Source organism: Xenopus laevis, chromosome 7L (genome assembly GCF_017654675.1).
Source record: "Xenopus laevis strain J_2021 chromosome 7L, Xenopus_laevis_v10.1, whole genome shotgun sequence".
NCBI classification, from domain to species: domain Eukaryota; kingdom Metazoa; phylum Chordata; class Amphibia; order Anura; family Pipidae; genus Xenopus; species Xenopus laevis.
In genome coordinates this window covers 61,877,512-61,949,600 of record NC_054383.1, presented here as the reverse complement: position 1 = coordinate 61,949,600, position 72,089 = coordinate 61,877,512, and the positions used below count along the sequence as shown (strand labels likewise).

The following is a 72,089-nucleotide window of genomic DNA, read 5'->3' as shown; positions in this document are numbered from 1 at the left end:
ATCTAAACCCCATGAACCAAAAATTGTGTTCCCTGAGAGATTCAGTGGGGATCGCACTAAATTTTTTGTCTTTAAAGAGGCATGCAAGTTATACCTTAGTTTCTTTCCTCACTCCTTCCAAACTGGTGAGGAGAAAGTAAGGTTCGTCATGACCCTGCTTTTGGGTGACCCCCAAATTTGGGCCCTCAGGCTGCCTTCCTCTGACCCTGCTCGTTATTCCCTAGACACTTTCTTTAACAGCATGGCAATTCTTTACGATGACCCTGATCGTGCATCTTCTGCCGATACCGCGATTCGTAAGTTGCGCCAAGGGAAAAGGGATGCGGAGGTGTATTGCACCGAATTCCGCCGGTGGGCAGTAGAAACTGAGTGGAACGATTTGGCTCTCAATTTCGTCTGGGGTTATCTGATTCAGTAAAAGATAGTCTGGTTAATTACCCCTTGCCTTCTACCCTGGATGATCTCATGTCCCTCGCCATCCAGGTAGATAGAAGGCAAAGGGAGAGAAGGGGTGAGAGGAGTACAAACTTCTCTGGGGTTACTAATATAAGGTCTAATGTGGTAACCAATGTAAAATCTTCTAACCCCTCTGTGCCTCTACCTCAGGAGGAGCCTATGCAATTAGGCATATCCCACCTGACTCCTGAGGAAAAGGCACACAGGCGTTCTCTGGGTCTTTGCATATACTGTGGTGAAAAGGGACATTTTCTGAACCAATGTTCTAAGATGCCGGGAAACTCCGAAGCCTAAATGGAGAAGGGGAGCTCCATTTGGGTGCAGGAGTTTCTTCTCCCCAATCTGCCTCCAAGGTTTTGATTCCAGTTAAATTAACCTGGCCTACGGCTCTGTCAAGGTGTCCGCATTTGTGGATTCTGGGGCGGAGGGAAACTTTCTGGATGCTGGTTTTGCAACCAAATACAAAATTCCCTTGGTTTCTCTAACTACCCCCATGAGGATATGGGCAGTGGATAAAAGACCTTTAGGGTCAGGTGTGGTTTCAAAACAAACTGTTGTTCTTTCTATGTGTACTGACAATCTGCACTGTGAGGAGATAGCTTTTTACCTCATTGAGGGTGCTTCCTCTCCCCTAATTTTAGGATTACCATGGCTCCAGAGGCATAACCCTCTGATTGACTGGGTCTCATAGGGGGTTGTTCAATGGGGTCCCAAGTGTGGTGGGGTTTGCTTTCCTTCAGTGGTGGCAACTACTTCTCTTGAAGCTGCTGAAACTCTACCTCCACACCGGCAGTATGACTGCCCAATTGACCTTATTCCTGGCTCCTCCTCGTGGTAGAACCTACCCTCTTTCTTTGCCCGAAGCCCAGGCAATGAAGGAGTATATAAGGGAAAACCTAGAAAGGGGTTTCATCAGACCTTCTAGTTCCCCTGCGGGGGCGGGCTTCTTTTTTGTTGGGAAAAAAGATGGTGGTCTTCGCCCCTGTATTGATTATAGGGGGCTCAATAAGATTACCATAAAAAATCGCTATCCTCTCCCTCTAATTTCTGAACTTTTCAATCAAGTTAAAAATGCAAAAGTCTTTTCCAAGCTTGATTTTAGGGGGGCTTATAACTTGATTCGAATCAGGGAGGGTGATGAGTGGAAGACTGCATTTAACACCAGGGATGGCCACTACGAGTATCTTGTTATGCCTTTTGGTCTCTGTAACGCCCCCGCAGTGTTCCAGGAGTTTGTCAATGACATCTTCCGGGACCTGCTGGGGATCTTCGTAGTGGTCTACCTAGACGATATTCTTATTTTTTCCTCCAACATGAAGGAACATCAAAATCATGTTTGTGAAGTCTTACAAAGGCTAAGGGGGAATAATCTTTATGCGAAACAAGAGAAATGTACTTTTGAGGTTTCTTCTGTTCAGTTTTTGGGGTTTAACATTTCCAGCAAGGGTCTAGAAATGGATCCAGGCAAGGTGAGAGCAGTCCTGGATTGGACCCAACCCCTTTCGTTACGTGCAACCCAAAGATTTCTTGGTTTTGCTAATTATTATCGGCAGTTTATCAAAAAATTTTCCCTCATTGTGGCCCCCATCACTAATCTAGTGACTAAAAAGGGTGCTGACCCCAGCATGTGGCCCCCCGGGGCCATTCAAGCATTTGAATTCCTCAAAAAGGAATTCAGTTCAGCCCCCATTCTCAGACACCCCGATACTGCACTACCTTTTGTTGTTGAGGTTGATGCCTCTAAGGTAGGAGCTGGGGCAGTCCTTTCTCAAAGGCACCCGACTACCAACAAATTACATCCCTGTGCCTTTTTCTCCAGGAAATTCTCACCTGCTGAGGTGAATTACGATATAGGTAACAGGGAGTTGTTGGCAGTTAAGTGGGCCTTTGAGGAATGGCGGCACCTCCTTGAGGGCGCTAAACATCCAGTGACGGTCTATACTGACCACAAAAATCTTCTATATATAGAGTCTGCTAAACGTCTTAATCCGAGGCAGGCTAGGTGGACTCTATTTTTCACAAGGTTTAATTTTTCTTTGACTTTCAGGCCTGGGACTAAAAACGCCAAGGCGGATGCACTCTCTAGGAGTTTTGAATCCATTTCTTCTGACTCTAGTGAGTGTACTCCCATCATTCCCAGAGAAATGATCATAACAACCCTTGAATCTGACTTTTCTTCTTTGTTGCTCCCTCTTCAAACATCTGCTCCTACAGATACCCCTTCGGGGAGATGGTTTGTACCACAGGAGTTAAGGGAGCAAGTATTAAGGGAAGTTCATGATTCTAAAATGGCAGGACATCCAGGTATTGCTAAAACGGTATCCCTGTTATCCCGTCATGTTTGGTGGCCATCATTCAAACAGGATGCTAAGGCCTTTGTTAATTCCTGTCCAGTTTGCCAGAGATCCAAGACTTCTCGAAATTCTTCCCAGGGTCTGTTAATTTCTTTACCTATTCCAGAAAAGCCATGAACCCATCTTTCGATGGATTTTATTGTTGATTTACCTCCTTCACAGGGGAAAACTGTGATTTGGGTGGTGGTGGATAGGTTTAGCAAGATGAGCCATTGTGTACCTTATCCACACCTCCCTTCTGCTAAAACCTTGGCTGATCTGTTTGTCACTCACATTTTTAAGTTACATGGTTTTCCTGAAAATATTGTTTCTGACAGGGGGTTCAGTTTGTATCAAAGTTTTGGCGTGCTTTCTGTTCTTTGGTTGGGGTTGAATTATCCTTTTCTTCCGCTTATCACCCCCAAACCAACGGTCAAACCGAAAGGGTAAACCAGTCCCTTGAGCAATACCTCAGGTGTTATGTTTCAGATAACCAGTACACATGGGCAGAACTTTTACCCTGGGCAGAATTCGCATACAATAATGCTACCCATTCCTCCTCAGGGGATTCCCCTTTTTTTGTGGTTAATGGGTTGCACCCCAGGGCATTTTCATTTTCTGGGTCTGGTTCCCCTGTTCCCTCTGCTAATTCTTGTATTGACCGTTTTTCTAGGGTTTGGTCGCAGGTTCACGACTCTCTGTCAGCAGCTTCCTCAGCTCAGAAAAAAGCTGCTGACAGAACCCGTAGAGAAGCACCCCAATATAAATTAGGAGACTCAGTATGGCTCTCTACTAGGAATATTAAACTGAAGGTTCCCTCTCTCAAATTGGGGCCTAGATTCATTGGTCCATACCCCATTTCTGAAATTATCAACCCTTCTTGTGTTCGTCTTAAGTTACCTGCTAATTTTAAGATTTCAGACTCTTTTCATGTTTCCTTGTTAAAACCTGCTAACCATGTTCGTTTTGTTCCTGTTCCTCTCCCTGTGCTGGTTGAAGGTCAGCCTGAATTTGAGATCCAGGAGTTCCTTGATTCCCGCCTTGTGCGTGGTAAGGTACAATATCTTACCAGATAGAAGGGCTTTGGCCCTGAAGAGAACTCCTGGGTCTCAGTTGATGACATCAGAGCTGACCGTCTAAGGAAGCAATTTCACCAAAAGTTTCCTTGCAAGCCTGGGGGTCCAGTGGCCCCCCCTGGAGAGGGGGATAATGTAAGAAACTTACCTATGTGGCGGGGACGCCCCCGCCGCATGGTCCTCGAGCCGGCGCAGGCACGTTTTAAAGGCGCAGGCACGTTTTTGACTCCCCTTTGGCGCGAAATTTGAACCTATTTTAGGCCCATTCTGTTTCCCAGCCGGTGCCCGTGATAGGACTTGTTTCCTGGTGCTTCTGAGCCTTAGTGCATCTGTTCCTGTTATTCTGTACCTTGATTATCCGTGTTTGACCCTGCCTGTATCCTGACTACTCTGAACTCTGTATCCTGACCCTCGCCTGCACACGACAACTCTTCCTGTTTAACCCCTTGATTGACAACCCGGTTTGACCCTTGCCTGCCTGACGATTCTGATATCCGCCTGCCTCGACCCAGCCTGTCTGACCATCCTTCTGCCTAATCCTTTTGTACCGTGACCTTCGGCCCAAAAAGACTTTGCTAACAGCCGTGCCCCTTCGCCAGCCAGAACATCTCGCCTTGCTCCCCTCGTTAAGTCCAGGTGGCACCCAAGTAAGCTGAGGGCTCCTCCCGAAGCCCAACGGTGGTCACACTACTGGTGAAGCCGAGCCGAGACCAGGGTGCTTGGCATTTGTTCTGGTATCGGGTGCCGGTCGTGACAGCTGCAGGGAGAATTTATCAAATGAAAAATTGGCTTTCATTTTGAAATGGAATTATTTTAGTTTTGACCCCCACAGTCCACAAGGGGACTTCCAAAAAGCCAGTTTATCAGGGGTAGAAGAATTACATCATCAGATGAACTTTAATTGTTGAACAAATTTTGTGAAAGGGGGTACGATAGGGGTGAGTTGCAGGCCTAGGGTTGCCACCTGGCCAGTATTTTACCGGCCTGGCCGGTAAAAATGATGGTTTATCCCAATGTTATTAGTTGGGAAAAAAAAGATAAATATATAGGAAGGCTGGTATTTTTTTCCAGAAAAAACTAATAGGGAGGTTCTTGATATTGATAGGAAAGACCTCCTAAAAGAAAAGGGTAAGATTGTAAAAAAAACAGAATACAGTTTGAGTAGCTACATATGGTCCCCATTCTGCCTTTATTAGAAGAGTTACATTGCATCATTGACCAATTTTACAAAATGATAAAACATTTGTAAAACTGTTTAATGAAAACCCCCTTTTCAGTTACAAAAATGGCAAAAGTATAGCGGATGGAATTATCAGAACAGACTATTAGAAAAAAACAACCCAACAAGTAAGGTATAGTAAAACTGGCACCTTTCCGTGTTTTAATTGTGGGCATTGTAATGGTGTTATCAGAGGTGAAGTATGTAAAAATAGAAGCTAAGGGTATGATATTATATAAAAAAAAATTGCCACATGCGAAACAGCGGGTGTGACCTATTTATTAAGTGTCCATGTGGGCTCTGTTATGTGGGTCAGACGTCCAGGGCATTTAAGATAAGGATGAACGAACATAAGAGTGTTATAAGGAATTTTAAAGCAGAGGTTAAAGGGGAAGGCACTGATGAAAAAAAGAGAAAGAAAAAGAGAAGTTTAAAAAAAGACTTTATTGGCAAAGTACTTTTTTGAAGTAAAACATAACATTTCCCAACTGAGATGGCAGGTCCTTGAGGTTGCACACAGAGATTCAGGTAATGATAACAAAAGGTCTTTATTAAGACGTGAGGCTTATTGGATCTAGAAACTAAGAACACTTTGGGGCAAATTCACTATGCGCCGAAGCGCCTAACGCTAGCGTTAACTTCCCTGGCGTAACTTCGCACCCTTACGCCTGGCGACTTTGCGCAACGGAGGTAACTATGCAAATTCACTAACGCGCGCATTGTTCTGAACGCTACCTTTTATGCTAGACTTCCTTCGCCACCTCAGACCAGGCGAATCGCAATAGAGTAGATAGGGATTTCTTCAAAGAAAGTTAACATTTTTTCTAAGTCCCAAAAAACGCTGGCGTTTTTTCTATATTATGGGTGATATGCTGAAAAAGATCGAAAAAAATTTTGGGGCTCCCCTCCTTCCCCCCTACATTTCCTAACTCATGGCAACTTAACTATACAGTGGGCACATCTGTAGGACAAAATTACAAATTTTATTTGATGTTTTGAAGGTTTCCCTGGCATTTGTAGTGCTGCTACATATTCCTCCATTGAAATTTGAATTTGGCGCCGTATGCAAATTAACCATTGCTAGCATAACTTCGCTTCGCTTAGCGAATCAACGCTAGCGCAACTTCGCAACCTTACGCTACCCCTGAGCGCAACTTCGGATTTTAGTGAATTTGCGGAGCGCTAGCGAAACTACGCCTGGCGAAGTGTGGCGAAGTTACGCCTGGCACAACTACGAATCTTAGTGAATTTGCCCCTTTGGGCCAAAGGTCTCAATGAAAATGTAACCCCCTCCCGAAACATTGATTCTGTTGGTGGCATATAAAAAGGGGAATTTCCCCAACTGCAGAAAATAATATGTGTGCAAATCCGTTTATTCTTCTTCAAATTTCCAAAAGTCCATCATCAAGTTGCAGACTTGCAATTGATTGAGAGGGATCTTAAAAACCCCACCTGAAGCTGACCCTTTGCCTCAGAAAAGGAAAAAAATCTTTCATAACTGCAAAGGGCATTTAGACTTGTCCCTGGATTATCTTTGTGAGTAATATCAAAAGCCTTCTATATTTTAACTAAAAGGTATCCAGCCCTATTTAGTGGCCACATGTCTGCACTGCAACTGCTCCAGTAAAGCTATTACTAATTTTATATCAGTAATGTCATGATACGGGCATGTGAGAGTTAATATGTGAACTGAACTGTTAATTAGCACATTAATTAATGGAACTATTTTTATGAACTACTTATCATACAGTAACATCAGCTGTTTATATTGGGATATATTTACTGAATTACATGAGTGCCTCTCACAAGAACTTCTTAGCTGTGGAATTACTAGTTTCTGGACCACAGCAAGATCATTTGGCCCGTAAACTTTGCCAACAAGAAATTTTCTATTAACATATAGCTGCTTATCATTCCCACGGGGCATCCTATAGTTCCTGGGTCCCAGCAGATGCATTGACTGTTCCCCCTCTAGTTACACCCCTGTTTCAGTACAACTGGTAAGTTTGTATCAGAGTAACCGTGGTAGTAAAAAAATACTTCCAACAAGTTAAAACCTTTTATTCTAGAAAATCCCACATACCTGCTAGTTGATCATTTGTGTAGCACAAGCAATAGGCGCGGCCAAACATTTTTGTACTTATGTTCATGGGGGCCCTATAAGTAACTTGTACTAGGCAAAAAAATTCTGACGGCAGCCCTGTATACATCATATGTATCTATATCTATAATACACCTACAGTTACAACTTGCATATCAAGTTCACTACATCACCCTCATGGGTGGAATGCTATGTATTCATGCAGCTGTGAATAGTGGCACATGTGAATAGCAAACTGGCAAGATTTCCACCTATAATATACAAGTACAGTCATATGAAAAGGTTTGGGAACCCCTCTTAACTGTTTGGAGTTTTGTTTATCATTCGCTGAGCTTTCAAAGTAGCAACTTCCTTTTAATATACTGTATAAAATGCCTTATGGAAATAGTAATATTTCAGCAGTGACCTAAAGATTATTGGATTAACAGAACATATGCAATATGCATCCTAACAAAATTAGATAGGTGCATAAATTTGGGCACCCCATCAGAGATTTTACATCAATACTATGGGGCAGATTTATGAAAGGTCGAGGTGAATTTTTTTTTTTTCGAATGAAAAAAGTTTGAATTTCAAGTTATTTTTGTGTACCTCGACTAGGGAATAGTATAAATTCGATTTGAATTTGCAAAAAATGTGAATTTCGAAATGTATCATGTACTGCCTCTTTAAAAATTCGAATTCAACCATTTGCCACCTAAAACCTGCCGAATTGCTGTTTTAGCCTATGGGGGACCTCCTAGAACCCATATGGAGTTAATTGGTGGACTTTGAAAAATCTAAGTTTTTTTGGGGGAAACTTCGAATCGAATTCGATCAAATATGCTATTAATTTGATTTGTACGATTCTAATTTGGCCGAATACAGACCTATTCGATCAAAAACTGACCTATTCGACCAAAAAAAAGTTCGACTTAATTTCGGTTGGTCTTTTTGAATTCGAATTTTGACGTTTTTTCAATTCGAAATTCTACCCTTGATAAATATGCCCCTTAGTTGAGCCTCCTTTTGCAAATGTAACAGTCTCTAGACGCCTCCTATAGCCTTTGATGAGTGTCTGGATTCTGGATGGTGGTATTTTTGACCATTCATCCATACAAAATCTCTCCAGTCCAGTTAAATTTGATGGCTGTCGAGCATGGACAGCCTGTTTCAAATCATCCCATAGATTTTCCATGATATTCAAATCGGGGGACTGTGATGGCCATTGCAGAATATTGTACTTCTCCCTCTGCCTAAATGCCTTTGTAGATTTCCAAGTGTGTTTAGGGTCATTGTCTTGTTGGAATAACCTGCGTAACTTCAACATTGTGACTGATGCTTGAAATGAGCTTTTGCATACAAGTGACTCTGTTTGTGGCGTGAGTGCAGAAAGGGCTTCTTTCTCATCACCCTGCCATCCAGATGTTCTTTATGCAAATTGCACTGAATTGTAGAATGATGTACAGCTACACCATCTGCAGCAAGATGCTCTTGCAGGTCTTTGGAGGTGATCTTTGGGTTGTCTGTAACCATTCTCACAATCCTCCACATTTGCCGCTCTTGTATTTTTCTTAGCCTGCCAGACCCGGGTTTTACAGCAACTGTGCCTGTGGCCTTCCATTTCCTCACTACATTCCTTACAGTTGAAACCTCTGAGATAGCTTTTTGTAGCCTTCCCCTAATTGATGATACTGAACAAGCTTTGTTTTCAGATCTTTTGAGAGTTGCTTTGAGGATCCCATGCTGTCACTCTAGAGGAGAGTCAAAACAAAAGGACAACTTGCAATTGGCCACCTTAAATGATTGGACACACCTGCCTATGAAGTTGAAGGCTTAACGAGCTAATCCAACCAATTTGGTGTTGCCAGTATTGAGCAGTTACATGCATTCAAATTAGCAAATTTACAAGGGTACCCACATTTTTGCACAGCAAGTTTTTCACATTTGATTTAATTTCATACAACTGAATACTGCTTCACTAAAGATCTTTGTTCAGAAAACACCCCAGTACTCAAATGTTCCAGGGAAATGAAAGACATACCACTGTTATCTTTTTGTTGAAAGTGGAGTAAATTATTATGCAGGCTGAGAGGGGTTCCCAAACTTTTTCATATGACTGTATCACTTTAGATGCATTGTGGTGTGGTAAAGCTGGCCATAGAGGTGCAGATACAGTATGTCGGACAAATGATCATCCATGCAAATCTTCTGACCTGCAAGTTTCCCAAATGTAGCAGACAGCACCCTCAAAGAATATATTTAAAAAGCCTTTATTTGCTTCTCACAGCTTTATGATCTGCATAATTGCAACGTTTTAGGCCAATATTTGGCCCATTATCAAGGTTCTAACATGCAACTAACCATTCAGATTAATATAAAGTAGTAAAGTGAACCACACAATGCTCATCCATTAATTGACAGACAGCATTCATACGTCAAACAAATAGTAGTGACAATCTCCCACTGATATTGTCAGATAGGCAACAGATGCAGAGATCTTATAGTTATAGTGATATACAGTTAGGTTCATAAATATTTGGACAGACACCTTTTTTCTAATTTTGGTTCTGTACATTACCACAATTAGTTTTAAATGAAACAACTTAGATGCACTTGAACGGCAGACTTTCAGTTTTAATTCAGTGAGTTGAACAAAAAGATTGCATAAAAATATGTGGAACCAAAGCATTCATCATATGAAAAATGTTGGGACACTCCACAGACAGTCCGAAAATTGTAAACCTTTGTTTCGTACAATGGTATCTGTGTCTATGGCCAAGTTTAGACTGAATTACACACGCAGTCAGGACAAGATCAAGAGACAAGACGAACACAGTATTGCACAACATCCTTGCACAGCTCTCACACCAACCTCCTCACCTTTTCAACAAACTCGTCAGCCTTAAAGGGGTTGTTCATCTTTAAATTAACTTTAAGTATGATGTAGAGAGTCATACAATTTGCAATTGGTTTTAGTGTTTTATTATTTGTGGTTTTTGAGTTATTTAGCTTTTTATTCAGCAGCTGTTCAGTTTGTAATTTCAGCAGCTTGGTTGCTAAGGTCCAAATAACCCTAGCAACATGCATTGATTTAAATGAGAGACTTAGGGTTGCCACCTTTTCTGAGAGAGGCCTGAATAGAAAGATAAGCAATAAAAAGTAGCAGTAACAATATATTTGTTAACTTTTAGAGCATTTGGGTTTAAATAGGGTCAGTGACCCCCAATTGAAAGCTGGAGAGTCAGAGGAAGGCAATTAATTAAAAAACTATAAAATATAAACAAACAACGAAGGCCACTTGAAAAGTTTAGAACTAGACAATTTATAACATACTAAAAATTAACTTGAAGGTGATTAAGTGTTGGTAATATACTATTTGACAGCAATATTAAGAGAGAGCACAATTGATGTAGTTACTAGCTTTCCCCCTTACAACCCTGACCTGCAATAGATAGGGTTGCCACCTGGCCAGTTAGGGTTGCCACCTGTCCGGTTTTGAACCGGACAGCCCGGTATTTTGAAGGGCTGCCCGGTTCAATGCTTCCTGCCCGGTTTTCCAAATAAGGAAAACCGGGCGGGATTAGCTTGATTGACGCTGCAATCGGCCAATCGGCGATCGCGACGTCATAGCTCCGCCCCGTGACCGCCCACTGACGTCACGGACCGCCCACTGACGTCACGGGACCGCCCCCTGTCCGGCTGGAGCCACAGGGAAAGGTGGCAACCCTATGGCCAGTAGAAATAATGGTTGATCCCAATGTTATTAATAAAGAAAAAAGATAAATATATAGGAAGGCTGGTATTTTTTTCCAGAAAATGTGGCAATCCTGGCAATAGATGATAATAATAATAGATTACATGGTAGATTATTTTTGCAACTTTTGTTGTGCAGTCTCATGGACGTTAGAGAGCTTGGTGCTGGGGGCCCTGATGCAGGACGTGAATGAGAAGCCAGGACGGACATCAACAGCAAATTTACAGGCACGTTTATAAGTGGATGGCGCGTTACTGATACCTTTTAACTTTATCAGAATCTGTAACGTCCTTTCCCACGACACCGGTGCACCCCCCTTTTACCGACCAGGTAGCAACCCAACCCACCCACTAGTTATGTCATTGTTCGAGATGCTGCTATAGGTCCAGCAAAGATGAAATCTGTTATTACTAAATTTTCTCTTACAATGCTGCAATTAGTGCTCATCCATATTAAACAGCAAAACCCAAGTCTATCATTTACTGTACATGCACCACCATAACAATACATAAAGTAACGTAACTAAAAACACAATTTAATATGTTAGATTGTCGCGCCAACTTGTTTTAGTCCACGCCTGCCCCACCCCGTCCGTACGGAGCGTGTGCGTAATAGTCTATTTCAGTCAGGTACTGCCAGCTACTACCCTAAAACCCCGCCTCCCTCCGTCAGACGCACGCACGCACGCACGCACGCACGCACGCTTATGGTCTTGAAGACAGGATGTAATTAGTACCCCCACAGGATGCTGAGGCAAAGCTAATAAATGGTAGGTTGCTCAGGCAGCGGAATTTCTGTGCTTGACTCCGAGCGGCGAGGACTGCCATTATCTTAAAGAAACGGATAGAGCATATCCTGGATCCATTCATTTATTTGACTCATTTTGACAGGTTCTTGCCAGGTCCCCTAGAGGGTAATCCGGTTTTGCTGAAGAGGCTCATTTCAGTTATCGTTTACGTGTTAAAGTGTCAAAAGTCCAAGGGCGAGCGTAGCAAGTTAGAAGATGTCGTATAAACCCATCGCCCCGGCGCCATCTGGGAGCAATAGTGCCCCTGGCACACCAGGTAACTAAGTATATAATTTGGAACAGAAGGTTTTAAATATAAAAAAAGTTTTCGTTAAGGACAGTGGCACAAGTAAGAATTCTGGGTATTTCACTGCTCATTGGTGGGAATTGTCAGAACCTGTGAAGTACAGCGATACGTCACTGCTTGATATAGCTGCTCATCCTATTTTTCTTATGCTGCAAGAGATACTCCTTTGGTTTATTTTAATTTTATAGTATCAACCGAATCACTACAATATCAAACATACTTTTAGGCCTTACTACCTTTAACTTAATGTGGCATGGTTGGATTTGTGAACATTTTACTTTAGCTTGAAAAATTAATGTTTGTACGTCTACAAAGCATTTGATGCCAGTAATGTGTTAGGAAAGTAGTAGATATTTTGGGGGATTTTATTTGCCTGTTGGAGAGGACTACAAAGCTCAGAATACATAGGTTGTGCCCTCAAACTAATCAGAATGTATCGCTTTTCAGAAGATCTTCATTGTCCTATTTCTACTTTGAGCATGATCATTTCCTTTTAGGTCAGTGTCACTTGGGACACATCTGTTAGATAAGAATCTGCAAATACCGCTTATAAAAATTAATTGCTTAAGGTGGACCTGTCACCCAGACATAAAAATCCGTATAATAAAAGTCCTTTTCATATTAAATGTGAAATCTAAATTATTTTTTTTATTTAGGAATCCATAGCTGTTGTAAACTCATTTACATATCTCAGCTGTCAATCAAATATTGCTTGTCCCTTCTCTTTTGGGCATAGAAGAGGGTCAGGCAATTACTTTCCATTCAGCACTTCCTAGATGTGCCTGCTATCCCCACATTCCCCCCGTTCTCTTAACCATTTAATTTTGTAATCCGTGCATTGGGATGGACCTCAGGTCCCCCATTCTGGTGCACAAACAAGGCTTTCCATAATAAGTGTCCACAAAATGGCTTCTGCCTGCTTGCTATAATTATGAATTCCCAGATGAAAGGAAACAAGATTCAAATAATGTTTACAGTGTAATTAAAGTTAATTTTGCTTTACTAAACTGATAGGATTTGGAATAATTTTTTTGAGTAACTGGTCCCCCTCCATGGTTGCTTAGCACAAAAGTTTGGCACATTACACCCTAAAGAAGGGCTCAAAAATGCTTACAGTATTTGTAATTTGAGCTCCATCGAGTTATTTTTGTGGTCTGCGACAATTATGTCATTTTCATAATTGTCACAAATTTTTTTTATGAGCACATGTGCTTATCCCCACCCACTGCCCATTCTATCTTATACTAGTAATGGACTTGGTGCATGTGCTAAATTCAGAGCATTGCTTCTGCGCCTTCATGTAGGTCTGTCTGAGTCTCTGCAGCTTGGACTTGGCAAAAATGACATACAATTTTTTTTTTTTTAATTCTGTCTTTAGTGAGCTACTGGCAATTTTGTGGTTACTGGACCCCATTGCTGAGACCATAAAGTTTATATCAATGTGCCTTTGAAGGTAAACTCGAGCATTCCTTTTCCTTTAATATGCCTTTTGAGGGAGAGAAGCTATTTCGTTCTGAGCATGATTCTTTGGTAGAGGAAAAAAAAATCTGAAGATAAATTACATTCCTACCACAGGACAGACTGGGAAGCATGGCATTTTTCCTTCCTACAGATCATTCTCAAGATTGGAGACCTACTAAAAATTCAAACATCGTCCTACAATATCAAACATTCTTCTCTTGACACCAGGCCAGTCAGCATCCAACTGATTTACTTCCTGCATGCAGAAAATGACTATGGTCACTGGGTACTCCAGACTGTAGAATCTGAGTATACAGGTATGGGATCTATTATCCACAATGCGTGGGAACTGGGGTTTTCAGGATAACGGATCTTTCTGTTATTAGGATCTCCATCTCTTAAGTGTACTAGAAAATCACGTAAACATTAAATAAACCAAATAGGCTGGTTTTGCTTCCAAAAATGATTCATTATATCTTATTTGGGAACAAGTACATAACTGTCTTATTATTACAAATAAAAAGGAAATCATTTTTAAAAATGTGGATTATTTAATTATAATGGCGTTTATGGGAGATTACCTTTCTGTAATTCTGAGCTTTTTGGATAACGGATTTCAGGATAACCGATCCCATTCCTGTATAATCAAATTTTCCTAAAAATAGTAAGACCAGGAAAGCATTAAAATAAGGTTAGGAACAGGGAGATGAATAGACTGAAGAGACTGGTAAGTTGAGTGGCATCGATAACTGACCACATACAAGGTCTGCTTGGTCGAGTTGCGGTACACAAAGAAGGCTCACAATGAGCAATATGAATAAATTCGACCCCAAAAAAGCTCTGTAGATCGCCAACCTCTTCACCCACAGAGCTCCCCTCCCGGTTCAGCTGTGAGGTGATGGCCTATAAGTTTAGTTCAATCTCCCTGCCTAACCAATCTAAAATGCGCCTGACGCACGGTTCACCTGCAACATGCAGGCTTTGTCAATTTTGACAAAGCCTGCATATTGCAGGTGAAACGCGCATCAGGCGTAGCCGCAGAGAGCCGAGTCTGGCGCAGAACAGCTTCCTGGAACCTACTCACATGGGCACATTTAAACTGAACCCCGGCGGTGGCAGTGGTGGAGGAGGAGTCGGTCCACACGTGGGAGCTGGGGCCAGTGGACCCCACGATTTGTCCCCCCAAGGGCAGACCTCAGCTTTCACCTCACAAGCCGGGTACCCCACCTCTGCCCTGGCACCACATGCAGCCTACACCGGAGCTGCCTTCAACAGCCCAAGGGACTCTTTGTTCCGCGGACGCGGTTTCGCAGAGGGAGCAGCAGCTGTAGGCGGGGGGCATCATGGCTCACCAAGAGAAGCCTGTCCTCCTGTGGTCGCCGGCTCAGGGTTGGACGCAAGTTAGTGCAGACTTGAGACTGGAAAGCGTCGGTTAATGGGGTAGAAGCGGCCGGTGAATGGGATGAGAGAGACAGAATGAGGAAAGAGAAGGCTGGGTTGGGTCACACACTGTGTCTGGTCTCCCCAGCTCCGTATAATCCGGTTCAGTCCCAATCGCCCAGCTGGTTCACTTCAATGTAGAGCCCACTGACATCGCCTTCCTACTGCTGCTCCTGGGAGGAGGAGCGAGAAGAGCTTGAGAAGGAGATCGGGGCAGAGGACATGCTGTCAGTGAATAGCTAGGGAGGAGAAATTGAGGGCTGCAGGATGGATGGTCGCCATGTCGCCTTTTTTTGAAGAGTATCGGAAGTGGAGTTTCTGTAAGTTATTTTATAATAAAGGCTTTGCTATTTTAATTTGTCTTGGTTTTTTTTTCCCATTCTATTCTAACAAATTTTTTTGTAAAAATTTTTGATGGTACTGGTCATTTAAGTTTGTTCCTTGAATGATCGGATTTTATGCTGGGGAGGTGCAATTTTTAGGGGCACATTTACTAAGTTCGAGTGAAGGAATCAAAGTAAAAAAAACTTCGAATTTCAAAGTTTTTTTGGGTACTTCGACCATCGAATAGGCTACTTCGACCTTCGACTTCTATTCGAACTAAAAATCGTTCGACTATTCGATCATTCTATAGTCGAAGTACTGTCTCTTTTTAAAAAAAAACAAAAAACTTCCAACTACATACTTCGCCACTTTAAACCTACCGAGCTACAATGTTAGCCTATCGGGACACTCCACATAAGTTTTCTAAGCTATTTCCAATTGAAGGAAAATCCTTCGATCGATGGATTAAAATCCTTCGAATCATTCGATTCGAAGGATTTAATCGTTTGATCGACCGATTTTTCTTTCGATCGTAGTTTTTGCGGTAAATCCTTTGACTTAGATATTCGATTTTACTTCGAGGGTCGCATTCGAGGGTTAGTTAACCCTTGATATTCGACCCTTAGTAAATGTGCCCCCAGGGTTACTTTTTTTTCCATTTATTAAGTACAAAATGTGTTTTCACACACATTTGTGTGCACAATGCACCACCATAGACTTGAAATATGTAAATCATTTAATTCCCACAATGGTCCAAATCTGTCCATTTAACCAGCTAAACTTTAGTAAGGCTATAAACGAAATCACTTTCATAGAACACTGGGGATTAACGGGTCTACCTTTGGGATAACCAGCGCTCACTATCTATGCTGGATATTAAGCTTGAAAAAAATAATTATTAATAATTTCCCAAAGTAAAAGTTTCTAGGTTTAATTTTTGATACCACAATATAATCTCTTAGACAGAAAACACAAGATTTAAGATGTTTCTTAATTTTAGTAAGACCCTTTGTTTCATCGTGTACCTCGCTGGTGACCAAGAGGCTACCTTACGCAGAGGTGCTTCTGGATTCCCCAACAACCAATTGTCATCACCGATGATGCAAGCCATCAAGGTTGTATCTGGAATGAGGGGGTTGGTTCAACTAAGCTCTGTATCTAAACAAGGCATAAGGAATTCTAAAATGTACTTGAAATAGAAGCAGGCTAAAAAAAAACAACAAATGCAATATGCAGATAAAAATCAACAATGTCTGCACAGCTCTCTGGATCTAAACACATAAGAAACTAAATACCTGGACAGGCATTCTCCATCTCAATGTTTCAGCAAATTAACAGGCTTCCTTATTCAAGAACAGGCTTCCTTATTCAAGGACAAGCACATCATCTGGACCCATTCTCTCCAGTTACACTCTTGGAAACTGAAATGAATATAATTTTCTATTTAGGCATGTCTGCAGCAGTATAACCTACCTTTACAAAAAAAATGTGCGCAATACAAAATGCATCCCAAAGTACTTCTGTACTACTGTTCCTCAAATAGAGAATGAGGAGAGCACTCAGAAGAGCAGGTACTGCTGTGATCAAGTTTTAATGCCAGACTACATGATTTAGACACGTTTCGGGCCTTACGTGCCCTTTCTGTTCCTAACCTTTTGGACTTTCTACAGGATGGCTTCTCCAGAAGCCAGAAGGTTCTAAACCCACAAAATGACTTAATGCAACTTAGTCAGGATGCTTCTTTGAACACTTTTGCAATGTGCATTTATTTTCATATTAAGTTTCTTGCCTATCTGCATTTTTATATAACACTTGGCTCATCGGAGAATCAGCAACCCTAGAGATAACCGAAAATAATAAGCGCATAGATGGCTGCAAGCACAAGGAGCGTTGGCTTAGCTACTCTCAGCCTTTGGTGTTTTTGCAGGCTGAGAGAAGTACAAACCTACACTTGAGGAAGGGAGTGGATCTGCTTCTCTCAGCCTGCAAAAAAGGAGCCAACCCTTGTGCCCTGTCCCCTTGTGGTCAGAAAAATCACTCCAAGTTTACATGAATTTATGGGGGCTTAGATCCAATAGGTTGCTGCATTGCAAACCAGTAGATTACAATTTTTAGAGCGCCTGAAATGTGAATCGCCGGGATGGCATACGAACCGCTTTGGTTTTCCTAAGTTTCCTCATGAGGCAACATCAGAAAACTAGGCAATCCAAATGCCACCCTGCCATCGATTTGCATTCTTGCCAGCGGGAAGGCATTTCAGGGGGAGATTAATCGCCCGAAGAAGAGATTTGTCACTGAGTGATTAAAGGAGAAGGAAAGCCCCAGGGCGCAAAACCCCTCCCTCCCTCCCGTGTATTGCCCCCCCTCCCTCCTGGCCTACCCCTCCCGCTGGGCAAATGCCCCTAACTTGTTACTCACCCCTCTGCGCAGGTCCTGTCCACGGAGTTCACAGTCGCCATCTTCTCCCACGCGCGTCTTCTTCCTTCTCTGACCGGCGTCTTCTGGCGCATGCGCAGTAGGAACAGGTACCGGTACAGCTCTATTGCGCATGCGCATGCGCCGAATGTCATGCGCAATAGAGCTGTACCGGTACCTGTTCCTACTGCGCATGCGCCAGAAGACGCCGGTCAGAGAAGGAAGAAGACGCGCGTGGGAGAAGATGGCGACTGTGAACTCCGTGGACAGGACCTGCGCAGAGGGGTGAGTAACAAGTTAGGGGCATTTGCCCAGCGGGAGAGGGAGGGGGGGCAATAAACGGGAGGGGGGGAGGGGTTTTGCGCCCTGGGGCTTTCCTTCTCCTTTAAGCACTACCGAATCTTAACGTGTGCCCACCACCCTTAAAGCTGAACATTAGTTTTGCATATTCTTTAGCCTCTTCAGAGTCTGCTTTTAGAGTGATTAATGGGTTTCCTGTGCACGGTTCAGGGAGAAGAAAGGGCTATGTAGGCTTTCTTTTCTCCTGCTGTCTAGATTCTTGTGTTAGGGGAGTGTATAGGCTGAGCTTGTACAGGAAGGGGAGGAGGTGGGAGCTGACAGGAAGGATGTCCCAAGAGCATCTGCAGCTTGAGCCCTATCAATACATGGTAATGTTATTTATTCAACATTAAGTATAACATTGAAATTTCTGTATGATATATATGCTAAATGATTAGAAGGGATATTTTAATGTCACATATTTGTGTTACAGTTCCTTTAACTGAACTAGGTAAATCTTTTAGTTAATTTCCTGCTGCATGGCTAAAAGTACTGTTATTCAGTATAGAAAATGTGCGCATTGGCAGCATCCTTTGTAGCACTTGAATTCTCGTATTAACAAGGAAGAAACAAATAGACTGGTGTTTATAATTTCTTCTGCTGCCTATCCAAATCATTGTGTGCTCACTGATTATAGACAATTCTTATTGAGTGCTGATGCAGGTTTGACCTGTAAAGGCGTAATTCATACAAATTCTGTGTTTACAGTACACAGTGTCACATGTTATTACAGAACACTGGTAATGCCCTGAGTGGAGTCTATGTAAATGGTAAAGCAACTGAGGATTTATTACATGTAAAGGATTGGTTTTACAGCAACCAAAGTGTTAAAAAAGAAAGCTTGTATGCACAATTGTTGTTGTTGTGGGGGGTCTCTACATGCCACTATCATATTGGGCTTTAAACTGTTCAGAAGAGATGTGATTTCACACATAACTAGCATTTTATCAGTATTTATTTAGTGCTTGATGGACATGAGTGTTTTGACTGCCACTGTTCTCCATCGTGGTAAAAACACCTGTGTGCCAATAGCCTACGCTATGCTTGTTTCGGACTTCCAGGTTCATAATGCAGGGGGGATATGTATGCACCGTCATCTGATTACCTTTACCACTGACCAAAGTTTTGAAGAACCAAGTAGTTTAAGGTTAATGGTACACATGGCTGAAACTCAACCTGCTCAAAAAAAGCCAGACGAGAATCCGCCCTACACTACAGGCTTCCCATTCCCTTGCCTGCACCTGGAACTATTGTCAGCCTTGCTAAAGGCACAAGTGGTGAATTTTGTTGCCTAAATGTGAAATCCACCATGTGTGTCTGCATCTGGGCCAATGCAATGGTTCAGTGTGAAAGCAAGTTAATGGGCAGATTGAAGTGGGACACTACCCTAAAAATTAAAGTACTTTAATTTTCCTTGTTTCCCTAAAATAAACAAAACCATAGTCACATTGAATAAGGGGATATACTGATATTTTATTTTGGATGGTTAAGATCTCTGCTAGCATAAGGATTTTTGTAGTGTATGTACCTTTTATTCACTTTGCTTTCCATTTCTGCTCAGCCAGTAATATTAATACATAAGACTATCACCTACATCATTAATTTTCATTTTAGTGCCAGGAGCTGCAGTTTCTTCCCCACCAGGAGCGCACTCTGTCTCAACCTTCCGTCCTATCTTTAGTGATTTTGGGCCACCTTCTATGGGCTTTATACCGGTAAGAGTGTGACCGCTTGCTAATCTAATTTTCAAATTCAGTTCAAGTTTTTTTTTTATTTGCATTTTTTTATGTGGGTAATATGCACCTCTGTTTAGTTGCTTGCCGTGCATTAAAATTCTATGTGTACATGCCTTTAACCTTTCAAGTCCCACAGATCATAAAATTTACAGTGTGCTTTTACGTTCACAAAGCTGAATGCACAAGGTTTATTAAAAAAAAAACGGTTTCTAGTTTTCTTGCCCTGATGCACCATAGTGCTGCAAAATCCAATGCTGCATATGTCCTGAGATTTTTTTGCACTCTGAATGTGTATTCAATCTCATGTTGAACACGCAGCGACAGGATTCTCTCTTAATAATATTGGGTGCATTTTTAATTGCAGTAAATACCATACCTGTGGCAAATGTATTATGACATATTGTGCAATGTCTAACGTTTTGCTTCACCCTGCATGAGGTGCAGCGAAACGCACGTCGGCTTGACTAAAAGGAAGAGCCTGGCGCGAGACAGAGGTGGAGATATAGCAGGTGGAATTCAGGGAGCTGTGGAGGCATGATATCTGGGCGCAAGCTGACATGAGAGATGGTGAATGTGAGCTAATAATATGAATCTGTATGTAGTCTGACAGCTCTTTGCCCTGAAACACTTATTACGAATAAAGCATCATATGTAATGTCTACTGCTGTTTTGCGGTTAGACAGAAACAATTCCTTTACATGTCATACATTGATGCATTTTTATAAGTAACCAAGAAAGCTTCCTTAGACAAGTTTTACAGCAACTGAGTCAATTTATTTGTTGGTACTCTGCTCCACAATGCTGGTTTTGCGGACATGTTTTCTTACAGCCTTTATCACACTCCTACTGTGGCTTCTGTAAAGGCAAAATATCACTACATGCTTGTGTCCATGGCTGAATTTTATTTTGCCACAGGATTCTTCTCTATCCCTTCAAGTCTTTCTTTCAATTTTCACTTTTGTTCTAGGTCCCCCATACATTTTTCTTTTAATAGTTCTACCCTTCCTTTACAGAGGCTCTGCTTCTTTTTACATAATTGTATATTTTAGTAGAGCAGCCCCTTTTTGGAACAAGCAAATTACATTAGATATGAACAAAAACTGGAAACTCTAGACAGACTACCTTGATAACTCCAGAAAATGAACAAACGGATGTCATCTTCTCCCTTCCCCCCCTGGTAAAACTACAGGGTTGGACTCCCAACATCAAACATGAGAAACTATTTGCTCCACTGTTAACCTCTTTGTTCGGTCGGGTCTCATTGGGGATGGACCTGCCTATATCCATGAGACACCAATAACCTTGATAGCATGATTCATTTTTACATATACATTAGAAGACATTATCAATTTTATCAATGCACCAGAGGCCACCCCTTTAGATTAGAGGAACAGAACTTTCATTTGAAGCAGCGTAGATGGTCCTTCATGGTGAAGCATGTTATGTTGTAGGATGTCCTGCCAGGTGATGATGTGATGGCAGATTCTATCAATGCCTATAAGAGTGGCTTGGATGATTTCTTGAACAAGCATAATATCAAAGGGTAATATGATACAAAAATCAACAATAAATAGTTTTTGGTTTTAATATATGAGTGTAGAGGTAGGTCAGTATAAGTGTGTACTGGGGTTCGTTATAAAGGTAGGTCGGTATAAGTGGTTCTGGGAAAGGACAATCAAAGTTCTTCCTCCACAATTGACAGATAAAGACATGAGAGCCACAGTATCTCAAATAGCCTGGGAAAGCAGTGAAGTGAAGGATGAGCAGTGAATAGAAAGTGGAATGGCTTGGTAGAGCAAATCGGGCTTTTCGAGAAATTCTAAGTAATGTAGCACTAAAAGTACATTTTAAAAGCACACGCAGGTTAACTATAAGTTGGAGATGTTATTCAACTAAAATAAACCTTTCCATGTAAAAAAATAAATAAAATACATTCTGCACATACATTTATTATAGCAGGCAAGCAGTGTTACACTACATTAAACATTGTTAATAATGATGATTATTATTTATTACACAGTTAACCCACATGCAAGACCATTGTTCTTAAATACTTGAACCAAGTTACAATCTTAAGGCTAGAAGCGATTACTTTATAAGCAAACAATATAATCTAATATCATACTCTGTTATATAGGTTTGACCTGAAAAGTTTACTAAACAATAAAAATGGTCTTTGGTAACCTTAAGTTGAATTTTTTAGTATGACCAGAAGTAAGCATCTTTTCAATTTGTCTTCGTTATTTTTTTAGTTTCATTATTTGCCTTCTTCTGACTCTTTCCAGCTTTTAAATGGGGATCATTACCCCCATTTAAAAAACAAATGCTCTAAGGCTAAACATTTATTGTACTATTCAGGCTCACGTCTATTCATATTTCAGTCTGGTATTCAAATCAATGGACGGTTGCTAGGATAATTTGGACCCTAGCAACCTGATCACAGAAATTGCAAACTGAAGAACTGCTGAATAAAAAGATAATTCAAAACCCACAAATAATAATAAATGAGAACCAATTGCAAATAATCTCAGATCACTCTACATCATATCAAAAGTTAATTTAAAGATGAACAACCCATTTAAAGCTGATCATACACAGGCTGATAAAAACCACTTTGTAGAGAAAATTACAGGTTAAGAAGGCTAGTATATTTTAAGCATACCTGTACTGATTGCTAGCAGACAGAAAATACAATTTTTTAAGTTTTAATGACCTTTCCTGTTAATAATTTGGTTCCCTTGAAACCACCGCCAATTTGATTTGTAGAGCAGTATTCTTAAACTTTTTTTTAACATTAAGTGCCAATTATACAGTAACTACCTTTGTACTCTAGTTTTTATTCAAATTGTCATTTATAAAGTGCCAGGGGCCACAAAAAGCACAGGGCCAAATCCAGTCTGTAGTTAAAGTTTTGGTGTAAAGGGATGCACATAACCAGATAAACATGTTTTTATATTGTTGGAGTGATAGGTACAATAATGGACATGACCTTAAAATGACTGCATGCTCGTTATAGAATATATTAAATCTCCTGAAATGCAACCAGTGCTTTGCTTTCTAAGTTAATTTCTTATGTGTCACAGGGAGCAAAGCCAGCTGTGTCTCAGGCAGTTTCCCAAGGTACATACAGTGACCTCTTAGCTGTAATCGAGGAGATGGGGAGAGAGATCAGGCCAACGTATGCTGGAAGTAAAAGTGCAATGGAGAGACTAAAGCGAGGTGAGATCCTATATTCAGAAAGTATGGGTTGCAGTGACCTTCAGAGTGAAAAATAGTGTGTGTGTGTGTGTGTGTGTATATATATATATATGTGTGTATATTTTTTTTATACTAATTTTACTAACAATTGTTGTCCTTCCAGGTATAATTCATGCCCGTGCTCTTGTGAGAGAATGTCTTGCTGAAACAGAACGCAATGCCCGCACATGATATCTTGGGTTTCCACTTTTGTCACTGCTTTGTATTTTTATACATGTATATAAATTTAAACAATTTTTATCTACCAACTAGATGCTGAAAGGACTTTGCATAACAGAAACGAATGGTCTGACTAAAAGGCAAAGAGCACCAAAATTAAATGTTTAGTGTATTAATAAAACAAATTAAACACCCAATGTAGTACTGGCCTATATAAATGTGGTATGTTATTTACAAACTGGTTCCTAAACTGCAATTAGTTGAAGATATTTCGAAATCTTATTTTGTCCTCAAGATTTTTTTCATGTAAACGCTCCTCAAGTTTCTTCATTTCCTTAGCAACAAGGGGTGCAAGTGATGGATCAAGAGAGGCCGCACGAGAAAAGTCATTCTCTGCCTCTGATGCATTCCAGACAGCAGCATGTGCACGACCTCTCTTAAACAATGCTTTTACATTATCTTCAAAGAAGAGGGGGAAAAAAAAAAAAAAAAAAGTCAGCTTTAGCCATGGCAACGTCAAAAGTATAGTACTACAGGTACAAAGAAATTATTCATTGCTTTGTTTATAACTATTCAAACCTCACTCTGCTTACATGTACTGGGGAAAGAAATCTGCATAAAAGTGTGTAAGTTTTTTTTTCAAGATTACTGAAATATGTTTTAAAAAAAGAAAATGTTTTTTCTGTTAGAAGCATGCATTTAACTAGAGATGCTTGGGTTTGATCTCTCCCTCTGGGTCAAACCAGCCCTGAGATCGAGAAGGGATTTGTTTACACCTGATCTACCCTCGATGTGCAGAGAAGGCCCCGTTCTGACATCAATTCTATGCCACCAACAATTGCCCGTTATGGACAGGGAGGCAAGCTGTATCTAAAGGTTACTTTGCGCTGCATTGGGCCACAGTAACCAAAACTCTATGAATGTGCCAGGTCTTCAGCCCCCAATATCAGTAGAGCACATAGACTTTTATGTAAGCATGAGGCATATAGCTGCAATAACTACAATGTAATTTAAAGAGATACTGACACCAAAAAATAAACTTTTCTACATCTATCATAATATTGCCTTTGAAAGCTACTTATAACTTGGCCATAAAGTATTTGCACAATGCTTTCACATTACTTGTCTGATGCCCCATGTTCCTGTATGAGGGGGCTGCCATATTTGTGCAACAGGAGTCAGTTAGCATTGAAAACTTTAACTGACAGGCTGAGATGGAACAGTGAGATTGGCAAAACAAACCTCTCAGCAAAAAACAAACAATCAACACGAACTATAGGTAACTTTTAATATCCTTTCATATTTTAAAAGTAGTTTTTTAGGGTCGGTATCACTTTAACCCCAAATGTGTTTGTGAACTGCATTGTTAATTTGCTTCTCTATAAATATTTTACTTATAATTCAGTTCCCTGTTAAAGCAGATCTATGGTATTAAGCATAGATCTTACCAGAGTATTTGTTGAGTATAGATGAACAGTGCTCTAGAACCTGGTAGTAATCACCCTCCAGCAACTTGCATTGGCAGTAATTAAGGAGAAGAGGTGTTATCTTTAAATCTAAATCGATCCAATCAGGGGAACCTGGTTGCTCCTAAAAAGATGAGACCATAAAATAAGCAAGATAATTAAGTTGTAAAAATTATTTAATTCTTGTGTATAATTTACAGTTACTCACCTTCATTTGCAAGGACTTCAAGCAGGCAATAGCCTCATAATATTTTGCAGCGGCATCAATAGTTTCCCCTTTTTTGTAAAGCTGATTTCCTTCTTGGTGAAGAATTGGTACAGATACTAGCTTTTCCTGATCAGTCATTGCCCATGCATCTTGTCTGTATGAACCAGGTTCTTGTACCTACAAAAAAATTGGCATTTTTAACAGGGCTGACACAAATTAAGATGCTGAGCCAATGTGCATTAACTAAAGAGGTTATTACAGGCATATAATGTGTCCGTTCAGAATTCAGGACTGTCCCACCAAGAAAGGCTTTAAGGAGAAGGAAAGCTACCGAAGCAGTTTATTGCCAATAGATTAGCCACAAAGGTGCAAGCTATAATACTATATTTATTCCGCATAATGCTTTACTATACTTGAGTAAACGGCCATATTAGATTGGTGTGACATCACATCCTGCCTGAGTCTCTCCCTGTTCACATAGCTGTGGGCTCAGATTACAGCAGGGAGAGGAGCAAACTCAGCATGCTCAAGCACTAGCCCTGGAGGTTTAAGCTGAAAACAGGAAGACTGATACAGAAGCCCATGTGTACACAATAGAAGGAAAGAAATGCTGTATGACTATGAAGATTTTCATTCATCCAGGTCATGGTATATCTAACACAAGTAATTCAAAAATAAACAACTGGACTTGCTAAGTAATTATTAAAAAATGCTGTTTCTCTTTTGCCAGAGGACTCAGAGCAGCATTACTTTGTGGGTTTACTGGTGTATTTATATACAACTTTCTGATTAAGCTTACTTAATTTTAGACTTTCCTTCTTCTTTAAAAAGATACTGACACCAGAAAACTCATTTTTGTTACATCTATCATAATATTGCCTTTGAATGCAACTTATAACTGTTATAAAGTATCTACAAGATGCTTTTACATTACCTGTCTGATGCTCCATGTTCCTGTATTAGGGGGGCTGCCATATTTGTGCAGGAGGAGTCCGTTAGCATTAGAAACTCAGTGTCACTTTAAGTGCAGGTATACAGTGTATGATGTAAAAGATTATGAAATTTCAGTAAGCAGAAACAGCCAGACTTTGCAATAAAGAAACCAGGCAGCTCTTTCACAAGAAATTAAATATTTTCTTACCCAACATATGGCAAAACATATCACCCATGCACTGATTTGAATAAGAGACACAATATGAATAGGAGAGGGTCTAAATAGACAGATGAGGAATAGCAGAGTAGCTTTACAGCTTTATAAAATCAAGTTACTCTTCACTTTCCCCCTCTCAGCATCTGTCTCCATTCTCTCTTCATGCAGGAGTTGGGAGTCTTAATGTGGCCTTTGGCGAGGTTGCTACTTTTGCCTATTAAGGCTCACGCTTTCAAAATCACCAGGAATCTTGTCTCTCTCCATGCAGGATTTGTGCCAAGTCTATTTTGTTAGATTTTGTTTGTGCTGGTAAGAGTTATTTGCGTTAGCTCTAATGTATATTTTGGAGTACTCCTTTTGCCTAGATGATGCATTAGACCTGTCAATCAAAATCGGACACCCAACTCCTGCAGGAAGAGAGAATGAAGAGAAACATATGCTAGGGTTACTTGATTATTTCGGAAACAGTACAGAATTATTAACGGATTCAATTTAGCAAGCGTCTTACTTCAGTATGCTGATTATATTAACTTTTCATTTTGAGTTATTTATTTATTTATTTTTTTAAAGGTAAACTACCCCTTTAACATCAATTTAGCCTTTCCTCAACTACATACTCCAACTTTAAGCCTAGGCATATGAGAAAATCTTACTCTTAAAAGCCATAGAAGGTTACTGTTTCTTCAACTCATGGTTGTTTCTTCAACTCTAACTCATGGTTAGAAACTCAAAGTACTACACTGTAAAACCATCAAGGGAGCTTAAATTTCCAGAAACTGGTGAGATAAATTTAATAAAATTAGCTTCAAGGAATGTAATCCGATTGCAGAGAAAAAAAAATAAAGTTTAAAAAAAAAAAAAAAATTGCAAGTGGCTGGTATTAGATGATACTCTTATGTGATAATGCTATTTTCATAATTGTTGTACGGTAAAAGCGAGCCCATTGGTATATTAACCCTATAGATTATAACAATTATGTACCTTGCATGTTCTAATTATCGAAAATGAGTAGTTTCATATAATGGACATTTTTTTCTCTCTCTTCCCCAACTAGTACATGTATGGGATCCGTTATCCAGAAAGTTCTGAATTACGGAAAGGCCTTTTCCCATAGACTATTTTATCAAAATAATCCAATTTTTTTTAAAAATTGATTTCCTTTTTCTCTGTAGTAATAAAACAGTACCTTGTACTTGATCCCAACTAATATATAATTAATACTTATTGGAAGCAAAACCAGCGTATTGGGTTTATTTAATGTTTAAATGAATTTCTAGTAGACTTAAGGCATGAAGACCCAAATTACGGAAAGATCTGTTATCTGTAAAACCCCAGGTCCCGAGCATTCTGGATAACAGGTCCTTTACCTGTACAGAATAAAATACTTACTAGAGGACAGACATTAAATAATTATGTTGTTAATATTTATTGGATGTATAAAATAGAACTTAAAATAATTTAATGGGAAAAAATGCTGCTTAAGGCTGGGGACTGTATTAAATTAAATATTTACCAGTATTAAACACTGCTGAATATTCAGTTACCCTTTTTGCAACATCCCCTGTCCTGATACTTATACCTTCCATTTGACCCAGCTCCCTAAGCAACTAAGACATCACTGCTAGTCATTTTTGATTGAAAACAGGAGTTTTCAACAGGAGTTCAATGAAAAGGGTTTGTGCTGATCTATGATCTAAACAGGTAGATCAAGGGTACTTCTTGTATGGTCAGCACAAGCCCTATTCACTGAACCAGTGTTGAAAAAGAGGGTCCCTTAGGGTCACAGATAATTTATATGAGGTGTCCAATTACAGGAAAAAGATAATCTCAGAATGAATAGTTAACCAACAGATATAACTGGGATATATCCGTAAATATTGCCTTTTTATCTTGAGCCACCGTTTTGTGATGGTCTGTGTGCTACCCCAGAAATCCTACAGCTTTAACTGTAACAGGAAGAAGTGTGTGAGTAAAAGACATACCTTAGTTCATTGATAGGCTGATGTGATCTAACATGTATGTGTGCACTAAGAAATGTATGATCCTGGAGGCAGCCCTTTTTACATGGGAGTTTTCTATTTAGGATTACCCAATGCCACAGTTTTTAGACGAGACAGGACTTTGCATATGATCAATTTTATGCAATATTTTTAATAGATACCTACGTTGTTTTGCTTTAAAGCAGTGATCCCCAACCAGTAGCTCGTGAGCAACATGTTGCTCTTCTACCCCATGGATGTTGCTCCCAATGGCCTCAAAACAGGTGCTTATTTTTGAATTCCTGGCTTGGAGGCAAGTTTTAATTACATAAAAACCAAGTTTACTGCCAAACAGAGTAAGTTTGACAAAAAGTCCTCTATAAAGGCTGGAGTGAGTGGATGTCTAACATAATAGCCAGAATCCAACTTCCTGCTTTTCAACCATCTAACTCTGATTAAGTCAGCAACTTTAAAGGAAAAGCAAACCCCCTACCCTACATACATCCCCCTCCCTCTTCACCCCCCCCCAGCCAAGCAAGCAATGCCAGTCAGCAGCATCAAGGGCAAATAAGGTTTTGAACTGTATTAAAAGGGGCATTGATTCACGGCAGGAAGGGGTCACTCGCGCTCAAACAGAACATTATTGAATTTTTTTACAGTGAGAGCTGTGAAGATGTGGAATTCTCTCCCTGAATCAGTTGTACAGGCTGATACATTAGATAGCTTTAAGAAGGGGTTGGATTGCTTTTTAGCAAGCAAGGGAATACAGGGGGTATGTGAGGTAGCTCATAGTACAAGTTGATCCAGGGACTAGCCATTTTTGTGTCAGGAAGGAATTTGTTCCCCCTCTGGGGCAAAATGGAGAGGATTCAGATGTTTATTTTTTTTTTGCCTTCCTCTGGATCAACTAGCAGTTAGGCAGATTAAAAAAAAACCAAAAAGGTTGAACTTGATGGACGTGTGTCTTTTTTCAACCTTACTTACTATGACTAGGACAGCTGCTACCCCGGGCAAATGTACCCCTCGTGCAGATTCTGTTTAGCGGAATTCACAGGCGCCATCTTCTTCACTTCGGTAATCTTCGGGAAGTGTTATAACGGTGCATGCGTAATTGGAGCAATTTTCTGTTTCTCGTCTGTGAACTCTGCTGGACAGAATCTGCACCGAGGGGTAATAAAGACTTAGGGGCATTTGCCTGGGGTAGCAGCTAGGCTGGGGGGGAGGGGGGGTCTATGAAGGGGAGGGGTTTTTTAACTTGAGGATTTGCTTCTCCTTTAAGGGGGCCACATGGGACATAACTGTTCAGTGAATTTGCAATTGATTCTTGGGATGCAGCTCAGATTCAAAAGCAAACAGTTATGACCCATGTGGCCCTCCTCAATTCACTAAGTGGTTACTGCCCAGTGGAAACCAAGAGAGCTGCAAAGCAGGAAGTAGTGTTCTGGCAATTATATCAGACATCCAGTCACTCCAGCCTTTATACATTACATTGTTGGCTAACTATATTAGAAACATTTTTTATTTTGCACATCCTATGCATTTACCCAGTTTTTTTTATACTGAACAATTCCTTTAAAGAATAACAAACATTAAAAAATAGGCTAGAAATACTATGAATCATGTTTTGGGGTTATGTATGAGCCCAAGCCCCCCACAACCCTTTAGCAGTCCCACAATATGCTCCTAATAGCTCTGCATCTTCTTTTCTGCCGATTCCCAGCACATCTTTTCCTCTATCTGTTATCAGAGCTTAGGTACAGACTCACAATATACTGTTTATATAGAATATAAATGTCACAATACAATGCTGGTTAGTAATTAATTCAGATTCACAATTCATGGTAGCATGTAAACCTGTGCATTCTGCATCAGAATTTAATAATAAGCCCTCTAGCGTCGCTTATATCACAGATGAACCATATTTTCTGTTTGATTTTTGACATACCGTATCTAAGCTTAGCTGCCCAAAGTACACCGAGCATGCGTGTCACGGACACTCATAACAAAATCCAAGATGGTGAGCTCCTGTGACAAATTTGATGGCCTGAATACAGTGCACAAATATAGGTAGGTAGGGAGTACTGGTTTACACAGTGGTGCTATTCGTAGAAACATAGCCACGTTATCATATTGCAAAAATACATCTAAATTTAAAACCACCCAAATTGATTAACCTAGACTTTCAGTCTTATTTATATTGAACTCTGACACACATATAACTGCATGATGCAATTAATGCCTTTCCATCATAGAAATCCCTGCCCCTGATAAATAGGTGGGCCTTGTAACAACGTTATACTTTCAAACCACACAGTGGCTCGAAAGCAATTATGGATTTGGGTTTTAATTTACAGTGGTACTTTTCAATACTCACAAATACTTAGGAGTAAACCACCTGTAACACCTGCAAACACTACCCTAGACCCTGAATAAAAAACACATCTTTACAAATAATGGGCAGTATCACACATGAAAACTGTTTGGTCCCTAAGCTCCTCCCTCCTAATGCATTTTGCACCACTGGGCTTCTTCATTCATGCCCAATGCCATGAAATGCATAAGGATGGAGGAGCTCAGGGAACAAAGCACTGAAGTGCTTCTTTTTGGTACAGGTATGTTATGATTTTGGATAAAGTTATAAGTGGTTTGTGCACCAAATAAACAATTTTTATGTTCGCCACTGTTAATTATTTGTATCAATGTATATTTCCCATGTGAAAATTTGTTGTGGTATTCCTAATGTAGGAAATGTCTGGGAAGGAGAAACAATAGTCTCCTTCGATAGTCTTAAAGGGGAAATCAACCCCCTAGGCGAAAATATCCCTCCCCATCCTCCTCCCCCCTGGGCAAATGCCCCTACTCTGCTGAACTATAACTATTCACAGCAGCATCACTTGGGACATCAGATTGAGCTAAGAAGCAAGATTTCTGCTGGCAGATGACTACAGCGGATGATGGAATACATCATTCCAGGCTGTATCTGGCTTCTAAGAGTGTGTGAGTGCTTCATACCAGAATGGCAGGTTGCAGGAATGCTTGTAATTGAAGTTACCTAGAAGTAAGGAAAAAACTAAAAGAACAGATTCGCCTATGTCAGGTGATGTTAGTGAAGAGAAATTATAACAGGCAGGATGAGAAGTGGCAGTTGGGTTTTAGGTTCTGAGGTAGCGATTACTAGCAAAGCAAAAGCTTAAACAAAAATGATCAGCATGACCTATATAGCTAAGTTTTGATGCACAGCATAGTTTTTTTTGTGCATCACTTTACTAGGGAAACCATATAAAATTTAATTTGGTGATTATTTGGCCTTAATTTTGAATTAAAAAGAAAATCATTAACAAAACTCACCCGTAAAAGTGTAATAATGAAAATGAGCAGTTGAGGATTTTTTCGAAGTTCATCCAAGTCAGGATATCCTAGTGAGTGCTCATGAAGCTGTGCAATTCCACCACAGCAGTGTCTCTGGCCTTCATGGGGATCCTGTCCTGCAGCAATTCGCCTCAGACTACATGACACTTGTGGGTACTCAAGGACATGCTAACAGAGAAAAACATATAGCTAAAGAAGCAATATACATATTATACATATTGGCTTGCAAAACATGCTATACTGGCAATACCAAGTGGTTAGAATGTTTGTTTTGTATTGCAACATTTTCATTCCACAAGTATAATTTTTTTTTTTTTCAAACTACCAATTGTAATGGTATTGAGATGTTCTATGTATATCCATACCGATGTTTCACAAAGAAACTCAGCAACTTCACCCTGCTTCATGGTTCGTATGATTGTTTCCCACACTGGAAGTTTAAATTTCTTGCCAATTATAAGCTCCATGGGTTTTCCACTTTCAGAGCTATCATCAATCACTGTGCGGTTCTGATCACACAGAACTGTACGATAATGGAATACTGCCTGCAAAAAATACAAAATCACTTAAATAATTTTGTGATGGTTATAAACAAATACATTCAGGGGCTTATTTATCATGCTGTGTAAAGCACTGGAGAAAATCATCACTGGCGATGTTGCCAATAGCAACCAGCTTTTAACAGTCACCTACAAGTTAGAAAATAAAAGCAAAGATTTGATTGGATATTATGGGCAGAATCACCGGTGATGTTGGTCTCCACTGTTTTACACTAGGCGTGGGGGGAGGGTTCAGTAAAAAATTCAGTGGAGGGACAGAGGCAAAAGAAAAGGAGGAGGGGTATGTCTGTTTGTTAGGCAGGATTTGAAAACTTATATAAAGGAGGAGGTTATGTTAGAAAATGAGGGGGCAGAAGTCTTATGGGTAGAGTTCTTCGCCAATTGTAAAATGAGGAGGAGGAGGCTAATATCCTGATGCATATATTGACTGGAGCAACATTACTGTCAGATCAATTAATGGGAACAAGTTTATAAACTTGTTGCATGACAATTTTACAGCACAACCAGAAAAAAATGCTTTTCTGGATCTAGTGATCTCAAATGACCCAGAATTAATAGCAAATGTGCAAGTCATTGAACCCCTGGGTAATAGTGACCATAATGTTATAGCATTTAATGTCTGGTGCAAAAAACAAATATTTACTGGGCCAACAAAAAACATGAATTTCAGAAAAGCTAATTTTAGTGCCTTGAAGGCTGCCCTTCAGAGCATTGATTGGGTCATTATGTTTTCAGCTAAAAACACAGAACAGAAATGGTTGTCATTTAAAATGATATTAAATCTTTACTGTTCTCAATGTATTCCCTTAAGGAGTAAATGTAGAAGCACTAAGAATCACTCTATGTGGCTTAATATAGAAGGAAAGAAGTTAATAGGAAATAAGAAAACTGTAGTAAAAAACTAGAAGTCTGTGGAGACAGAAGCTGCATTTAATGCATATAAACACTAAAATACAGGTATAGGATCCCTTATCCGGAAACCAGATATTCAGAAAGCTCAGAATTACGGAATGGCTGTCTCACATAGACTCCATTTTATCCAAATTTTAAAAAATTATTTCCTTTTTCTCTGTAATAATAAAACAGTAGCTTGTACTTGATCCCAACAAAGATATAATTAATCCTTATTGGAAGCAAAACCAGCCTACTGGGTTTATTTATCATGCTGTGTAAAGCATTGGAGAAAAACATCCTCCTCTATTACACACAACACAGAAATATTAGTGCCAAGGGGAGATCCATCTTGTGTATTTCTATAGTCTTGTGTTCTTGAGTCTGTGAGCCATGAAACAGACATGACTAAAAGGTTACAAAACACACCTTTCCTTAATCTACCAACTGAAAATGGTCTTTTTGTAAATGTTTTTTTTTCTTGAAGAGACCTAGTGGTCACACATTAGCAGCCTATGGTGCAGTTAATGTGGTTGCTGTCTGCCAGGGTAGAAGTCACCATCTACTCTGACTCTGCTTATCAAGTTGGAGTGGTTCATAATTATGTTGCTATCTGGAAGAAAAAGAGGGCCCCTGCCAAGAGCCGATGAGGGAAGTTATGTAAAGGCTTTTTTTATGTGCTACTCAACATACAGTGGTCACTGCATTGCTTGTAATATTTCAGGCACACACATTTTGTGTGGATGTTTATATCTAATATAGACTTTGATCCAGAAAGCTAAATGGTGGTTCAAAATATTATACATAATCCCAAATCTAGTGACTGGACTAATAGTTTTCATCTTATTACTTTGACCTGGACTGATGTATAGCTCATTTAAGTGCATTTATAGATTATATACAAGCTCAGTGTATTGGTTACAGGTATAAGGGGGAATTATGTTTAAATGCTGGTACACATTTATAGACAATATATAAGGCTTAACCATCAGTGGATTGGTTACAGGTATAAGGGGGAATTATGTTTAAATGATGGTACACAATTATTTGGTTTTGATATCGCTACTTACTACGGAGGGGACCCTCCCTGCCACATCGCAGTGGTTTTAAGGGTTAGGGTGTTTAAAGGGGAACTCCACAAAAACATAACTCAAGCTTTTTGAAAAGTAAACATATTTTCAAGCAACTTTGCAATATACATCAATTAAAAATATGCAGACTTTTCATGATTTTTAATGGTTTGTAATAGTTCCCTAAGCCTAGCTCCCTGCTGATCTTTCTGACTACTTTGCTGCATTGGCTGACTACTGTTACTTTGTATCAGCAGCCATTTGTCCTTAGCCTGCATCCTCCAAACCCCACAATTCCCTGCACATGTGATTTCAATAAGGAATAGAACATCACAGTGCAATGCAGTGTGGGTTATGTAGTTCCTGCATGCAGTCTGTAAGCTGTGGAGACATTGTTACAAGTTGTAACATCAGAGTTTAGTCCCTCCTTCCCTGCTACGATTTCAAATGATGCATAAAGAGAACTGTTAGGTGGGTTATGTAGTTCCTGCATGCTGTCTGTAAGATGTGGAGACATTGTTACAAGTTGTAACATCAGTGTTTAGTCCCTCCTTCCCTGCTAGGATTTCAAATGATGCATAAAGAGAACTGTTAAACAGCTGAATTTCAGCATAGAAAATGGCTTTTATTCAAACTTTTTGAAGAAAGAGGTAACTGTGATGGGTATATTAGGGGCTTCTGTGTTATGTGGACCTCTTTATCAAACTTTGGCTGCCACCTGTCCAGTTTTGACCCGGACACCCCGGTATTTTGAAGGGCTGCCCGAGTCAAAACTGTCTGGTCGGTTTTCCAAATTAGGAAAATCGGGCAGGATTTCCTATTATTGAAACGGCGATCGGCCAATCGTCGCTTCATAGCCCAACCCCCGAAGTCACTGCCTATCCCCTTCATGTCACAGCCCCGCCTCCTTCGCATCACAGCCCCTCCCCCTGCCCGGTCTCCTCCAGGCTAAAAGGTGGCAACCCTAAGCCGGAGTTCCCATTTAATAAATGTACACATTTTTTTGATATTGGTTTAACTTGTGTCATTTAACTTGTGGATGGGGCTAAGTCTCCTTAATAGTGGTTTCTTTGTTTTTCTTATTTTGAGACATCCACCCAACCTTCACATATTTAATTTTTTTTAAAAGTGCAATTCCCTGTTTTTCATATGGAGGTAAGCAGATTTCTCACCTTGTTTGGCTCTCAAATTTCTCACAATGATTTAACCCAATGCCTTTTGTCATCTGTATTGTTAAATTTACCATATAGAGACAAATGTAAGCCGTCAATTTTGCCCCTTCAGACCAATTCATCACCTTATTTTCCAATGTATGGTACCTGCTCAACAATATATCTAGCCAAATATCTTCCATCAAGGTAGGATTGCACATTGACACATTCTGTGCATTATCTGGTCCTACTAGAAAAGGATTTTACGGTAAGTATAAAAGCTTCCTTTCTCCTGTCAGTGCAAACGTGTGGGGACATCCCAAAGCAGTCCCATAATAATTAGGACGGGCAAGACAACATGGAGTCTAACTACAATCTTTTACAATGGAAACATTAAACACCAAACTCATGCGTTGTGCTATGTTTAAACTTGTATTAATAAAATAATGAAAACATTTACTGAATCCTCATTAATATTGCATGAATAAAACCATGAAAACATCTATTGTATTATCATTAACTCTGTATCAATAAAACGATGAAAAAAATTCAGTGTCATCATTAACTGTAAAGCTCAGAAAGATGAGTATCATGTCTTTACTGTGCCACTGCTGCTTGTAAAACTTTGCGGCCAAAAAAGGCAGAATTTGAAGCAAAAATATGCAGTTTATAAAACTTGATCAAAGTATTTGGAGACGCCCAAATGGCTGCCCTGCATATGTGCTCAGATGTAGCCAAATTCTGAAGAGCCCAAGAAGTACTCTGTGACCTAGTAGAGTGTGCCTTGACCTGGAACGGTTTTGGTTCCTGTTCGAGTTCAAAGGCCTTGTTGATCATTTCTACTAGCCATCTGGCAATGGTTCGTTTGGAAACTCTGAAACCCTTGCATGCTGCGGAATAGGAAATTAACAGGGAGTCGGATTTCCGAAAGGCTGCAGTTCTATGTAAATAAGTTTTAATTGTTCTCACAACATACAACTTGTCCAGCTCTGACTCCTTGTCATTAGCTGGGTTAGGACAAAATTATGGTAAAATCAGTTCTTGATTAATATGGAAGCCTGAAACTACCGTTGGCAGGAATCCTGGTACTGTTCTGAGAACCACTTTATCCTGATGGAGAATTAACCATGGTTCTTTGCAAGACAATGCTGCCATTTCTGACACTCTTTTTGCGGTTGTTATTGCAATAAGAACAGCTACCTTCAGAAATAACCACTTAAAGCTCACAAGAAGCAATGGGCTCGAACGGGGGTCTTTATAGCACTGAAAGTACTAAAGGTAGGTCCCAAGATGAAGTAGGGTCGTTGAGCGGAGGCCAAGCATATAAGACTCCCTGGAGAAATCTCTGAATGGTAGAATGCTCTGCCCACCTAAGATGGGATAACGCAGAGAGGGTCGAAACCTGCGACCTTAGTGTGTTGAGTTCCAGACCTTAAGTAAAGCCGTCAGTGAGAAATTCTGTGATTACTTCTGTGGTACTTTCAGTCCAAATTAACAATATGGCTGAGCACCATCTAAGGAAAGTACTGCATACCTTGTGGTAAGCTTTCGTTGTAGAGGGTTTTCTGGCCTGAAGCAATATCTTTATGGTCGCTGGCGTGAACCCTTTCTGTGCCCATAACTGGGTCTCAAGAGCCAGGCTGTTAAACTGATCATGTCTAAGTTGTGGTGTGTGGCTGGGCCTTGTGTTAGGAGATCCGACCGTAGAGGTAGTCGCCATAGTCTGGCTACTGACATATTGCTCAGGTCTGAGTACCACAGTCTGTTTGGCCAATCTGGTGCAATGAGAATGGTTGTGGTCTGTTCCTGTTTTATTTTGGCAATTATTCTGGGAAGAATTGGTAGCGGAGGGAAGGCATACACTTTGTTGAAGTTCCATGGAATTACTAGTGCATCTGTAAATGTCGCTCCCGGGTCTCTGGTCCTTGAGCAATAGCATGGAAATTTGAAATTTTGTATGGATGCTAACATGTCTATGTCTGCTTCTCCTCACCTTTCCATCAACTGTGCTAATACTTCATTGTGCAATGTCCATTCTCCCTGGTCTATAGTCTGTCTGCTGAGGAAGTCCGCTTCCCAGTTCAAAATCCCTGGGATGAATATTGCAGAGATGACTGGGACTGTTTTTTCTGCCCATGTCAACACTTTTTCTGCCTCCTGCATCGCTAGGCTGCTCCGTGTCCCTCCCTGTTTGTTGACATAAGCAACCGCTGTTGCAATGTCCGATTGCACATGGTTGTGATCTGAGCTGGTCTGACCAGCCGTGCAGTGCTAGGACAATCGCCCTCAATTCTAAAATGTTTATTGGTAGTTGCGATTCTTGTTGTGTCCACTGGCCCTGAAGGGTAAGTGTGCGGTATACTAAACCCAACCCAAACTTGCGGGCGTTGGTCGTGACTACCAGCTGCTGCCCGAAACCAGATGTGTACGGACTGTCCACCAAAGCAGACTTGTTCTGGTTATTCCTGATATTGGAATTCTCTGTTGCAGGTCCTGATGGTTCTTGTTCCAGTGTTGAAGAAAGTTGCGTTGCAGGGCCCTCATGTGGAACCTGGCATACTGTATGGCCTCCAATGCTGCCTCCATGTAACCTAGTAGTTGAAGACAGTCCCATGCGGACACTGTCTTTTTGTGTAGGAACAATTGAGTGCCAGTGATCAATGTCTGTATTTTTTCGTTTGTCAGCTGTACTGTTTGGTGTCTGGAATCAAATAGCAGCCCTAGGAACTGAATTTGCTGTGTTGGTATCAGATAACTTTTGTGCTGGTTTATTAGCCAGCCATGCTGCTCTAATACCTGTATGCAAACCTTTGTGTCTGCTGCCATCTGAGCTGCTGACTAAGCTTTGAGGAGCAGATCGTCTAGGTAAGGTGCAGATCGTCTAGGTAAGGCAGAATGTGGATTCCTCCACGTCGCAAGTATGCCATTACAGGTGCTAGGACCTTGGTGTTGTGCAGAGGCAGAAAAGTAGGGCTGTGAATTGGAAATGTTGATCTTTTACTGTGAACCACAGGAATGGTTGTGACTTTGGATGGATTGGCACATGCAAGTAAGCGTCTTGTAGGTCGATTGAGACCATATAATTGTTCGCTTCCACGAAAGCTATGGTGGAGCGCACCGACTCCATTTTGAATTTGTGTTTGCAAATTAATTAGTTTAACTTCTTTAAATTGAGGACTGGTCTGAACAACCCCTCTTTCTTTGGCACTAGGAAAAGGTTTGAGTAAAGGCCTCTGAATTTTTGTGAGTCTGGAACTGGGGTAATGACCCTGCCTGTATGAAGGAGGAGTTTTCACAGAGGGAACACTGACAGAACAAATCGCTTTGGCGGAGGAGATGAGAAGGGAATTTTGTAGCCAGTCTGGATGATTTGCAGGACCCATTGATCTGTGACATGTGTCTCCCAGCAGTAGTCCTCCTACTCGAGACTTTGGGTCTTGTGGAATGTAGTCATGAGGATAAGGGCTTTTGGGGGGCTGACTTTCTAGATTGCCTAGCTGGATGCTGCCATTGCGGTCTGGCAAGATCGAAAGGAACGATAATTCTTATTCTGGCTTTGCAACGGTCTCTTGTTGGAGAACCTATGTGCATGTTTCAGTTGTCCTTTCTTTCCCATAGGGAGGAAGGTGCTCTTAGCTCCTGTAACATCCGTAATTATCTGCTTTAATTCCGGTCCAAACAGGGAAATCTCCTGAGTATTTGAGATTGAGTAGTTTGTTCTTGGATGCTGTGTCGCCAGACTTGCGACGTAACCACAGAGCGCTTCTGGCAACCACAGAACTAGCGGTAGATCTTGCTGCTAGACGAATTATATCTAAGGCTGGGTCCGCTAAGAATGCAATGTTAGTATGCAGCTTATCTACTTCTGCAGTCAACTGCTGTGCTGATGCAGGCGGTTGATACACCAGTTCCTGAGCCCAATGTTTTGCTGTGCGTGCTAGGCCTGCTGCTGCTGGGCGCAGAATTGCTGTGGATTGTGTATATGCTCTTTTAAGAGCAGAATCTAGTTTTTTATCCATTGGGTCTTTAAAAGTGGCTTCTTCAGTAGGAAGGGTAGTTTGCTTAGAAGGGCGTAAAACTGCTGAATCCACCCGTGGGGGTTTGTCTTCTGGAACAGGATAAGCATTATAAAATCGCTTGTTTAAAGTCGAACGGTGGTCTGGTAGTGACCATTCAGCCTCAATAGTTTGAGAAATAGCCTTGAATACCGGAAAAGATTGTGTCTTTTACTTGTGGACTCCTAGTTAACTTGTCCCCTTAAGATATTGCTACTGACTCGTCTTTAATTTCTAGGGTCTCCATCATTGATTTTAGAAGCTTGTCTGAAATCTCTGGCCTGCCGAATGCATTTGCCTGGTCTGTGTCAGAATCACTTTCAGATTCTGAATCATGATGGTCTGATGTCTGAAGTTCAGTTACACTTGCTGGGCTAGCCTCCTCCCCTGGAAAAAGATCCTCGGGCTCTTTTTTTATTAGCAGGTGCATACTGAGGAGTAATTTGAAAAGTGGACTGTATCCATTGTAAAAAATCTCCAAATTGCGGGGAGAACTGGGATGTGGATGACTGTTCCTGTAGTACAGGCACTGGACGGTCCTTTACCCCGACTGGGGAATTGGCATTGATATGGTGTTGTGCATCATTTTGTGCATTTTCTTGGAGAAGGAAATTGTGAAAAGGTAGGGGCCTCTGCCGGCTTACAGTCAGAGCAGAAGGTGTGCTCAGACTTCCTTAATGTGTGCCTGCACTTCTTGCACTTAATTATCTTTCTACCCTTTTTGTGGGTTTTTTTTCCAGACTTGGCGACCTGGATGTCTTGCCTTAATTCTTTAAGGGAGTCTGACCTTTCCATTGTGACTATGCTCAGGGGGAAAGTTTATACTTGCTCAAGGAAGTAGCTTAATGAATTGCAGCCAGTCTGTGTAAACCCCAAAAATGGAGTCTTGTTCAAATGATCTCCACCCGTGTTGCTGCTCACTCTCCTACTAAGGCCACACCAGCCAGGCCAAACTTATACTTATGCAATAGTGTAGGATAGGAAGGAGCTGACGATCAAGTGAGCTTGAAAAAGGATCCATGATGACCCGAACATGTTGTGGTAATAAAGGAATTTTGCAGCAAAGTCTGCTGATCGTCAGCTCCTTCCTATCCTACACTATTGCATCTGTGTAAACCCCCACTGTGTTTTTGTGCATACAGCTACTAAAAAATGCCTTACCCTTTAAATAAAATGAATCAGATGCAATTTGACTGCAGGACTGGCCAGATATGGGATGACTGACATAGTTGGCCAGCTTAAATATATTGCAATATATGGACAAACAATACCTGTTTTGTTTAAAGGGTAAGGCATTTCTTAGTAGCTGTATGCACAAAATGTCTAAAATATATTGATACTGGGTTGAGTACAGAGGACTCTTGTCTATATGTATTTTGTGGTCACAGCCTCATTGCTCCCAAGCCTAATGGTTTTAAAATTAGTGGGGAGCGTGTATGGGTGACTGTAAACAATTTCTTGCAACTCCGCGGGGTCGCTAGTGTATTTTACTGACCTCGTGCTGTTTATGACGTCATCTATGCGACGCATGCGTACTGACGTAGGCACATTCGTGTTTGCGCCAAACTGAAGCCTCAGAGAGAGTAAGTCTCACTAAAGACTATGCGCACTGTAAATTGGCACCAATGCCCGTAGTCGCAAACAGAGGAGGGTTCCGACCACGCTCCCATTGTAATCCCTGTATTCTCCCAGCATTAAAGGTTACCATCTGCTGCTCATTTTGGGGAATTTATGGTACCAATGCATACCTTTGCCTCCTGTAATGCAGGTTGAATAAGGCGCTGTAAAGGACACCTTTAGTTGGACTGTGCACAACTAGGCATTATTGTCCTGTAGGCATTGTTGTACCTACACCACCAACATCTGGTGAATTCCACTTGCTACTATATGCCAGCAAGGAGGGAATATAATCATGCTGTGAAATAGCTCTGCATGGCTTCCATCCTGTCGGCTTGGTTGTTGCGGTTTCCATTTGCTGCAAACTGCCAGCAAAGAGGGAAAAGACACTGCTCGTTGGAAGACCGCTCTGCATGCCTCCAATCTTGTGTTCTCTTCAGGAGAAAGAGAATCAGTTAAGGGAAAAGAAGGACAAAGAACTGGTGATGGGAGGTGGTTCCAGACAGTCCACCTTCATAATTTAAAGAGATACTGACACCAGGAAATAAACCCCTTTTTTTACACATTTCATAAAATTTACTATATTTATAGATGTTTTTACATTAGCCATCTGATCCCCCACATTCCTCTGTGAGGGTGCTGCCATATTTGAGCTTCAGCAGTTTGTTAGCATTAGAAACTCTAACTGACATGATAAGAAGGTACAGTCAGGTTGGTAAAACGGCCAGGTTTAGGAACTTCAAGTAGCAATTACTTACAAGAGCTATAGGTAATTTTTGATGTACATTAATATTTTGAATAATTTTTTAGTGTCAGTATCCCACTAACCAGTTTAGTTGCACATCTCTGCAATCTCTCCAGCTCATTTATATCCCTCTTAAAGACTGGAGTCCAAAACTGCACTGCATACTCAAGGTGAGGCCTTACCAGGGACCTATAAAGAGGCATAATTATGTTTTCATCCCTTGAGTTAATGCCCTTTTTTTATGCAAGACAGAACTTTACAGTGAAACATCCCAATGTATACTACAGAGATGATCTTTTCTCTGCTGTGTATCCGGTGTCTTTTCTCCTTTATAAGCATGAAAGGAGAACTAAACCCTAAAGTTAAAAAAACCCTACCCTACATAGACCCCTCTCCCATCTCCCCCCAGCCCAAGTGTTACCACGGGCAAATGCCCCTAACGTGCTAACCCCTCGGTGCAGATTCAGGCAACAGAGTTCACGGTAGCCATCTTCTTCTCTTCGGAATGAGACCGGGGTGGAGGCGCATGCGCAGTTGGAGCAATTTTCTGTATTGCGACAACTCATGAAAATTGTAGAAGCACCAGTCTCATTCCGAAGATTACCGAGGCGGCTGAAGATGGCACCCATGAACTCCGATGCCTGAATTTGCACTGAGGGGTAAGTAAAACATCAGAGGCATTTGCCCGGGGTAACACTTAGACTGGGGGGTCTATGTAGGGTGGGGGGGTAGGGTTTTTTATATATATATATATATATATATATATATATATATATATATATATATATATATATATATATATATATATATATATATATATATATATATATATATATATATATATATATATATATATATATATATATATATATATATATATATATATATATATATATATATATATATATATATATATATATATAGGTTATGGTTGAATTTTCCTTTAAATGGCTGCCCCCTGCAGCTTGTTTATATAAAGTATTGTGCGTACAGGTATAGTACCTGTTATGCAGAATTTTTGGAACCTGGGGTTTTCCAGATAATGGATGTTTCCGTATTTTGGATCTTCATAACTTAGGTCTACTAAAAAATCATGTAGATATTAAATAAACCCAATAGGCTAGTTTTGCTTCCACTAAGAATTAATTATATCTTTAGTTTGGATCAAGTACGATGTGCTGTTTTTTAAATTACAGAGAAAAGGGAAAATTTTTAAAAATGTTTATTATTTGTATAAAATGGAGTCTATGCGAGATGGCCTTTTTGTAATTTGGAGCTTTCTGGATAATGGACCCCATACCTGTATCTGAATCAAACACACAAGTTTTATTTGTGCAGCACAAAAGTACCTTTTATTACTTTAAAACTTTAATTTTTGGTGTAATAGTTCCTTTAAAGCAATTATAGTAAATAGTAATAGTAAAAAGATGAAGACAGACTGTGACTCCATTAAAATGGAAATAATCTAGTTATAAACGATTCAGAAAAGCAAAATGTACTTTATAATTTTAGTGTATATTAGAGAGGAGCCTGAAGACCCATTAGGCAGGGTCACAGATAGGTCAGATCAAAGAAGTCAGTATATATAATTTATTTAAAAATATTTAAGTGATATGGCACTTAAATATTTACTCAAAATGAATGTGAACAAGACACCAAGACCATAAATGTTGTAAATCAGCAATCCGGAATGCAAAGAAAGCAAATGAAGAGTTGAATGCGGTGGAGGTGAAAACTAACCCTAAAAAGTTTTTTTTTAAATATATTAATAGTAAAAAGATGCAGGTTGGGACCGTGCTCCATTACATTATGGTACCAGTATGGTTGTAACAGACACAGAAAAGGCAAATGTGCTAAATCAGATGGTTTTTGTTTTACTTCCTCTGGATCAACTAGCAGTTAGGCAGATAAAAAAACTAAAAGATTATACTTGATGGACGTATGTCTTTGTTCAACCTTACTTTACTAGGTTATGTATTTTACAATGTTGCTTATGGATAATAAAAGTTGCTGTAGAAAGTAATGCCAGTCAGCAGCAGGAAGGGCTAGCAAGATATCATCCTGTATTAAAAGAGGTATAGATTTAGGAGAGGAGATGCTAATGTTTCACCTTTACAAAGCACTAGTAAGGACCTATCTAAAATATACAATGCAGTTTTGGTCTCCAGTAATCATACTGAATGTTATGCAAATTAGGGCATGGAAGAGAGAAGCATGTTTTAAAAAGTCACGACTTCCTTGCTCGTGTGATGAAAATCTTGTAACCAAGATTCACGGCGTTACCCTAGAGGCAGAAGAAACAATGGTATCATATGATGTCACTTCATTGTTCACATGTATACCTTCGACAGAGGCAATTGAGACTGTAAGAAATCGACTGCAACAAAATAACATCCTCAGCAGCAGAAAGAAGCTCAGTCATAACCAAGTATGTTTGTTGCTAGATTTGTGCCTTAAGAACACATTAACTCAGTGGAGAATAACATCAAGTTCACAAGGGAAGATGTCCACGAGAACAAACTTGCCTTTTGGGACTGTTTGATATGCATCCAAGAAGGGGGTAACTTGAAAACGGAAGTATACAGGAAACCCACTCATATGGATCAATATCCGTTGTTTGATTCCCACCATCCACTGGAACACAAACTGGGTCTCATTAGAACTCTGCACCACAGGGCGGAATGTGTGGCAATTGATAAGAGTCCAAAGACAAAGAGCAAAAACATCTCAGAGGAACTTTGAAAGAGTGCGGCTACCCAGACTGGGCCTTTGTCAAAACAACAGCAACCAAGCCCAACAGGAACAACAATAGAAATATCTGCCCAGAGACACAGTAGGCGAAACATAGTCATCCCACATGTAGCTGGAGTGTCAGAGAAACTCAGGAGGATTTTAAACAAACACCACGTCCTCGTGTTTTTGAAACCTAGCAACACACAAACACAAACTGGTACACCCAAAGAATCCAACACCAAAAGAAAAACAGAGCAATGTGGTAAACGGAGTCCAGTGTAGCGAAGAGTGCACAGATCTATACATTGGGGAGACAAAACAACTGCTCACCAAGCGAATGGCTCAGCATAGGAGGGCAACTCTACAGGGAAAGACTCAGCTGTCTTTCTACTCCTAAGGGTAAGGCCAGACGAAGAGATTCGGGGAGATTTTGTCGCTTGGCGACTTATCGCCACGTCTTTTGCACGACTATCACCCCGAACTGCCTCAGCGTTTTTTCCCCATAGGCTACAGCGCAAAATCGCCTGCGCTAATGCACACGCGGCGATGCGTTTTCAATAGTCACCCAAAGTTGCATTTTGGGCGACTATTCAAAACGCATCGCCGCATCGTCTCGCCTTACCCTAAAAGAGACACTCTTTTGAAGATAGCAAGGTCCAAATAGTTTTTGAACATTTTGCACTCTTGCACTTTAGGGGGCTTTCCTGGGAGGCTCTTCTAATTTACCGTACATTGTTTTTTTCCGGGACAATTTAACATTTTAAAATTCGCCAGTATTGTGGTGTAATTCCACTTCTGTACCAAGATATGGGAATATAATCTAAAAAACATAAGCAATGTTTAAAATGGCATTTTTGTGAATGTTTAGCGCTTCTCACAATGTAAAATCATTTGAATATAACATTGCTAAGCAAATGTATCAACACCTGCGCTGGAATTTCATTAAATATTTTATGCCAAAATAGGCTTTGCGATTTTTTTACATACACTGCGCATGTTCGCAAAAGCCATTAGGTCACAAACTTTGCAAGAAAGTCGCTGAGGTCAGTAATCAGTCAAAAAGGATGCAAACATAGTAACTAATGTTCGGCATGGTCTTTGTGAAAGTTTTTTGAGCAAACAAAAAATATTATATTCCCCAATTGGATTCTATCAGAATGCACCTTTACCAAATATATATAGTTTTATGGAGATTTCTCACTTGTATAGGTCACAAACGCCAAGGAGTCCACTACCAAATTTGTCAAGTACTACTCCACAAGACTGCATACTTGATGTCAAGGCCAAACTTTCCATTAAAGGAGAAGTCAACCTGTGGGGAAAAAACCCCTATCCCAGGTAGCCCTCCCTCCATCCTCCCCCCAGACTAACTACACCCAGGGAGATGCCCCACACTTCATACTTACCCATCGGTGCAGATTCTTCCAGCAAAGTGCCATGCGTCCATCTTCTGCATCCCCGGTAAACTGACTGGGAGATCTGCAATTTTCGTGTAATTGCGCAGTTAGGCAAACCGGGAAACTGCTCCAACATGCCCAGAAATACTGATCTCGCAGTCAGCTTACAGAGGAGCCAGAAGAATCGGGGGAGGAGGGAGGCAGGTCTACCTGGGGTGGGGGGGTTAGAGGTTTTTTTCCCCACAGGTTGATTTCTCCTTTAATAGTATGTTTACCCTTGACAGCTACTTATTTTTGGAAAGAACATATTCTGACAGATTCAAAATGGGTAAAAATATATTTCTAACCCAAATTACAAAGTTACTTAAAAATGTGTGAATTTTTTTTAAAAAAAAATACATCAACGCTTCCAGGCTACAGCATCATATCATAAGATAACAGATAAATCACCAGCATCATTTATGTAATTTCAGCTACTGCAAAAACAACACATTTACAGGATTTTATGTGTGGTAAAACTCCACGAATGTATGCTCAACCCAGAAAGCCATACATTTTTGGAAATATCCGAGACTCCATTTGTCCCTTGCATTAGATTATACTGTCTTATTAAACATAGTGATATAGAATAGTGGGTGTTGCTCATGAACTTAGAAGGGGGCAGGGGGTGATCCAGTTATATAGCCAATAGAGCTGGATGATCCTAGGTGCCTGTCCCAAAATATAGAGTGTAATATCCGATATATCCATGGCTCAGGAGGGGAGGTAGAAACGAGAAGTAAACTTACATACTTGGTCCAGTTCCGAGATTGTCTGTATAGATCCTGGCGGCATAGCTGTGTAAAGAGGAGGGAGGTTGTAGATGAGTAAGCTTTTCTGGTGTGGTATGCTCAGTCTTCCATGGCTTTCGGGAGGAGAGGGCCATGAACATAGTTGCTCCACTCCATAAGATGGCAAAGTTGGATGCCAAGTGCCACACAGAACCTGCCTGCATCCACTAGTTCACAAAGTAGATGCCAGGAGCTTTTCTATCTGCAAAGAGGGTGAAAGGGTGGGCCCACTTATAGATGACTTTACGTGCTTTCAGTGCTTCCGTGACCCCTTTTAGTAGGACATTGTAGGATTGTAGAGTTGGCCAGGTCCTAGAACAGCTCTATTTTGTGGTCTACTATTTTGAGATCACCTGCTACCCAGGCCTTCTTAAAGATTTCTTACTTTTTGGTAAAATGGTGGACGCAACAAAGCACATCTCCAGGTTTCCCAGATCTGGCCAAAGCCACTTTGTGAGATTGATCAACGTGCATTGGTACCTCTTGTTCGAGACTAAGAAGTGGCTAGAATAGGTCCCTGAACTAGCGAACTTCGGGATTTCCAGATCTTCAGGGATACCCCGTATTCTAAAGTTGCAACGCCTGCTCCTGTTCTCGGCATCCTGCATTGCCCTTCTGATTAGGTATAGCTGCTGGTCATGACTGCCCACCTTCACTGTGAGCCTTGTTGTTTCTGTCATAGAGCTGTTGTTTATGCTGTTTAGCTTTTGGGTGAGAGTCTGAAGCTCCAATTGATGTCTTGATTTCTGTGAGTAGTTAAGCTAGGTCTGCTTTGTTGGGTAACTCAGTGAGCAGGTCTGCAAAGCATCATGGTCAGGCGAGTCCCCAGCTGGGGTATTGGAAGAATGTTTTTACTGCAAATCATTGTCCCCCATTTTGGATCCCTCTAGGGTCTCTGTGTCGGACTGTTTTTCGAAGGATTTCTCTATTTCCTTAGTCCATTTCACCCCAAAAGATTTAGGGGGGTCGATCCAGGGGGTAAAGTTTTATGTGCTCTCCCCATCGTATGGATGTATAGGCCAGTATTATTAAGCTTTAAAAGGCTGGTGCACCAGAGCTCTACAGAGAGGCATCTTGCTCAGCTCGCCATCAGGACGCCCTGACCCATGCCATTGGTTTTTATGAGATATGCCTCACAGTGCTTGCATGGTATCAGCTTTTTATTTCCATAAGGCAAATCCATAGGTAAAATAAAAAAAGTTACCAGACCTTGAAGTGAAGCAGCTTGCAGATTAGTGGCAGCAGTGTACAGTCAGGAAAGAGTAAACTCACAGTAACAAAGTTAACAGATATATTGAGTCATACAAATCTTTCTGTATAAAGGCCCCTCTTCATTACTATGTGCAGTGGTGAAAAAAAAAAAAACTTCTAAAGGGGTTTTTCACCTTCCAAACCTCTTTTCAGTTCAGTTGCTTACAGATTGTTCATCAGAGGGGGGTGGGGGGAGACTTTTTTTTAAATTGTTTTGCATGTTTTTATTTCTGGTTGGTTTTACAAAAGTTTAATGTTCCTGTCTCTGGTGTTTGTCTGACAGCAAAGAAATTCAGGTGCAGACTCTGAACTGTTACAATTTGATACATTCATTCGATACATTTCTTAGTACCATCTCTGGAACATTTGCAATAATTGTTTTATTAACTGTTAATAAACTCAGGAAATGTGGTCAGCGGGACACAAGAAATGTATCAACTTCTGTATCAAGTTAGAACAGATTACAGAGTGGGTGACCCCTTACAGAGCTGCTTCAGAAAGACATAAGAAGGTAAAAAATTAAACTTTAAATGTCAGTATTAGAGAAACAGCCACAAATAAAATTAAAAAAAAAAATTCTGGTGAACTCTCTCAAAACAACTACAACAACAATTTAAAAACAATTAAATTGTAAAAGGTGTTTAGAAGGTGAAGAATCCCTTTAAAAGCATTTCACCTCCCAAAACCAACATTATATAAGAGATGTAAAAAGATCTCTTTCTACAGTTCACGCAAAAATGAAGACTGGGCATCTCTTCATTCTCCCACAGAAAATCATCATAGTAATTAACTGCCAGCCAGTCCTGCTTCAGTTCCCTATCTTTACACCAGTATTTTTTTTTTCCATCTCCATTTAGTATTCCTCATCTTTCTTTACTTTTCTACACCATTTGATATCTCTTTATTCTCTTTTTAAATTCCCTTATGCAAAATCTATACTTTTACCTACTCACTGCTGCTCCATTTCAGTCATTTGCTTCCACCCCCACTCCGAAAACAGACATAGCAGTAGGGTAACCAGAAAACCTCCAGATCCAAACTGCACCTAAAAGCACTGATGTAACTACCTATACAGCAGGCAACAGGGGGGCCCAGATCACATGGTCTACTGCATCATAGTCCCTGACCCATCTTTTACCTTTAAAATAGCGTTGCCGGCCCAGGAGATGCAGCGCCAGCCCAGGAGGTGAAGCGCGAGTCGAAAGGGAGGGCAGGGGAAGAGGGCTATTTGTGCCGGGCCCCTCAGATTTTTTTGACAACGGGCCCAATGCTACCAAGTTACGTCACTGCCTAAAAAATGTCTTTTTCACAGCAGGCTTGTTCACAGTGCAGGAAAACCAAGCAGACTAGTTAGCGCAACACTTCAAACTTGGGTTACTGATGAACACCTCCCACCTTTGCCCATTCAATAAAAAAGTGCCTGCAGCCCCACAGGGAATCTGATTACAACAGGACTAGAAGGGAAAGGGGCAGGACTGGAATCTTTGCAGTGTTTTCAACAAAAGTACAGCTAAAAGGTATGCTAAACACAGTGTTCCCTTCAATTATAATCAACATATTATATCTGAACAATGTACAAAGTAAAGGTATACATTCCCTTTAATATTACTCGTAAATTATTGGAAATAATGTACCCCTAATGTAAAATATAAGCTTATCATAAACAAAGGACATAATAACATAACGGTACAAAAAGTCAAGTGCTTGGACACAGGTAAGGACCCCAATTTTACCTTTTTTTTTGTAACTTATATTTTTATTTGTTTTTACAAAAGCACAGTCACATTGACGGATACATCATATTTTAAACAATGTACCAAAAAAAGTATTGTTGCATTATTTATAAGACACAAATAAATGTGCATACAACATTTTGTGTATTGTTTCCTTTTCTTATACAGTATCTTCTATAAAGTATGCTCTAGGTATAGATAATTAAAGGAGAAGGAAAGTCAAAAATTAACTTCAGCTCTAATTGTTGCCAATAAAGAGAATAAATCTTTAACATCAAACATTCTCTTATTAGTTTATTCATCAATATTAGTGTTGCAATTGTTTTAAAAAAAAAAGTTTAAAGGGATCCTGTCATCGGAAAACATGTTTTTTTCAAAACGCATCAGTTAATAGTGCTACTCCAGCAGAATTCTGCAATGAAATCCATTTCTCAAAAGAGCAAACAGATTTTTTTATATTCAATTTTGAAATCTGACATGGGGCTAGACATTTTGTCAATTTCCCAGCTGCCCCAAGTCATGTTACTTGTGCCTGCATTTTAGGAGAGAAATGCTTTCTGGCAGGCTGCTGTTTTTCCTTCTCAATGTAACTGAATGTGTCTCAGTGAGACATGGGTTTTTACTATTGAGTGTTGTTCTTAGACCTACCAGACAGCTGTTATGTGTTAGGGAGCTGCTATCTGGTTACCTTCCCATTGTTCTTTTGTTTGGCTGCTGGGGGCGGAAAGGGAGGGGGGTGATATCACTCCAACTTGCAGTACAGCAGTAAAGAGTCATTGAAGTTTATCAGAGCACAAGTCACATGACTTGGGGCAGCTGGGAAATTGACAATATGTCTAGCCCCATGTCAGATTTCAAAATTGAATATAAAAAAATCTGTTTGCTCTTTTGAGAAATGGATTTCAGTGCAGAATTCTGCTGGAGCAACACTATTAACCGATGCATTTTGGAAAAAAAAAAATTCCCATGACAGTATCCTTTTAAACATGTATATAAAATCATACCCTGGTTGCAGTCCGAAAATCCCTCTGAATAGGGCACACGCATGCGCAATAGTTAGCAGCAGTGCCCTGCGCATGCACACTAGAATCTGGTGTGTTCCTGTGTATCGATGACGTTGCAGTCATGTGATAGAGCCATCACTGACCGCTCTGCCACCTGCCTCATTCATTATAGCTCTAATCCTGCTTCCCCATTGCCAAGACACTAAGGGAAGCTTTGAAGCTCCTGTGCTCGCTCTGGTTTTAGTTTATAGCTTGTCAGCGAGCGAGCGCAGGAGCTGAGCTGCAATTGAAAGCAATAAATCAAGCCGGCGAACGGGTCTGTCTGACTGAGGTCTGTAGTAATGTACAATACCTAATGGAAAAGACACATACCTTTATTTTTAACTATAAACTACGCCCACTTTTTTTTTTTGCCTAACCCAGTGTATTTTAAAAGGCAATAGCCTGTATATCATTATATACATAGAAGACATGAGTGTAAGATGACGTCACGGCGCAGGGTGGAAGTGATGCACCAATTTGAAAATGGCCAAACTTTAAACAATGGCAAAATTTAAGAGACGCTGGTGCACAAAAACTGTTATGAAATTACAGTTTTTAATCTGGCGTTTCAGGAGGGGGCCTGATCACACACATAATGGGGTAGGTTATATTTTTTTAATTTCCTTCTCCTTTAAAAGAACCCTATAGTGCATGCTTCAAATCATGATTGGTAAAGAACCTTTATTTATCACTAGGCACTTTCTCATTCATAAGGCCAATTGTGGATATTAGATGAAGGCACAAATGTAAATGCTATAGATTGTTTTTCCTATTAACTCAAACAACAAGTTCAATTTATTGACCATTAACAGTGATAACAAAATAAAATATTTGCTGTAACCATACATCTTGTTAATCGTCAAGCTGCAACACCTTTATATTTGTAAATAATTCTGGTTATTATTCAATTGAGATTAGCTCCCAGGCTGCCCACACTTTTAGGAAACTGGGTACCGTGTTTTTAATAAGAGCAATATTACTGTTTACTTTCTGATAGATTTCCCTTAATGAGGGAAGGTTTGGCGTTTTCCATTTACCTGTACATGATTTAACAGCTTTTGTTTTGCACTAGAGAGCCCTACAACAGGCTTACCAAGTAGGAATGTAAGAATATCTTTCTGTATGTTCTCATGTGTAAAATTTCCTCCCAAAATGGCTGAATCTGCACACAATTCCAAAAAATATGAGGTACATCTCCTGGGGCCTCACCACATCTCCAACATAGCGGAGAAACTGCAGGAAATGTTTTATGCAGCCTCACTGGGGTTACATACCAGTGCATTAATATTTTATAAATATTTTCATTTTATGTTTAATACAAGTTACCCTATGTTTAGCATTTTTCCAAATTGATTACCAGTCTTCCTGCACAATTTCTGCGTTCAGTACCTTTTCCCATTTCACCATATAGGAATGCTTATAATCCCTTACCCAAAACGGGTCATTAACCAATGTATATATTCTTGATATCAACTTTTTTTGAGGAAGACCTTTATACGCTATTTGCTTAAAGCACGTTGGCGAGTTGCTTATTGATTAAATATATTGATTATATGGTGCCACATAATGCCTAATCTGGAAATACATGTACCAGTGTAACTGGGAATTTGGAAGCTTTAATTTAACATATTCATAGCTAAGCATATTTGTCAGAGTATTTTCTAACATCTTTAACTATAAACAGAGAGGTGACATTCCTACAGCTGTTAGGGAGCAGAAATGGCTGGATGGAATAAGGGATTTCCTGAGAGTGCTGATAATGGGGAGTAGGGAGAGCACAGTTTGAATTTCAATTTTGTCCTATTCCAGACTGCTATAATTAGCAGTCAATTTTACCTTTTTGGGGGGAACCAAAAAAAATTTTTTTTTTAATTTTTTGGGTCTGCACGGGGAATGCAGCTGCAAGCGTGGGCAAGCTGGAACTCTGCTGCCCCCTGGATTTTGTTGTATGTGGATGAACCTGTGTCCCCTGGCTGCATAGCCAATGGGAGAAGACTAGGATCCGCAGCTCTGTTATTAGGCTTTACTGGCTCATTCACACAAATTATCTTTTTTGGATTGATAGAGCCACAAAAGGCCTTGATTTTTATAATACAATTTTAATGTACTGTAATTTGCACATCCGATTATTCTCTTCGAGTATTTGGGGCCAAAAAAATACAAAAAAATGGGACTGTGGGATAGCAGGTATAGTAGGGAGAGATGGTGCCTATAGTAACAGTGGGGATAATAGTCTCTGGGAAGGGACTGTGGGATAGCAGGTATAGTAAGGAGAGATAGTGCCTATAGTAACAATGGGATAATAGTCTTTATTTGAAGGGAGTATGTGGGATAGCAGGTATAGTAGGGAGAGATGGTGCCTATAGTAGCAGTGGGATAATAGTCTCTGGGAAGGGACTGAGGCTGTGGGAAAACAGGTATAGTAGGGAGAGATGATGTCTATAGTAACAGTGGGATAATAGTCTCTGGGAAGGGAGTGTGACTGTGGATAGCAGGTATAGTAAGGATAAATGGTGCCTATAGCAGCAGTAATATAATAGTCTCTGGGATGGGACCGATGCTGTGGGATAGCAGGTATAGTAGGGAGAGATTATGCCTATAGTAATAGTGGGATAATAGTCTCTGGGAAGGGAATGAGGCTGTAGGCTAGCATGTATAGTAGGGATAAATGGTGCCTATAGTAGCAGTGCGATAATAGTCTCTGGGAAGGGAGTGTGACTGTGGGATAGCAGGAAGAGATGGTGCCTATAGTAACAGTGCGATAGTCTCTGGGAAGGGAGTCTGGCTGTAAGATAACAGGTATAGTAGGGATAAATGGTGCCTACAATAGCAGTGGGATAGTCTCTGGGAAGGGGCTGTGGGATATCAGGTATAATAGGGAGAGATAGTGCCTATGTTTATATTTAATTATTATGCTGATGCAGTGGGATTGGAGAATTTGAACAACTGCCCCATTATAATATAACATTGCTGTCTAACTAGCATAAAAGGCATCCATGTAGTGACAGATATTTGAATGTTTCACATTACAAATGCAGTCACTGCATGGCTTTCCTACTACAGGTTACACAGTGCTCCAGGCCTACAGTTCCTCATACCTTGCGTTTTGGCAGAGCATCAGGAGGTGCTATAACTTATAATAGGTTTGAAGTGCCTGTGCTAACTGATTCTTACTATATAATGTATTCTTGTACTTATACCCACTTTGTTTTATTGTATATTGTGCTTTGCCTGCCAGTATTCTCTATATCTTACTGCTTGTGATGCCATTGTCCATTGCTCTCTAAGTATGTATTTGGTGTGCCAGTGCCCTCTGCTTCTTACTATAATGTTCTTAGATTATGTTCTTGGGAGATCAGTACTGCTCCTTTATATGTATTTTGAGTACCTCACAGTCTCTGTATGTAATGTACTTGAGGCGCCAGAATCTTTGTTTCCCCCTTTCCCATGATGTGTTTGTAGTGCCAGCATTCAGCTCTCAGTTGAAATTGTACATGTGGTGATAATGTTCCCTTACTGCAGTGCCAGACTTTAAAGGGATACTGTCATGGGAAAAAAATTTTTTTCAAAATGAATCAGTTAATAGTGCTGCTCCAGCAGAATTCTGCAAAAAGAATTCTCAAAAGAGCAAACAAATTTTTTTATATTCAATTTTGAATAGACATATTGCCAATTTCCCAGCTGCCCCAAGTCATGTGACTTGTGCTCTGATAAACTTCAATCACTCTTTACAAGTTGGAGTGATAGCACCCCCTCAGCAGCCAAACAAAAGAACAATGGGAAGGTAACCAGATAATAGCTCCCTAACACAAGATAACAGCTGCCTGGTAGATCTAAGAACAGCACTCAATAGTAAAAACCCATGTCCCACTGAGACACATTCAGTTACATTGAGAAGGAAAACCAGCAGCCTGCCAGAAAGCATTTCTCTCCTAAAGTGCAGGCACAAGTCACATGACCAGGGGCATAAAGCTCTGTGGTGAAATTCCTACACATATATTTTACATTTCTTTCTTGCCTTTTGTTAAAAGAAATACTACCTGTAAAAGTCAATTTGGCACCATATATTAAGTAATGCATGTTAACAAGGTTTTATTTCCTTTATACGTTGGTCAACCTTATGTTTGCTAATCAAAGCTTAAGACGGCCAAAAATATAAAATTCGACAATCCATATTGACTAAAAAAGACAACATTAGAAGAAACAAAAAAAAATACATCCTTTAACTAAGAAATAGGACAATAAGTTGATTTTTGCGGAACTACGTCACAGGTAGCTAAACGACCAGAAGCATCGCCTATGTTCAATGTATTATTGTCGGATTTTTTCTTATATATACTTACTTTTGTACCATCTGGAAAGTCGGACAAGGTAGCGCTTCCAGTTGTTGTTACTCGTTTTCTAATCCCTTTGCCAACAGCCGCTATCTCGTTCGCCATCTTCTATGGAAACTGACGTTGAACAATGCACATGCGCATCAAGAACGCTGGCTCTTGATTGCGCAGCTGCCCATTCTGGTTGTGGTAGTATGCGCAAGCGCAATGGTCAATACGGAAGCGCTTAGTTTTTAAGATTTCATACATTTCGATTAATTGTAATAATTTTGAGTAACGTGCTTGCAAATTTATTTTACAGTTAATTTGAAAGGTGCAGTAGAAGACAACATTTAGTGGCAATGACGCCATATGCAAATGGCGTCACTAGAACACAGGATTGGAGTTGCCGCCTTCCTTCTCTAATAGTAACGGCATCAAGTATCATTTTTGTCAGTTGCGTAGCAAGCCTCTTTATGTTTTTTCTACCCGCGTTTATGTCTCTCGTAGTGTTTGAAGCCATCGGATTATTTATACCAATGTGCACGGTCAATAGATCCAGTGCGAGTGGTATAACTACTGGTGGTGGGTGGGGTGGGTGGGGGTGGTACCCCTTCAGGTCCTGCAAGAGCCGTATAGCGTGATGCGGGGCAGGAGAACATTTATAGTGCGCTTATCGGGAGGGGCCAGTGTGGGGCACATTCTGCACCAGGCTGTGGGCTGCTAGTGTCTCCACTGAATCTATCATACACTAGGCATACATATTAACACATCTCCCTAGTACCAGCACGTAAGCCTGTGTCCCTATCATCTCATGTCTGTCTTGGTAAATTTGCAACAAAATGACAAATGATATTGTGAGATGTATTTGTAAGGAAGGGCTATTTGCCTTTTCCCTAAATGCATAACTCTGTGACTTTAAATCTGGAGCCACCAAAAACACGGCTGCTGCTGCTTGCACTACATGGTCTCTGCACAGAACTACTGAGAGCCAGCCTGAGATTTCTCCTCTCTGCTGTGAGTGTTCCTGCTGATTTGTTTGAGTAGGAAGCCAGGGATTTCACCTATAGAATATTTACCCATATAGGGAATCCAATAGTCAGAGCACAGGTAGTTAGTTAACCCTTTCCAGTCAGTCATCGTAGTGATTGGAACTAGTGCAGCTGCCTGAGCTATTGCTAGGGAAGTAATCCCTGTAGGATAGATAGGACTTCAGCCCTGTAGTGAGTTGCCAGTGTGTACACCGGATCTGGACTGTGGATTTCCCATCAGTCTCCGTGACACGTTCAGTGGATCTCCTCAGGAATTCAGGAAGCCTTTCCCTACACCAGCATTTCAAGCTCAGTGTGGATTAAAGCTGCCAGACTGCTCCCTTGCATCTGTTCTGCATCACAGGATATCTTTCTTCTTTCACTATCACTGGGAGTTGGTGAGACCTTCACACCCCTGACACTGAAAAACGTTCATACTTGGCCTCCTTACATGCCACATTCTTCTGTCAATAACAACAACCCATTCCTTCTCTAGGCTACTACTGCTACCATCAAGCTGAACCACCTCTGAGTTAATGTACTTATTTGTCGCAATTTTACTGTAGAAATTTACTGTAACAAAATTTTGCAAGTTCCACATATTTCTCCTCCTTGTGTGCTGCTTTTAGTTGCCAATAGGAACAACCTAACAAATACCCCATGCATTCCACTACTGTTAAAATCAAGATGACTCCCAGGTGCAATTTCACTGTCAAAATATCCCACAACACTGCACCAAATATTGCATATCACATATATTTGGCCTCCTTCCACATTCTGTTGTCAATAGCAACATATTAGCCATGCATTCCAGCTCCCATTAAGTCAATACCTTAATTCCATTGTTGAAATTTCCTACAACACTCTGCCAGTAAAGCAAGTTTTACAAATTTATTCTCATATTCCCCATTCCACTAAAATTGGCATTAAGCTGGCCCTCTAAGTCAGTCCACCTTATCTGGTGCAATTTTACTGTCAAAATGTCCTTCAACATTGTGGCAAACACCTTTGCCGTGCAGTCCACTGCTGTTACTATCAAAGTAATTTTGTTACTTTGAAAGTTCTTAGAAAACTGCCCTAAATTTTCCAAGTAACACAAATTTATCCTCCTCATGCTGATTTCTATTACCCATAGCAACAACTAAACACAGCCCCTGTGCATCCAACTTTTGGTGCCTTGAAGTAGACCCCCATTTGTCAGAAAGAGAAAGTGTGAGCACTCAGTCTAACACACACTGTAGCTACTATTTTTTTACAGCACTAAACTACAATCTAGGGTTGACCAGCTGCTAATCTGAGTCAGTAAAGGTGCCCATACACTGAGAGATCCGATCGTTTGGCAATGTCGCCAAACGAGCGGATCTCCCTCCGATATGCCCACCTTGAGATGGGCAATATCGGGCTGATCCGATCGTGGGCCCTAGGGCCCAACGATCGGATCCTAACGATGCCTTAACGGGCGGTCGGATCAAGGGACCGCATCAACGAATAGATGCGGCCGCGATCCGACGGGATTTTCTGTCCCATCCGATCGTGATCTGGCCGACTTTCGGCCAGATCTCGATCGGTGAAGCCCGTCGGGGGGCCCCATACACGGGCCAATAAGCTGCCGACACGGTCTGTCGGCAGCTTTTATCGGCCCGTGTATGGCCACCTTTAGTTATATGTTGCAATTTCACTGTCAAATATCCAACATCACTGCACAATTTGCACATATTTATCTTCTCAGTGTGCCATTTTGTGTTACCAATAGCAACAACCTAACACATTCTCCGCACATTCCATTACTGCTTCCATCAAACTTCCCCACCTAAGCCAGTCCACTTAATAAGGTGCAATTTCACCGTTCAAATTTCTGCAACACTGCACCAATATTCCAAGTGTATCCTTATGTGCCGATTACTGTTACCCACAACAACAAAGTATCAAATTTCCTGTGCATTCCACTACTGCTGCCTTGAACTTGACCCTCAGTCAGTCCACTTAATTTGGTTGCCCATAGCAACAATGCAACATATCCTAATATCTCTACTAATTGTAGATTATAGTATCAAGAGAGAGTCAAGAGTGAGTTAATTGATATTTCATCCATATACGTTTGTACAGTTCCTCTAGGACCATGGTGCTACACAAAACATAGATGTACCGGACAACAGACAAAAAGTGCAAGTGCAAAAATACGCAACGCCTGCCAGACAGGACAGCATAGTGCAGGAACAGGACTTGGCAGATATAATATGTTAACTAAATAATGCTAAACGTCAGACATGATGGGTGTATCATTGTGATATGATAGTAGTAAGAACATGATAAAGAACAGAGCAGATGTGCTCATAGAGAACAGTTGTATCCAATGGCTATTTATTTATACAATGGCGTACAGTGGCTGTATAATGTTGTGGTATATAGTAAGGTCAGATGGAGTGTGTGTGAGAGAGATCTGTCCGGTCTCTGAGTATTCAGGAGCCTTATGGCTTGTGGGAAGAAACTGTTACACAGTCTGGTAGTGAGGGCCCTGCTGAAAAATGCCTTACCCTTTAAACAAAACAGGGATTGTTTGTCCATATATTGCAATATATTTAAGCTGGCCAACTACGTCAAAGTCATCCCATATCTGGCCAGTCCTACACTCAATTTTCATCTGATTCATTAAGAATTCAATTGCTTCATTATACATTTTACAAAGGGACTAAGTTTTACCTGTAACTTACTAGCTGCTTTCAAAGTAAAAATCCCAAACTTGGCTGCACTTTTATTAGACACCAGTGGGATCACCTGACTATAGCTGGGAAGGGTGGGAGCTACAACATGGAGCTGGTCACTGCTCCTGGATATCTATAACAAACAAGGGAAAGTTGTGCTCACCACTAATTTGTAAAACCATTAGGTGGGAGCTGCAATGAGGCTATGACCACAAAATACATATAGACAAATAAAAGAGGACCTCTACACTCAAGGGTGTAATTAAAATCACCCCCTATAATCAAGGCTTCATCAGAGTCAATTGTCTCCATGTAGGCTGACAAACTTTCAAAGAACTGTGCCCTCTCTGGTCCAGTAGTAGGGGCATAAACATTTATTAGATTATATATTCTACTTGACTCCTGGACCCGAAGATGTAATAAACAGCCAGGGATGACAGAGTAAGCACTCAGGACCTCTGGCTGGAAGGAATCTGAGAAAAGGGTCACCACCCCACATGATGTCCAAGTGAGGTGATTAAAAAAGACCCTTCCACTCCAGATGCCTGGGTCTCTTGGAGGAAATTCACATAGTACCCTCTTTGACGAAGAAAGGAGAGTACCTGAAACATTCGGAAAGAATTCCGACAGCCATTAGTATTAAGTGTACTTATACTCAAGGTCATTACTGAGTCTTAGGAAGTGCTTTAGCCTTCATCAAGGTCTGATGAGACAAACATTTTTTGTGAAACTTCATTATACTGAGATATTCCACTGTTCCATAGTTCTTGGCCGCTTTTATGACCTTAATGTATTGTCTCACAGAATTGATAACTAAAGGCAAATCATGCCACTTCTCCAGAGCCATATGCAGCTTCTTCTCTAATTTAACACCAAGGGTGCTCTCAAGAAACTTTTTGAGTTCCTCAGCAGGGATGATTGGGGTAGAAGGATTTGCCACTTCTATGTCAACCTCCTCTTCGATGTTCCCCTCATCCATGAGCTCTTTCTGGCTAAGGGATTGATAATTTCCCCTCTCCACTAGAGAATCTCTCCACAAGATGTTGCAGGAAAAGAATCAGAATCACTTTTCTGGAGACCATGCAATGGCTCAGGTGTTCCCTCAACTTCACTTGAAACACATTTGGAAGTGTTTGACACAGGAGCAACAGATCTAATTAGCTCCCCAGCAACAGGTGGAGCTTTGGAGGCTCGATGGTTAGCATCTGCCCTCTCCACTGCCTACTGTGCTTTCTGTATGGCAATAACATTGGGGTCAGTGGAAGATAAGAGAGATCTTAGCATGAACAGTAGAGTTTGTCTGGCTACCCTCCTCCGTATTTACAACTCCACCCTCACCATCCTCTACAGCAGTCTCATCTGCAGGGTCCAGTATGGGGGTTAGCCCAATATTCTCCCCCACCTGGAGTGAAATTCCCTGAGGAACTAATGTCCCTTTACACTCCAGGGGTAGACATATTTGATTTTAACTCCCCAAGGGCTTGCAGGTGGGGGTACAATAAGTGGTCTTCCAGGAAGGGGGGCGCATTAGATAAAACCAACCTTGTGCCTAAACCTTCTAGGGGTTCTACAGGGACATAACTCCCTCCCACTGATACCCCTCTGCACCAGAGCATGCACTGCAGTTAGCGAACGGGCAAAGATTAAGGGTTTCCCATACATTTTACTTGCTGCCACTACAGCTGCAGCCTTTATATGAGCCTCTATGCCATGAGCACTTGACATTAGGAATCTGACCCCATGCTTCCTTGTAAGCATCCCTACCCCAGCAGTGATTTGGCTTGGGTTGCTGCAAGTAGCTACCGCCTGTGCAAATGCTGCAGCATAGTCACATTGGCTGCAGCAGCAGAAGTAGAGGCAGTGGGGCTTTTTAACATGTTACCCACAGGACTATTTGTATGCGCTAACTTCATTTTGGGGCCTCTAAATACCAGATACTTTGGTAAACCTATGCAAAATGGGCACCCCTGTTTGGAGAACCCCTGTCAATCATAGTTAGGGTGCTTTTTGCTGGTACGTAATGATACGTGGGCGATACAATGCTGTAAAGTTGAAGCTTTGAGGCAATTTTCAGCAAAACTGACAATTTTGGGAAAGCCTTGCGACTCAGTACTTTGGAGCAGAAAGGCATGGGTACCCATTTTAGATTCAGTAGAATGCGTACTTTCCAAAAATATATGGTTTTGGGGGGGGGGTAAACGTATATTTCTGTGTTTTTACCCCACAAAAATGCCGTCAATGTGTTGATTTTTCATTAGCTGATATTTCACCAAAACTGACAATTTTGGGAAAGCCTTGCGATTCAGTAGTTTGGAGCGGAAAGGCATGGGTACCCATTTTAGTTTCAGTAGAATGTGTTCTTTCCAAAAATATATGATTTTGGGGGGTAAACATATATTTCAGTGTTTTTACCCCACAAAAAATGCAGTCAGTGTGTTGATTTTTCATTAGCTTGAAGTTACCCACAGGACTATTTGAATGAGCTAACTTCTGGGGCCTCTAAATGCCAGATACTTTGGTACTTTTGTTGCCCTGACGAAGCCGTTCAAGGTGAAACGTGTGTTGGCCACGAGGTTTAAGAACTCTGAGTTACAAGCACCCTATCTAATAATGGACAAGCAAGGAAACATGGATTCGAGAGGAAGCTGCAGGTTATAATTAGCTCCAAAGTCGCCAGTTCACTCAAAAGGCCCCGAAATGAAGCCGCTACAAACATAAGCCCCTAAGTGAAGGCGTGGTGGTGAAGTAAATATCGAACGGAGGACAATATCTGGCGAGTATGAATTTTTAATGAACATATATTGTAGCCGTTGTGTTTGTTCCTCAATCCTTGAACTTCAATTAAGGAGTGCTCCGCTATCTGTATGAGCGGTTGAAATCTGTGAGACTTACCATACAAATGATGCAATAGCGCATCCTTTCAGAAAAAACAGTTGCGGTTAACAATTACCGCATCTTGCTACAATGTTTCTCCTTGTAGCTGAGCAGGAGCCAGCACGTGATTTTGTGTGACAAACGTATTGAGAATAACGGCTACATCTGCTCAAATAAGGGATGCTGAATTAACCGGAGAAACTACACCCCCAGTTCATTTTAGATTAAATATTTTATGCTTCAATTTGCTGCTAGAATAATGAAATGAATATATACACATGATGTATTTAATGCTATAAATTACTGCCGGATATAAATTTTTGATCAATGAATTTTGTATATGAATTTTTGATGGATGAATTTTGCACATGATTTTTATACAGATACACCATTTGCAGCAAGATGTTCTTGCAGGTCTTTGGAGGTGATCTTTGGGTTGTCTGTAACCATTCACAATCCTCCATATATGCCGCTCCTGTATTTTTCTTGCCAGCCAGACCTGGGTTTTACAGCAACTGTGCCTGTGGCCTTTCATTTCCTGATTACATTCCTTACAGTTTAAACCTCTGAGATAGCTTTTTGTAGCCTTCACCTAAACATGATACTGAAAAATCTTTCTTTTCAGATATTTAGAGAGTTGCTTTGAGGATCCCGTGCTGCCACTCTTCAGAGGAGAGTCAAACAGAAGCACAACTTGCAATTGGCCAACTTAAATACCTTTTCTCGTGATTTCTCACACCTGCCTATGAAGTTCAACGCTTAACGAGTTAATCCAACCAATTTGGTGTTGTCAGTAATCAGTATTGAGCAGTTACATGCATACGAATTAGCAAAATTACAAGAGTGCACAGCCAGTTTTTCACAATTCATTTAATTTCAAACAACCGAATACTGCTTCACTAAAAATCTTTGTTCAGAAAACACCCCAGTACTCAGATGTTCCTGCAAATGAAAGACATACAACTATCTTTTTTGTTGAAAGTGGAGTAAATTATTATGCAGGCTGAGAGGGGGTTCCCAAACTTTTTCATATGACTGTATTAAACACATGGACTGTTGGCCCCTGGCCCCCCTACCTGCCATAAAGTCCCTTGGTCCAGCAGTGCAGGAGGCTGTTGGCAGCTCTACGTTACAGGGGGCTCCACATGCAAATAAGAATATTATTTTCCCACAATTACCACTATAAGCTCTAAAAATCAAAATATATTTCCCTGTGTTGCGCTCAAGATCACAAAAAAGCAACTTCTATTAAACTCGGAACAAACTGGTAAATAGAACTGCGACTCCACGGAGAAACCTTGTCAACACATTCTTCTATACAGAGTTACATTTCCATGGGGATCGGTGGCACGCAGCAATATGACATTAATTGTGGGAAGAACAATCCATCACAGAAATATTTACAAGTCCTGTGAATCAGGCAGGGGTCGGGCATGTGGAGAATTGGTAACTGGGAAATGGGTTAGATGAAATACTGAAATGGATACAGGGAAAAAGGTTTTGATTTTCCTTAAAATCGCAGTAACAGTGAGTATTTTTGAAATGGGATTCATTAAACTAATGAAGATAGAAAATGAAGTTTTCCATAACAAATTCACTGTGTGTAATTTCATTGTCTGGGTGGAGTTCCCCTTTAACAATGATAAATGATGTTGCTGGTCTTTTCTAACCTTTACACTTCAGTTGCACATCAGCTCTCTGTAATGTAGAGGAGTCTGTACCCCATGTCATGTTGCAAGATTATAGATAGACCATCATTCTCAGCCCTACGAACATTCTTTAGGGTCAGAACACAGGGTACAAGTAAGAGACATAACATATGCCTTGGGCTCCTTCGAAGGTCTGGACAGGGAACCAAGATGGGGGATGCTTGTGGTGGGGCTATGATGTTTAGAGGTGGGCAAAGAGTGCCATCATGGGGCAGGGCTATATCTATACCAATGTAAAAATAGGTTGGCATACCAATATAAAAATGACTCCAGCCAATTAACGGATCACATTGCCCCAGGGACAGAAGCAGCTCTCAACTTGCTGTGGGTGTTAGTTGGTGTAAGTGTCAGTGTTTTTTAACTACCCTGGGGCAGGAGGTGCGACTGTGTCTTGGCTTTCCCTCCATGGGGCCCGCATGGGATACAGCACCCCATGAGGATGAGGGTTACGAGTGAGTACCTCTGGGTCCCTGGGTGGTAACTTATGGACAACTTTGTAAAGAACAAGATTGCAACCATTGATTAGAAGCAAGGGATGACTGGCATGAACCAAAATAGGGCATATATGGGTTGGTTATGTACAGGGCAGCAGTAAGTAGTAATATGCTACTGATTACAAGTAACAATGACTCAGTATCCTGTAAGGCTGCACAAGGCCCACATGTCCAGGATAACAACATTGATTCAACCAGCCGTTGTTCCATTATAGGTAACCAGAAGAACAAGAGAAGAACCACTTTCACCATGGCAAAGCTGTAGGAGCTGGCGTTCCACTGCCTTTTGAGTTTTAAGAAGGTTCCGACAAGGAATCCACCCCAGCACTGTCAATAGTTGAAAGGTTGAACTTGATAAACGTGTATCTTTTTTCAACCTAACTTACCATGTTACTATGTTACCTCCTGGACTTAATATCCCATCTGTGTCCAAGTCCACCCCAGACCCCAGGGTCTACTTTGCACATAATCTCCAATATCATCTGAACATTGTGCAACAAATAGGAGTTTTATCCCACTGGTGATGAAAAATGTCGGAAAGTCTCTAAACTTTTCCTTTCCACCGTAGGCATGATAGCATACACCAATGATAATTTTCTTTGTAAACTTTTGCCCAGTCGAAATCTCTACCCATAGGGATTCCATACTCTCTGAACAAGGTAGGTTTGTTCTAACTAAATTCCACCATCTGTTACTGCTCTCTCTCCTGATTAGGCCACACCAGTCTGACCAATGTAATATGCAAAATAGAAGTAGGATGGAGCACACAATATAGCAGCTTACTGCAAAAGATTTATTGAGCACAACATGTTTCGGATCTTCATGGATCCTTTTTCAAGTGTAAAATACAAAATGAACACAGAAACCTTTTTAAACCCCAAGCACACAATTTTGAAATTAAATGCTTTAGCCCCTAAAGGTTTAAACGAAGCTTCAGACTCCTCTGATTTCGACTCTTGTATTAGAAAATACTGATAGAAAATACTGATCTAATGTTTAGGCACGGTAAGAAATTAATTTACTGATTTATTTGTACTTGCCTAGCCCCTATGAGAATAAAGATTAATGCTAAAAATGCTATTAAAATTGACCGTAAATGGTCTTGTAAAAGATGTAGTTTTGGATAAAATGGTAGGTAGACTCCGGAGAGAGTAGTACCTAATTTTTCAAGTATTTAGCTTTTTTGCTACTGTTTTTAAATTTCGTTACAATTTTAAAAGTTTGCAACATTTGTTACAATTAAGATAAGTATATATGTAACTGTTACAATATTTTTAATGTCACAGTATTTAAAGGTGGGGACTTTGCTACTAAGAAGATTAATATTATGTGAATAGATATCTCAGGAAGTGTGATTCACTGTCTGCACTGGATTAAGAAGGTTTTCCCCTATCGTTGGGACCAATCGAAGTGGAGGTGATGTCACCAAAAAAGTGTGGTTTTAGGGTGTGCTTGGGGTTTAAAAAGGTTTCTGTGTTCATTTTTACACTTGAAAAAGGATCCATGAAGATCCGAAACATGTTGTGCTCAATAAATCTTTTGCAGTAAAAGCTGCTATATTGTGTGCTCCATCCTACTTCTATTTTGCAGATTCCATACTCTCCCCAGTGCCATCAATGGTTATTTCTTTAGTGCATGGCTTTAATTCAGGCTTTACATACAAACACACTCCTCCACCCTTTTGAATCCCTCTGGACCTCCTAAAAAGGGTGTATCCATTTAAATTCACTCTATTTGTCAGACCCCAAATAGATAACATCTAGTGTGTCAAACTTCTTACTAACCTCATCATAAATCAAATTGTCTGACATGACCTATTGTTCATAAAGTGAGTACTCCTCATAAAACCATGTGTGATTTCAAACTTCCAAATAAACTTCCAAATAACTAGCCCACCACAGATATCAAACTTATAGACATTTAACTGCCAGGCTGAAAATTAGAGATTTAATTTGCATTTGTGGGTACAGTGACCAACTGTGTTCACAGAAAGTGGTTTCCAGAATATTCATGAGCTCATGCAGGGAATTCCATTACAGAGTCTCTGCCAAAGATCAAGGCCATTCAATAATGGAATTCAGCCATGTCCCTCTGGAACAGATATTGTATGGATTTTCTGAATAGTTCAATGATATTATGTATTGTAGATTATTAAATTCCCAGATTCTTTGCAGTTTCACTTTAAGGAATGTCATTCTTAAAATGTTGCAATATTTGGGCTTGCACAAAATGCCCAAATATTGCAACATTTTAAGAATAACATTCTATGAAACATCATAGAGTTGGTATACCCCTCCAAATGTTTACTTCTGGGAGACCCAGCCTCTCTGGCAGGCCCAATCTGGCAATCTGTGGATTCTGGAAAATGCCAGAGGGCCTGCTTTTAGATACCATAAACACTCTTTGTGTGCTTGAAATGCCAGGGCCTATTTTGAATACCAGTCCAGACCTGCTCTCTGGGATGTTCCTTTTATACTCAAACAGGTTACTGGCCTGCAGCCTAATAGTGAGGTTTTTTTTTTTTGGCATTGGATAAATTTTCCATTCTTTTGTTGCCCCCTCCCAACTTTTTTGAAACATGTTGCCGGTCTCAAATTCAAAACTAAATTCAGAAAACAATAACATTTCTTTACAATAAAGGCTGTTTGATATATTGTATTTGTACTATTTGCAATAAAATTTTAGGGTTACATCATTTGCATATCATCCCATTCTCTACTTATTTACATTTTGAATTGTCCCAAATTTTTGAAAAGTGGATTGTATGTTCCCAGTGCCGGAACTAGGGGAATGCAGAGAAGGCACGTGCCTAGGGTGCAAAGCTGGTCCGGTCTCCTCTCTGGACTGTCGGCTCAGTCGGCTGGTGCTTCCGCGTCTGTTCGCACATGCGCGCAATTATGTCCATGGTTTAATGAAGCCACGTTTTCAACCTGAATACTTTTACTATTAATATACTTAAAAACTGTTTGGGTTAGTCTGCCTCTGCTGCAATCAGTTTGCAGAGCAACGCAGCAGAGCTCCAGGGCTACATCTTATGCCTCTTCGTATTCTTTTGGGGCTCATCTCCGACACAAAGACTGCGGGAGCATTTCTATTTGGGCCAAGTTAGGAATTGGCTTCAGCTGCACATGCTCAAATTGGCGTTGAGCCCCGAAAGAAATACGAAGCGGCAGAAGATGAAGATATCCTTCATTAGATATCAATGTGATATCCTAATGAAGGATATCACATTGCGACATTCAAATGTTTATTCGCAACTTTGTTCTCTTTGCGGATTCTTTTTCATCTCCCCCTTAGAGTCTTTGCTGGCCCAGTGTAAATTTGCTTATTACAACAAAAATGTAATTAGATAACGTAATGGTCACCATTCCCCAGGAGCTCTACTACTTTCACATTTGCTATAGGTTCTGGGTTTTTAGAGATCACTAGAGCTAGTATTGCATGATTTCAGGTTGCCTTAACAACAACCTGTGAAATAAAATTGTCACTTAACAAAGTACTATTGCTCCAGCCAATATCTGGGTAAATAAAATACCCCATTATCGATACTTGCCCCAAACTAGCAGCCTTTTCTATTTGCAATAAGCAGAGTGGGAAAACTAGTGGCCTCTGAGGCATGGCCCAGACAACAGCAGAAGTGCAAACTAAATGTCTGCTGCTTCCTGCACAACATGCATTTTGCCAAATGTACACACACTTACACACTATTTTTTGGTCTTCAATTTCTACTGCATTGAGTGTTGTTTTGCCTTAAAAAATGATTTATTACGAACAGCGTATTCACTAACCTCACAGGTGCTTTTGTATTTTGTTGATTATATTCTGTTTTTGGTGACTTGTATTTTTAGCTCATGTTAGACATTTTATTGCATTTTCAGTTCTGCATATATTTGTTTGCTTGATTCTGTCCATAAAACTTATTTGGCCATGCAAAACTATTCAAACTGAGATGCTGACTGTAGATTAAACTAGGTAAAACAAAATCCATTGATTTGAGTGGTTTTGTTAAATTTTTTGTGATTCTGTGTCTTGTGTTGTCTTTATTATTTGTTTTTACCATGAAAAGTTTATGTTCTATATTTTCATTTTAGTGCTGAGAGTGGACCCCGAGTCTGAAGTTTTTTGGTGGGCCCCTGGTCTAAGGTTTTTTGGTGGGCCCCTGGTGTCCCAGTCCGACACTGTTGTATGCTTTAACAATAGCTGCTAAAATCCACTAATTTATTGTCCTTTTAGATTAAGTGTCAGGAGCTACCTGGGATCGAACTCTGAACTTTACAAGCTCCTGCATTTTCTTATTGAGCCACTGGAGACCTTTGGATTCTGTTTCTATTGGTATGATTAAAGACGTTCTACCTTTTACGTTTGCTCACCTCCTCCTTCTTGCTCTACCAGGTGTTGGTAATATGTTAATTAAGGACCTTTATAAGCCTGTTACTAATGTTACTCCGGTGCTTGATCATTGAAGCTCCCAAGCTAGATCCTGCGTACTCCTTGTTCCTGTGACTCCTGATTCCTGCTTTTGTTCCTGAGATTCCTGCTTTTGTTCCTGAGATTCCTGCCTTGTTCCCTGTGCCTTTGTTCTCTGCTACAGTTCCCCTTACCTGCTCTCTGTTGGACCTCCTGGTAATTGACCTCGGCTTGTTTACTGGACTACCCTCTGCCATCAGCCTGCCTCCGACCTCGGCCTGCCATACGGACTTGTTTTGCCATCAGCCTGCCCCCGACCTCAGCCTGTTTCTCGGACTTGCTTTATTGTTGCCTGCCCTTGACCACCAACCTGGTGTAAGAACTTATATTATTTATCTTTTGTTCATCTGTTATTTTGCCATACTTTTCATTATTAAAATACTATTCTGCATAACATGTTTCCGGCCTATCAAAACCTCAAATACCCGCTGTACTCGTGTTATACAGCACCAAGGCTCCTAACTACCAGCCACTCACCTGTGGCCAAGCCTGACATTAAGCTTGACAGTTTCTGAATCCACAGGGAATGACAAACAAATGGTCTGACTTCCTCCAAGTGCTTGTTCTTTTCAAATAGCACTTTATTGCTCGGACTAAATCCAAAGTATGCCAACAGACTTCTTTTTCCGTTTTTGGAAGGATGGACAGAATGAGGGAAGTATCACCTCTAAATCCTTATGAAACTTAGAAACCACCTTTGAAAGAAACTTGAAGTCTGGAATGTAGTGGGACGGCAGGTAGTGAGTTGAGGAGTCTGATAGCTTGTGGAAAAAAGTTTTCACGCAGCCTGGTTGATCGGGCTTTATTGCTGCAAAAGCGCTAGTATGCGCTAGGGGTGTGTGAAGTCCAGTGCAATGCAGGAGGCCTTTCTTGCACAGCGCTTGTGGAAGATGTCCTGCAGTGATGGAAGAGCCAGCTGCTCTGATCAGTCCGCTTTAGACTTTTCCGGTCAGCAGCGCTGGAACTACTGTACCAGATGGAGATGCAGCTTGTCAGAAAGTGTGAATTCCACAAACTTGTCCCAGATCTTATAGTATTGATTTGACATTGAAGGTTTTCTTGACTTCAGAAGAAATTCAACCATGTCCACCTTCAAATTTAACTTCTCAAGCCTCTCCCTCTCAATCACCAGGCCATCCATGACAGGCGATTCTCCTTCTGGCACTGGAACATTCTCTGGGATAACCACCCTGGAAACCTGTGAATCTTCCTGGGTTCCATTAAGGTTAACCTGCGCAGCAATGGAAACCATGGCCTCCTCAGCCAAAAAGAATTCACCACTATTGCTTCTGCTGCTTCCCGGTCTATCTTTCTCAATACTTTCAATATGAGAGGAATTGGGGGGAAAACATAAATCAGCCCCACAAAATCTTGTCTTAGGCCGTCTAGAGCTACTGCTTCTTGGCATGGGTATCTTGAGAAGAACCTTTGACACTTTCTGTTTTGGCTTGATGTCATGGCATCTACATCTGGGAGCCCCCAAACTCTTGCTAGATCTTGAAAGATGTCTTTGTGCAGGCTCCATTTTCCATTATCTATAGTGACCCAACTTAAAAAATCCGCCTTCAGATTCTCTTTTCCTGGCAGATGAACAGCTGTTACATTTTCTAGTCGTAACTCTGCCCACTGAAAAATCTTTTCTGCTTCTTTTAACAACACCATACTTCGGATGCCTCCCTGTTTTTGAACATAGGCCACTGCTGTAATGTTGTCTACTTTTAAGCTTTTTCCATTCAACAAGTCTTCGAAGGCGAATAGAGTTTTTTTCTTATTGCTTTCAACTCTAAGCAATTTGACGACATTTGATTCATGCTCCAGGACCCTTGGGTGAGCTTTTCTTCCACATAAGCGTCCAGGATTAGGTAGGGGCGCTGAGGAGACTGATGAGGGAAGGGCGAGTCCTTGAGGCAGGAGCTGCATGTGCCTAGGGAACACGTAAAGGGAAGGCAGGAACAGGTTGAAGAGAGCGTTGAGTCAGACTGGAACAGGTGCAGAGTTGAACAGGACGGAAGAGGGCGAAGGTCAGGACTAGATATGATGAAGAGGGCGAGGTCAGTACTAGACTAGATAAGATAAAGAGGGTGAAGGTCAGGACTAGAGAGGATCAAGACGGCTAGGTCAAGACTGGACTAGACAGGATGAAGAGGGCAAAGGTCAGGACTAAACAGGATAAAGGTCAGCACAGGAACAGAATGGATGGAACAGAATGGATGGGACAGGACGGCGCAGGCGTAGATCAGATCAAGAGACAGGAGCAGACTAGAAGTATGTGACAGGACAGTGCGGGTGTAGCTCGGGAGCAGACTTGAGATCAGGAACTGGAGGACTGGATAGCGGGAGGAGACTGGAGCAGATAGCAGGAAAGGACTGGAGCAGAGAGCAGGAGAGGACTGAAGCGGATAGCAGGAGAGGACTGGAGTGGCAGGGCAAGACGAGGGAAGATATAGACAGGGTACAGGTCAGAACAGAACAGGAACCAGAAAGTCAAGGTCAGGTCAAGGTCCAGGCAGAATAAGGTTAAGGCAAGATCAGGTTTGAAGTGAGGAGCAGAGCAAGATTCAGAATAGCAAGGAAAGCTGGGCAGGGCAAGGTCACAGCAAGGTTAAAGTTAAAGAAAGATCAAGACCAATATTTTCACACGCCTGGGTGTCCTGGGACTCGGTAGAGCCACCCTCGCGAGTGTCCTGTGACTCACCAGCAGTAAAGGCAAAGCCATCCTCGTGGGTGCCCTGGGACTCGGCAGAGCCACCATCGCGGGTGCCCTGGGACTCTGCAGCAGTAAAGGCAAAGACACCCTCGCGGGTGACCCAGGTACTGGCATCGGGAAAGGCAAATCCACCCTTGCGGGTGCCCAACTATATAAGGCTGTGGGTAGAACCACCTTCATGGGTGGCCAGGTTTCTTGCATTAGAACTGGCAAATCCACCCTCATGAGTGCCTGGGTTTTAGAGGACAAAGCTTGGGTAGCCATAGTCACTGAGTTAATACACGGCAAAAGCCCCACTACTGAGGGCACAGGACACAGCAGAAGCCCCACTCCTGGGGGCACAGGACATGGCAGAAGCCCTACTCCTGGAAGCAGCTGCTGGGGAGCCGTCACGGGTACAGGAGGCAGCTGCTAGGGAGCCGGCACGGCTACAGGAGGCAGCCAGCGAGGAGCCAGCATGGGTACAGGAAGCAGCTGCAGGGGGAGCCTAGCTGGAGCTTTGGGCAGCTGAGACTGCTGGGGAATCAGCTCTTGAGCAGTAAACAGCAGATGCTGCGGAGAAGTCCCCTTTGGAGCTGTGGGCAGCGGATGCTACTGGGAAGGCCCCTGTGGAGCTGTAGGCAGAGGCAGCTGCTGGGAAGGCCCCTGTGGAGCTGTAGGCAGCGGTGGCTGCTGGGAAAGCCCCACTGGAGCTGTAGGCAGCGGCTGCTTCTGAGTAACCAGTTGCTGAGGGGTAACAGGTCCAGGAACTGAGGCAAATAGCCGAGAGGTAGCCAGCCGGGAACTGAGGCAAATTCATCTAGGAATGCCAACAGAAACTGAGCAGTATTATAGATTAAAGGAGATCTACTGCACAGTAAGTTCTCTGCCCAGGAACGAGCTTCTAACAGAAAGAATATGATATCAGAAACTTGCTTGACTGGAGTAGCACTCAAATAGTGTTCTCTCTCTTTAAGGAGCAGAACTTCCTCTAGGAAGATTGGAATTTTACTTGGGGAACCATCACAGTATCTGCGGGTCAAAATAAGAGTATTTAGTCCAGACACATTGGTAGTTATGATTGTCCAAACTGGTTCTTCTAAAAACATACCTCTTTCTAAGTTTTCTTGGCTGCACCACCACTTTAACTTGTTTTTAAGTCTTGAGGTTCAACTGTGGATCCTTCATTTTTCTTAATAGGAAGTTTTGCAGATACCTTGAGTGCCATCTTGCCCACTTCACTACCTGAATTGTTGAAGACATTAGGCCCAAAATTTTCAGACAGTGGCGCACTGTTACATCTGTCTGAATTTTTTTACAGCCTGAACCACCTTTTGTTGCTTTTCGCATGGCAGACTCACCAAGTTCTCTTCTGTCTGAAAATATACACCAAGGAATGTCAGGGACCTTGTCGG

At 41.0% G+C, this 72,089-nt stretch overlaps 2 protein-coding genes across 2 annotated transcripts; one reads left to right on the top strand and one right to left on the bottom strand.

Annotated features, from left to right (window-relative positions):
* Positions 1 to 11,558: 11,558 nt before the first annotated feature.
* LOC108696309 (cyclin-dependent kinase 2-associated protein 2) lies at positions 11,559 to 23,344 on the top strand. Its single transcript, XM_018225564.2, has 5 exons — positions 11,559 to 11,690; positions 11,812 to 11,985; positions 19,609 to 19,709; positions 22,814 to 22,949; positions 23,092 to 23,344. Exons 2-5 carry the CDS (start codon positions 11,925 to 11,927, stop codon positions 23,157 to 23,159), a joined length of 366 nt encoding a protein of 121 aa, XP_018081053.1. The 5' UTR covers positions 11,559 to 11,690; positions 11,812 to 11,924; the 3' UTR covers positions 23,160 to 23,344.
* Positions 21,660 to 54,890, bottom strand: aip.L (aryl hydrocarbon receptor interacting protein L homeolog). The gene is made up of 6 exons (XM_018225563.2): positions 54,742 to 54,890; positions 31,685 to 31,864; positions 31,299 to 31,487; positions 24,822 to 24,998; positions 24,596 to 24,737; positions 21,660 to 23,606 (listed from the first exon to the last, which is right to left on the bottom strand). Exons 1-6 carry the CDS (start codon positions 54,835 to 54,837, stop codon positions 23,404 to 23,406), a joined length of 987 nt encoding a protein of 328 aa, XP_018081052.1. The 5' UTR covers positions 54,838 to 54,890; the 3' UTR covers positions 21,660 to 23,403.
* Between the last annotated feature and the right edge of the window lie 17,199 nt (positions 54,891 to 72,089).

What these genes read in the sequence shown, in the direction of transcription:
- LOC108696309 (XM_018225564.2), top strand. Translation starts at nt 11,925, where the DNA reads ATGTCGTATAAACCCATCGCCCCGGCGCCATCTGGGAGCAATAGTGCC. An exon ending in TAGTGCCCCTGGCACACCAG is followed by an intron (nt 11,986 to 19,608) that starts GTAACTAAGTAT and finishes TTTTCATTTTAG; the next exon opens with TGCCAGGAGCTGCAGTTTCT. An exon ending in AATGGAGAGACTAAAGCGAG is followed by an intron (nt 22,950 to 23,091) that starts GTGAGATCCTAT and finishes TTGTCCTTCCAG; the next exon opens with GTATAATTCATGCCCGTGCT.
- aip.L (XM_018225563.2), bottom strand. Translation starts at nt 54,837, where the DNA reads ATGGCGAACGAGATAGCGGCTGTTGGCAAAGGGATTAGAAAACGAGTA. An exon ending in TCATTATTACACTTTTACGG is followed by an intron (nt 24,999 to 31,298) that starts GTGAGTTTTGTT and finishes ATTTTTTTGTAG; the next exon opens with GTACAAGAACCTGGTTCATA. An exon ending in TGAAGTCCTTGCAAATGAAG is followed by an intron (nt 24,738 to 24,821) that starts GTGAGTAACTGT and finishes TCATCTTTTTAG; the next exon opens with GAGCAACCAGGTTCCCCTGA.